Source organism: Amblyomma mixtum, chromosome 9, assembly GCF_055824585.1.
Source record: "Amblyomma mixtum isolate Tamu chromosome 9, ASM5582458v1, whole genome shotgun sequence".
Taxonomy (NCBI): domain Eukaryota; kingdom Metazoa; phylum Arthropoda; class Arachnida; order Ixodida; family Ixodidae; genus Amblyomma; species Amblyomma mixtum.
Genome location: NC_143020.1, coordinates 319,448 through 391,536, shown reverse-complemented (window position 1 = coordinate 391,536; position 72,089 = coordinate 319,448). Strand labels below are relative to the sequence as shown.

At 48.5% G+C, this 72,089-nt stretch overlaps 1 protein-coding gene and 1 pseudogene across 1 annotated transcript; one reads left to right on the top strand and one right to left on the bottom strand.

Annotated features, from left to right (window-relative positions):
* The first annotated feature begins 8,973 nt into the window (after positions 1 to 8,973).
* On the top strand, positions 8,974 to 10,715 carry LOC149328015 (uncharacterized; annotated as a pseudogene).
* A 2,517-nt stretch (positions 10,716 to 13,232) lies between these two features.
* LOC149328014 (uncharacterized) lies at positions 13,233 to 24,998 on the bottom strand. Its single transcript, XM_089559644.1, has 3 exons — positions 24,639 to 24,998; positions 18,325 to 19,604; positions 13,233 to 13,608 (listed from the first exon to the last, which is right to left on the bottom strand). The coding sequence occupies exons 1-3, from the start codon at positions 24,996 to 24,998 to the stop codon at positions 13,233 to 13,235; spliced, it is 2,016 nt and encodes a 671-aa protein (XP_089415770.1).
* Between the last annotated feature and the right edge of the window lie 47,091 nt (positions 24,999 to 72,089).

Below are 72,089 nucleotides of genomic sequence, written 5' to 3'. Positions count from 1 at the left end.
AGCGTTGTCGTCTTCCTCTTCGGGTGCTGCGTCGACAGGGGCTCGTGACAAGCAGTCTGCATCGGAAAGCTTGCGGCCAGATTTGTAGACTACAGTTATGTCGAATTCTTGAAGGCGCAGGCTCCAACGAGCAAGGCGGCCGGAGGGATCTTTCAAATTGGCTACCCAGCACCTCCACCAGATGTCACATTGTAGTGACGGCAGTCCAGCGGTCAAGAAGACACCAACCTGTCTTGGAAACGAAGCTGTTTATTTGGGCTGACTTGCGCCCGCAAAAGAACTGAACCACTCGGCGGCGGCGTGGAAAGAGAAGTTTATTTTGTTCTGTGTTAACATAAAAAATACAAAACAAAACAGCTGAACTCAATGCTCTGGTCAGTCAAGCACATGCGCAGTGACGCAGCACTGAGCACGTCAGTGAGGCAGTAAGAAAGCCGACACTCGACCGCCGCGCAGGACGATAAAGTATGTCGACCATTTGCGCAAAAACTCACCCTCGCGTAATGGGAAACGCACGCACCTCTTTGAACGCATGCTTGTTCAAAGAGGCGCGTGCGGAGGCGCTGCAACATTGGAAACATTGTTCTTTGCGGACGCTCATTTAAGGAGGCCACTCCACGCTGCCGCCACAAAACGAACATGCCGACACGCAAGAGCATATTTTGAAACACTTCGGGTGAACTAGTGCGCGCTTCCAGGCGAGTTTAAAACTTGCGTGACACTAATATCCAAAAGGTGCGCGCAACTACACACTCAAACATTGCGTGCTGCAAAGTTTCAAGGAGACCGCACTGCGGGCATCGGGCGGAGGGCGCCACGCCCCACGCCGCAAGACGGTCTCTTGTGGGCAGGACCCGCCAGCCTCGCAGCCAGCCGAAGTCCCTGACATCTGCAGGAAGCGCAGCTGAGGTCAGTCGGCGCCAGCGTGCCCGTCTCATTTTCTGGAGTTGTTCGCGGGTCAGCTCAGCGACCGTTAGTGCTTCACACATCCTGGAGGGCGGGTTTTCATCAACATCCAGATCGGGCACGCTGACAGTCAACGACGCCAGTGTGCGACGCACGTTAACGAAAAATGCCGGCGGCTGCTCGGCTCTTGGGCCAACCACGTGTTGTGTAAAAAACACGTTACGCGCTGTACCCAGAAAGTATGCGATGAGTGTTCTCCCGGGATAGTCTGGGTTGCGCACCAGATTGCGTACTCCTCGCAAGGCGAGCACATTACACATGGTGCGGATGCAAGGTATACTAAACACACCCTTGTAGGATGGAAGGCGCATGAACATTCGTGACACAAGTTCGGTTTTGCCCGCCCAAACGAAAGAGCCACTGGCCGAGGTTAGCCTGCGAGCAAACGTGCGCGGTGGGTTTGCGACGCGGGCGACAAAAAAACATGCGGCTAGGATTGTGGACTTAACTACATAGCTGCGCTCTGCCATTGAAAGGCGGAAAGTTGACGCAACCGAGAGGCGTTTCTCAGCATTCGTGCGGAGGTTAGTCCAGGTTTCGCGGGCTACTTCTCCGCTGGCGAGGAATACTACTCCCAGGCCTTTCACTCCCTGGACCCACTCCACCTCGCCCGCAAGGTTCAGTGTGAAGGTGCCAAGCCTTAGCGCCTTGCTTTTTCCCCTGTTCATTAGGGCCCCCGATATCTCGCTGTACTCGAGAAACAGCCGCGAAAAAGCGGCGTAGCTATCCTCGTCCTTGAGGAAAAGCGACACGTCGTCGGCGTAGGCCGAAACTTTGATTTGGCCCTGGCCAGGCAGAGGGTAGCCGCGTATGGATGGACTGTCGTTAATGCGCCGGATGAGTGGATCGAGGCATAACACAAAGAATGTTGGGGAGAGAGGTCATCCTTGCCTTATGCCCCGGGTGACTGAGGAGGGAGCGCTCTGGTGGCCTTTTACGGAGAGACGAGCATTCAGGTCTGCCTAAAGTAAGCGCAGCCTGCTGACAATTTGCGGCGGGAATCTGAAGGCTTCGAGGACTCCGAACAGATACGAGTGTTCCACCCGATCGAATGCTTTCGCCTGATCAAGAGAAACAAAACACCCGCTGAAGCCCGTCCTGCTGGCAAATGTGAACAGGTCTCTTGTGAGTGCCAATGCATCAAACACAGAGCGGTCAGGCACGCTGCTGGTTTGAGCCAGGTGGATTAGGTGAGGCAGGATCGTCCGCATTCTTGTGTTCAGTAAAGGTGCAACTATTTTGTAGTCTGCGTTTAAGAGGCTTATGGGCCGCCATGTTTACGGGTCGGAGGGGTCACCGCCCGCTTTTAGGAATGAGTATGATGCGGCATTCGCGGAAAGAGTTTGGACGTAACCCATCCGCGAGGAAGCCGTTGACCATCTCTAGCAGCGCTCCTTGGATCTGGTAAAAAACGTTCTAAAAAAAACTTGTTGGAATGCCGTCTGGACCGGGGGCAGAGGCTGCATTCATACTCTGCAGGATGGCGTGCAGCTCTTGGCTTGTGGCTGGTGCGCAAAGGTTTTCATGCAGCTTTTCAGCTACTCGTGGCAAGCTTCCAAAAAACCTTTGTAGAAGCCCGTCATAACGATCTTGAAGATGTAGCCAACCGTCCGTAGAGAACAGGTTCGAGAAGTGACTTGCGAAGATCGTGCAGATATCGGACGTGGTTCCGCTTTGGGTGCCGTCTGGGAGTGTCACGAAAGGCACAGTAGCGGGAGCGAATTCCTCTGCCGTGCCTGCGCGTACGTGTCGTAGCACAGCCGGGTCTGATATAGGCCGCCCGAGCTGGTGTGCGCGACTAGCTGCCCGTGATGACTGGCAGAGCAACACGTGGTAACGTGCTTTAAGTAGGCTCAGGTAATCGCTCATGGCAAAGGTTAAGGGTGCTCCCCTTTGCACTATACGGATGCGCTTGAGGGTGTCATTCAGTGCATGAGTTACCCGGCGCCTGCGGTCTTGACCGGCCGCCACCAGAGTTGCCTGCCAACGAGTCTTGAGTGTGTCCCATGAATCAGTCGCAACGAAGCTCTTGCACGATGCGGCCAACGCCGTAAGCAGCGACGCTACGCTTTTCGGGTCTGCCAGTAGGCTCGTGTCCATGCGCCACGTAACAGTACGTGGGGTGTCCTCACCAAAGTCGAGCCTGACTGACAAGGGGTGGTGATCGGAAATCACTGGCGTGCCTGCAGGGAACGCGAGAACCTCGCAGCTGACGACAAAAGAAGCGAGCTCAGGTGGAAAATAGAATTTGTCTATCCGACTGGCTGACTGCGCTCTCTCCCACGTCGATCCAAAGGCATCCCCGTGAAGCTGCACCCACGCGTCAGACAAACGGAACTGAGTCACGAGATCGCGGAGCGCGGGGGCACCGGAATAACGGTGACTGTGACCCTGTCCGCGGACGTCACGGTCGATGTTAAGAACACAATTGAACTCACCGACGATGAAAGTGGGGTAAGGATAAAGGAGGAATAAGTCGAGGCGCTCAAAAAAATCGGAACTAGTAGTCTGCCGCGCTGGCGCGTATACAACCAACGCACGTACCCGCCGCTGGTTTAGAGTGAAGTCGACCGCAAGAGTGCGGCCGTCCAGCCCGAAAGTGCAATGAGCACCCGCGCGCAGGCAGGGGTTTAGAAACACGACACCAACACCGCTCATATGAGAATCAGTCAACGAAAAATAAGCAAAAACAGAAAACCGGGTGGTGAAATTCAGCACATCAAGTGAAGTACGGAAGTTGCATTCCTGTAAAAACAGGATGATGACGCCCCTAGCCCTAGCAAAATGCATCACCTCTCTCTGTCTGTCTACGGATTGAAATCCCCGAACATTCAGGGAGAGGAGATCCACAACCGCCATGACTGCCAAGAGCACCGACGGCAAAGGATACAACCTAAAGAGCGCTGCCATGGGCGGCGCTTAACGCGCGCGGCACTTTTTAAGGCGGAAGCCTTTAATGTCTCATCGTTGTAAGCAGCAGTTGTCGACAGAAAATGTCACGCTTTTCAATTGGTGGAAACGGTCGTGACGTCACAGTGCGCGAATTTCAAACCGGGCCAATTGTACTTTGGCTAGTAACCATGCAACCAATTGAAGGGATCGTATAGTGATGCTCCAAGTAAGTGGGACTGAGCTTAGTTAATTGCTTAATTACTCAATTAGCCTAATTAGCTTTACTAGTCAGGCCATATAAATAAATAAAACCGATTAAGAAATTGGTCGAGCTCAGGAATCGAACCCCGGTCTTCGGCGTGAGAGACGAGCATGCTACCCACTCCGCCATGCCTGCTCGATGGTTTGGAATGAACAACGGCGCGTCTAGTGAATACGGTGTCTTCACTCACTCTCATCCTCCTCCATTCCCTTCCCGCGAGGTTTACGTGTCCACCGACAAATGAGAGACAGATAATTTCCTTTCCTCAAAAACCAATTTACTGACGAGCGAGGCGTAGAACCGAATGGGCGATGGCGTTCTATGGACTCCTTGGCAGCGTTGCAAGACGCTGTCGCGTTCCACTCTTAGGGGCATCAGTGACCACACTTTAGGTCAAAAAAGTGCCCCCCTGAATTTTGTGAGACAGTTACTGCGTAATTTCCTTTCCTCAAATACAATTTTCATTTTCTTCATTACGGCTCCTCTTTATATATATCTTCTTTCACTCCCACTTCCTCCCTTCCTCTACGGTGCGGTTCAGGTGTCCACCGAGATGACAGAGAATTACTGCGCCATTTCCTTTCCTCAAAAAGCGCTGCGTTCAAAGGGAGAGGCATCGCGCTGAACGGGTGGTGTTCCGTGGACTCCTGGCAGCGCGCTGTCGCGTTCCACTCCTAAAGGCGAAGCTTAAGCCTCATTAATTAGCAGTTAATTAGTATTTAGGCATTAATCAGTAACTAACCATTAATTAGTGATTTGTCATCACTTAGTAATTAGTACTGAATTATATGTGACGCCACCGGTGCCACAGAAACAGCGAAGGTGGTGCGGAAAACGCTTCCGCCTCTACCCACTTTAGACAGTCAAAGTGCCCCCTGAATTTTTGCTACAACGTTCGTTAACAGTCCCTTCGGATTCCGATGATTGAGGGTGGGCACGTTTGTAGTCGGGTCTTGAAAAGTCCATATTTTCGGGGTCGTCGGCGCTTGTGGCCTCGCTCACTGGTTGCTGCGTGGTCTTGGCGACGCTCGCAGCTGAAGCCGATGCCGACGCCAGGGTCGCCGATGGGAGGGTGTGGCTGGCTGGTGACGGGAAGCGCGCGGTGACCGCACCTGGAGGAGTCGTCTGCCCTGACACCTGGCCGCACGTCAAGTCGCCTGTCAGGCGAAGCGGCGTGCCTTTTCCGGTACCTCCAGGTCGCCCGACGCCACGCTCGACTCGTCGCTGCTGCTCACGGTGTCGTAGGTGTCTGTGCCGGGAAGCGGCGCCAAGGGCTCGGCGAAAATTGCACCGAACGGCTCCACCTCGTTTGAAGGTGACCCCTCGTGGTGCTGCTCCTTCCCGGGCACCTCCGTCGCGGGGGCGGATTCGGGCTCCCTCGAGCGGCTGGTCGTTGGGTGCTCGTCGGCAACCGACGTCCGGACGGCTGGTGTGCTCAGTGTTTCTGCGGCCACGTTGTCCTTGGTCGGTTCCTTCGAGGCGGCGGCCGCCGCATAGGACCGTGGTCGCAGGCAGTCCGCTGTGGCGCGGATTCCGCCGCAGCGCCTGCAAGCCGCTCCGCATCCAGCCGTGTCGTGGCCGAACACCTCGCAGCGAGCGCACCGCGGCGTTGACACGCCGCGCCGATGTGGCCGTCCTGGCCGCAGCGGGAACACACCTTCCGGACACCTCGATAGTCAAACATGACGCGGTGGCCCTGGACGGTCAAGAAGTTCGGCACCGCCTGCTTCATCTCGATCCGGACCCCGCGCGTCCCGTTGCCGACGAGACGACGGCCCTTGAGGACGGGGTAGGTGATGTCCAGCACCTTGCCGTAAAAGGTCAGTGCTGCCGCCAGCGCCGCATCTCCCACGTACAGCGGCACACGAAAAGCCGTCACGTGGACCACGGCGGGACCCACGCAGGCTACTGGAACGGAAGTGCCGTTCACGTTGAAGGCGCCTTCCACTGGCATCTTCTCCGCCGCAGCAGCCGAGGCCAAGGGGACGCAGAACTTCATGTCTCCATGGTGTTGGAGGCTCTCTAGCCCTTTCGGGCCGACAACCGACTCGATGCCGTCGACGATGTCGTCAGCCGTCGCGTCGGAAGTAACTTGAAATTGGAAACAGTGCGCCTTTGGGGGCGGCGCACGGAACACCGGAGGAGCAGCAGGTCCCGGGCCTTCCATGACGTCACGGGCGCCCGACTGGGCTGCTGCTTGAAGGTCACGATGTTGCCCGAGCACCGGCAAAGGCACGGCGCCTGGGCTGGGAGGCTGGTTGCGGAACCTCGGGGTCGCAGTGGATACGAGGCCCGCCTGCACTTGACGAAACTTCTCAACAAGCCAGCGCCGAAAAAAACTTCGCTGGGTCTGGACGAGCTCGGGCGTAGCGTGGAAAGAGAAGTTTATTTTGTTCTGTGTTAACATAAAAAATACAAAACAAAACAGCTGAATTCAATGCTCTGATCAGTCAAGCACATGCGCAGTGACGCAGCAATGAGCACGTAGCGACAAGCCTGCTCGGCGGTCGTCGAACTACGAATGCCCGCTGCTCGCGGCATCGTTCAATTTAAAGCCGGCAAGGAAACTTCGAGTTAACAGGTCGAGATCATCTAGACTAATCTGGAAACACGTAGATGCAGCTCTTCATGGTTGTGATCAATCGAGATAAGTCCGGTCGCTTCCTGCGTCACGAACAAAAATGATAACACCCCTTTCCTGCTGCCTTGCCCGAACGAACGGGCACTACAATAATACGCGGCAGTATATACATACCCAACAATTCTGGACAAAAGAATTTGTGAGCACGAAACCGTTTATGAACGCTATTTTTCATATAATGTAAAATTTCACTACAAAAATCAATATATCCGCAAGAAGAATCAACAGAAGAACATCAAAAGAACATCAGAAGAATGAACCATTACCTTCAATATAGTGTCTAACAATTTTCCAATTTTTAAAACCTTTTCAGAAAATGTTGGACGCGGTGTCATGTAATTTTCGCCTTAGAGTAAAAACATACTGCAGCAGTGTGCCAGCACTCAACTCTCGCCACATTGTTGAGGCACATCCCTTTGTTGGTAAGGGCATAATTTTGTGGCTAGAGAGGCATCGGAGTTTGTAAACAGCACACTGGAGTAATTTTCAGCCCGTTTCGCTTCTTATTTCGTCGCCCGAAATCCCTGTACGTGCTGGAATCGTTTGTAGTATCGTTTGTAGTCACACAGTTTCTCATAATCTTAAGAAGATAGCAAGAAGATACGACGTAAACGTGCTCTTCTCCGCCCCAAGCAAGCTATCAAAAGTTTGTCCTGTGATGGTTAATAAGAAAAAGCCGATTTGTACTATCAACCACAAACTAGGATTCACCCGTTGCATCACTAAGGTAGTGTACAGTGTTCCGCATACTTGAAACAGAGTGTACATAGGTGAGACTGGACGTTGTTTTAATGAGAGAGCTAGGTAGCATTACAATCTGGTGAAAGAAGGAAAGAGCGGTCATCTTGCTATCCACTGCCGGGACCGTAAGTGAAAACCCATTTTTCGGAAAACTAGTTTTCTTGGGCATGGAAAGGATCGGATGAAAAGAGATTATTGAGGCATATCACATTAGAAAAGCAGGTGGTCAGTGTATTAGCACCGCTTCCTTGTCTCGCCTTGATAATGAACTGGCGGTTTTGCACCATTGCGGTTGATTGCCACGAGACGATATACTTAACCTTTGGTTTCCGCAATAAAATTCAGTTGGAAGTGCAGCACATCTCCTGTCGTACCTGTGTCAATTTTGTCCCCGTTTTTTCGTGCTGCTACGTTTTCAAGATGGATCAATACCAACTGGCCCAAACTACGGTGCTTTTGCATAGTATACAAGAGCCTGCGACGGTGTACAAGTGACGTACGTATCGCACATTCGAGGAGACTGGCTGGCTATCAATTACTCCTTAATATGCTCAACATATTAAGGCGAAAGCCTTTAATGGCTCATACAGTCGCCCGTTAACAAAGCGGGTCACACGCGTTGAACTAGCGAACTAAAAACGATAGAAGAAATTCAATAGCTGCTTCAAATAGAGTATGAAAAAATGAACCTACAAGAATAGTTTGATGACTGTAGATTAATAAGTTAATTAATTATAGGCAAAACTGTTGTAATTGCGTCGAAATAGCGCCGACGTCGATACAGCCACGGGAACGGTGTGATGTCACATCCTCCGCAAGTCGTCACGGCATAGTGAAAATTGTCACAGAATGGTCAGAAAAACGGCGGATTTGTGTGAAATTAGATGGTGAAAATGTATAATTAAGCGTAATTAACACTTGAGATACCCGAAAGATGTATAATTTAGGTATCGATATAGCTGCGGGAACGGTGTGACGTCACATCCACCGGAAGTCGTCACAGCATAGTGTCCTCGGCTTTCGCCTGTCAGCACTTTAGTTGCAAAAGTGTCCTCGCAATTTTTTTTATAAATCAGCTTTAAAGCCCCACTTCGGTCAGCAGTTCCACACAGGGCTTAAAGGCGAGTTTATTCTATGCTGTGTGTTTCTGGCGATGTAAAGTAAGCCTTTCGCTCGCATAATTTGTCCTCATGAGGGCACATTCAAACCACAGGAGGAAGCTTCCTTAGAATAGCCGTCAGGGAATGTTTGGGTCTTTTGTGAGTACTTTGCAGCACTGGGTGTCAGAGATCTATGGACTATCGCTTTCAGTTAAATGCGGTTTAAGGTACTCACAAAAGGTGTAAATTGTTCTTTTCTGAAAACTCCCTCGCACGGTACGAAGCTGATGTAGGACCACAACAAGACGCTAAAGACGAATGTATAACGTGGTGCATTTGGATGAGCTAGAGTGTCCAAGGAGGAAAATACGATGGCTGTAGTGTCGGACACTGAGCAACAACAGGGAGATGTAGGCATCGCACGACTTCAGGAAAGCCATAGTTGCGGTTGGTCACGTCACTCCGATGAAGGAAGTGCTTATCGGCTTGTCTGTACTTATCGAAGGTGAGCACACACCTTGTCTTCTGGGAAGTGATAAGGACTCGCAGTAGAGGCTTGACTTGCACTACGCTTCCTGAGAAAGCGCTTACTCTGTGAGGAGAAAACAGCCACGAAGGAAAGTTTCCAGAGGAGCGGAACATGTGGCTAGCTGCCTCGAGCTTGTCTTGAAGGATTGCTTCCACTCGATATGGTACTTCACACGTGGAACGTCGATACAATAACCTCGACGCTTTCAATGCGCACGTTTTGTTACGTGCACATGTTGGTGGTATTGCGGTAGTTGAGAGAGCGAACGGTACTCATTCGTCACTACAATAGTCGCAATACCGTGGCTTTCCCGCTACTCAAATCACAACGCATACGCTGGCAAATGGGCTGCGGTGCGCATCGAGATCGGTGAAAGGTATTTAGACGTGTGTAGCAAAAAATCACCAATTTCTTTTCTTTGCAGGTGCGCTGCTGGAACCATCCAAATGGCTGTGACGTTGTCACGGATGCTTCGAGCACGACGAAGCACTTCCACACAAGCTGCGCTTACCAAGTAGCACGCTGTCGAAGCTGCGGAGTGAGAGTCCTTCATAGGGAGATCATTGCACATGGAGAGTCAAACTGTGGTGGATTTGCTCTACCGACACCATCAGGTGTGTCCCCTGAGGAATGCATGAAGTTGGATATCGAAGCTGTTAAGAGCGATCTTTTTATTGTCAAGGAAGCCTTGGCCAATATTACCGCTCAAACAGCAGCTTTCAGAGAAACAGTGACACACTTCTCTGCACTGCATGGGGACAGACAACTGCCTGTGTCCTCAGTATGCGCACAGTCCAAGATGGTAGAGAATATGAGTGAAAGAATACAGACGTTGACATCATTCATTCAGAAGAGACATGAGACGCAAAAAGTTGATTTGCAGATACTGAAAACGAACTGGGAAGATAGCTTGCGAAATGCCGCACTTGCCATTCGAGCACATTTGATCGAGATAAGAGCGGATGATGAGCGCAGAGCCCTTTTTATGGGTACCGTCGACAAAAGGTTTGCGAACTTACGTATTCCATTGCATAACATTAGAATAGAGATGCAGGCTACCAAGACAAGGTCTAGTCAACAAAAAAAGCAAGAAGACGTTGAGGAGACACAGGTGACAAAGGTATTTCTTTCTCCACGAGAAGACCCGAAGATGCGAAAACTTCTGAAATGAAGCACGAGATTGGTAAGCAGAAGTCTTCGAATAAGGGCAACCAGATTTCAGCACAGTGTGTTGCCGAGGTTAAGAGTGTGAGTAGCGGAACGCAAGAACACATTAAAAAAGAAGAAGCTCAACCTTAAAGCCTTCCAAAATGTGCGCCAATAGGTTATTTCGCGTACACGTGGTGTGTGAAAAAGTACTCGACACTGAAGTCCGCCGCAATCGCTCGTCGATGGGCTCTGTACAAGGCAGAGTATATAAGTATCGCAGGCCACTCCTTCGCTCCCGGAACATTCATAAAAAAGAGGCTACTTAGTGAGTCTACACTTGTTCATAGAGTTGCAAGGTAGCTGGACTTCAAACCATTCCTCATGGCCATTCCAACAAGGAATCAGGCTTCGCATAATTCACCCAAAAAGAGATGAAGATTGCATGATTGTGGCAAGAGGTGGACATGAGGGCGAAACTATGCTTCCATTGAAGTCAAAATTTGTAGCGACGCGTGCAGTTACGTCTCCTATGCATCTTTTACGCGGAGAGACGTTGAGGTCGCCGGGTTCGTTCAGCGCGACCAGCTGAAGCTGGTTCCAGAGGTCATTTAGCAACGTGTGAATCAAGTTTCCAAAAATGTTCTTTCCTCTAGGATGTTTTTCTGCTGCAGATTAAAGAAGTATTCAAACTTGTCGCACCTCTATCGCGCCGTACGTCCTCTTCTAAGCGGAGAAGACTACCTTCGAAAAGTCCTTCTTTTAGCACAAGTCTTCTTATCGTTGATTGTGTCCTCTCTGCTCACTGTCTTTTCAAGCATGCCAAAATAATGTTATAAAGACGACCAGAAAAAAGCATACAAGACACCAAGCCAAAAACTCATTGTCTTATTTCTCCAGCTGCGAAGACATACAGAAGAAGGAAAGAGAATGAAAACACGACAAGATAAAACAACATAGATGGCAAGAGAAGAAAATCATTGCTGGCCGTTTCGCGCAGCCAATAAAAAAAAAATAGGCTATTTCTTTTGCAAGATGGGTGAAAGATGGTGCGCTCTGTTACACTATTGCTAAATCCGAATTCTTAATCCCAAAGAACTGTCTCGAAGAAAAAGTGCGCGCCGTGGAATGCTACAGGCCCATCACGTTGGCAAATGTGGACTGCAAACTTTCCACTTAAGTTTCATTAAATCTTCCACAAAGCAGAATGTCAGTTCTCATTCGCCCCGCTAAAAGTGCGGTCTCATGGGCCGTTTCATTGAAAGTAATGCACACGTTACTGGAAAATTTTTTATCATTGCTTCTCGCCTCATGAACAGCTTGGTTTCCTCCAAATCATCCTTTCGAAGCCATTTATCGTGTCCGCCATTCATTCATTGTTGCTGATTTGAAGTGGTCTAATTTTGAAAATCAGGCTACTAAAAAAATGCAACTCAACTGCAAATGTTTCATTCACTCAGCTTATTAACGGCCATCCCTCCGAGCTCATTCCTAAGCGGTCGACCGTGAAGCAAGACTTTCCTTTTTCATCCTTACTATTTGCAATTATCTATAGCCGCTTCGTTTGAGTGTTCTCTAAAAGTAATATCCAGGTTATTACTGTCTTGGGCATTCAAGTCAACAGTGCTTGTCTATGCTGATGAACGTATTTTCTGCACTGATGAGTACAACTTTATCACCCCAACAGCCAAGATAGAGGAGTCTGGTTTGGATGGTTTAGGTTTATGGGGTTAACGTCCAAAAACAACTCAGGCTATGACGAACGCCGTAGCGTAGGGCTCTGGATACTTTTAACCACTTGGGGTTCTTTAAAGTGCACTGACATCGCGCAGTAAACAGAGGAGTTTGGCTACGCATCCAACGCTCAGATGAATTCCTGTGGAGATTGGGTAAAAAAGATAAAACATGAAAATAGTGAAAATATTTGTAACCGGAGGCGTCTTTCTAAGACAACTGCCAATTTTCAACGGCTAAAAAGCAAAGGAAAATATTCTCTTGATTACAATCAATTTGCCTTGGTCGTCTTGCTACCATAACCTACCTTCAAAACACCAGCTACACCAGAGACAGAGAAGCTGCTAGAAAGCTGAATAACGCGGTAGTCGTCAAGGGGCATCACCGTGCGTTCTGTTTGGAGGAATGGCAGACTTGCGACCACTACGCCCGCGCAGCCTCCTCTCTGTAGGAAAGAAGAAGCTATCATCGAGTAAAGTAGTGATCATTGTTGAGTCTTCTGACAACGATAACGAAAAGTCCTTGAGATACAGAACCGTTGAACAATGCCTCCCCTACTTCCGTTTTCTTTCGCGAGATATTCGTTTTGTACGAATACCACTGAATTATCGAATACCCCCGAAAAAATTTGATTTTAAAACTATTTCGATTTTATACAACGCGATTAGTTTCCATTTTTTTCTGAACTTTTTTATTCGATACGGCGGAAAAGCGACAATCTTAGATTTCTAAAAGTAATATTTGCATACGCTTAAATAAGATTTGTAAAGGATACTTCATAGAATTCGCAGCAGGAAAATTTATGACGCATCAATGTTTAGCTTTGTTCCGTTGTGTTTTTGTTTTACATCATTTCCCGAGCTTTCATATGCTGGGCCAATAGTGGCAGGGTTTTACCGCCCAGACACGTCAGTTCTCGCGAATATCTCAGAAGACACGCCGAAAAACTACCGCGCTGTTCTCACAGTTCTCTGTGAAGATAATAGACATGAGTTTACACACAAATGTTCATACCAGATAAGGGTCAGCAAGAGTCATACATAATATAAAAAGAATGCTTAGATGATCCGCTGGTGTGGAGTATTGAGAGCAACGTCTCATAGCTACGACGCCAAGTGGTCGACAGGTATCGCAAGAGGGAACACACAAATCAAAAAGCAAAAATCATACAAAAACATATCACCAGGCAGCCGTCTCCGCACACAAATACACATCGCTGCATCAGCCGTGAGGTAGCGTAACGTTCTCGCATTGATTCGGTTCACCGGCCTCCGTGCTAGGCGGGCAGTGGTACGCCCTGGCAAAGTCAGCGTTTCGCCACAGTGGCACGTTCACCAAAAGCGTGGCGTCAAATGTGCCACTGCAGCTGTAATAGGCGTAGCGGGCGTAGAAGAACTGCGCCTGGGACATCCAGATGACACTGAAGGCAGGTCGCATTGTGTACCAGCTGGGTCTTGGCGACGCAGGTGCGACGCCTCTTGCAGGCTCAGCTGGCGCTGACCCGACTACGGCGGCGATGCGGAGACCCATCTTCAACGCCTCTATTTCGACCGCGCCTTTGGGGTCCATTGCGGGTGATGAGCGCGCCTCGCACTGCCTGCATTTAAGTAGCCGCAGCCAAAGGTTTTGATATAAGGGCCTGTCTTATCTATTTGCGCGGAGAAGAATGGGTATATCCACGTGATAAAGTAGTGAATTCTTTTTTTCGGGGCATTTTTGTAATTTTTGTACATTCTTTCGGTTAACTGGTCCCGCATTTAGTATATAATAGTCGAGCTTCCTGCTTATAAAGCTACGTGTTTCACATTTATGTCTTAAGCAATAAATAATGATTCCAAACAGACTTTATTAAAGCCGAAACAATGTGTTTTAAGTATTTCTTTGCGGTGCGCATGTAACCTGGATATAGGTAGTCAGTTAGTCAGTCAGTTAGTTATTTAGTTAGCTAGTTAGTTTAACTAGCTAACTAAATAACTACTGACTAACTAAATAAAGAAATTATCCAGGTTACATGAGCACTGCAAAGAAATACTTAAAACACATTGTTTCGGATTTTATAAAGTCTGTTTGGAATCATTATCAGTCATTTAGTTAGTTTGTTAGTTTAACTAACTAAATAACTAACTGACTAACAAAAGATATTATCCCGGTTACTTGCGCACCGCAAAGAAATACTTAAAACACATTATTTCAGCTTCAATAGTCTGTTTGGAATCATTATTTATTGCTGAAAACATAAATGTGAAACATGTAACTAACTGTTAGTTATGAGAGAAGGCAACAGCCACAGAAACCAAGTTGCACAGCGGATTTCAATTAATTAATTTTCTGCTGTTGTTCAATTTAGAATAATACTGAATATGTTATGGCTTAAAGCTAATTGATTAGAAAAGCAGAAGAAAAAACAACCACATGCCGCTGGTGGGATCCGAGCCCACGACCTCCGAATTACGCGTCCGGTGCTCTACCGCTGAGCTACGGCGACGGCTGTCAAATCTTCTGCTTTCGGGGGTATTTATGTTTACAAATAACCTAACCTTTGAGAGCGTTCAGCAGCGCCACCCACTTTCTTAAGCGGCGGACGTAGCACGTCCTGAGTTACCGCTGATTTGACGCAGAACGTCATCGAACGGCGAGGTTGGAAGCTGTGTGAGAACCCTCTTATGCTTCCTATGGCTTCCTCTGCTTCCTCTGGCAGCCTTGACGCCATAGGAAGCATAAGAGGGTTCTCACACAGCTTCCACCCTCGCCGTTCGATGACGTTCTACGTCACATCAGCGGTAACTTGGGACGTGCTACGTCCGCCGCTTAAGAACGTGGGTGGCGCTGCTGAACGCTCTCAAAGGTTAGGTTATTTGTAAACATAAATACCCCCGAAAGCAGAAGATTTGACAGCCGTCGCCGTAGCTCAGCGGTAGAGCACCGGACGCGTAATTCGGAGGTCGTGGGCTCGGATCCCACCGGCGGCATGTGGTTGTTTTTTCTTCTGCTTTTCTAATCAATTAGCTTTAAGCCATAACATATTCAGTATTATTCTAAATTGAACAACAGCAGAAAATAAATTAATTAATTGAAATCCCCTGAGCAACTTGGTTTCTGTGGCTGTTGCCTTCTCTCATGACTAACTAACAGTTAGTTACGTGTTTAACGTGTTTCACATTTATGTGCTGAGCATGCATCATGCATGTGCTTAGCACGCATCTGGTTTTTCATTTCCTACCATCCCGACACGGCTGGGGCCTATTAGAATTCAATGTTATGTTTTAATGTTGTGACAAACTGTAGCATGTAAAATGTTTCCTATCATAGGTTTAGCAGCATTTCTAGAGTGAAGAGCTTTGAGCATACTCAGAGAATCAGTGTAGACAATCCTGGTCTCGATGTTCTTTTACTATTTATTCTACAGCTGTGAAGATAGCCTAACCCTCCGCAGTAAAAAGCGATGCACACTGTGGCCGCCGTATCATTTTTTTTAATTTTTGCCTTGAGCTACTTCGCCTCTAACATGTATTTCTGTTTTTGAGCCATCAGTATAAACTGCAGTGTAGGTGCCACATTTTCCTTGCAGTGCAAAGAATTCGTGCAGTACATGCTCCTCTGGCGTTTGCGTTTTGTGTAAATGGGTCAGTGTGTGTACCATAATGTTAAGTACAGCATCTAGTACTTCCAACTCTTCGCATTGATCTTCGAAACACAGTACTAATCGACTGATAAAATGTGGTTTGCTGTTGAATAGTGTTTTGCATGGGCACCTGGTGGCAACGGGATGGCAGAGATTTTTCGTGAAAGAACGCATTTTTAGGACGTAAATACATGCAAGTGCCACTCTTCGATCCTATAAAGCGGGCTCATTAGCGTCAACGTAAAGGCTGGCTACCGGCAATGTTCTAAATGCGCCAGATAATAAAGGTAACGAACAGGGTCTAATGGTTTCAAGTAGGATGCTCTTGCTGAACCACATTTTACGCACCCTTAGTCTAGCTTTGAGCGCACCAGAGAGCGAATGATTTGAAAAAGGCATACTCTTATCGGAACCCCAGCGTTTTCCTGAGACCACATTTAGGACAATGAGGGCTCTAGAATCTTTTTAAGTTGTTGATGTTCGGTAGAAATGCGATTTTCTTGTCAAAAATGGCGCCTAAAAATTTGTGTTCTTGGCTAATTGGCACCATGGTTTGGTTCAAGTATAGATTAGGATCAACCAGTAGGCCCCGTTTCAATGAGAACAGAGCACTTACTGTCTGTTGAGGAGAAAACTTTAATACATTTCTGTCTGCCCAAACAGCTAGTTTAATTAGTTACATTTGTATTTGTCTCTCTGCACATACAAATGCTGAACGAAGTGCATGCTATATGTAGGTCATCTACATAAACCGAAAACATTACGCTCTTGGGAAATTTTTTAGCTAAGGAATTGATTTTTAAAATGAAAAGTGGCGTGCTTAGAATACACCTCTGGGGTACGCCGTCCTCTTCTGTGAAAGTAATGGAAAGAAATGCTCTTAGGCGGACGCAAAATGTGCTTTTAGCCAGTAAGTCGTTCAAGCAGTATGGCATCCTTCAGTGTATACCTAGGTCTGCTAGTCACGAAGGATACCAAACTTCCACGTGGCATCACAGACCTTCTCGAGGTCGAAGAAGACCCGATACCATACTGCTTGTGGATGAACACCTCCCCGATGGTGTTTTCTGGGACAACAACGTGGTAGGTAGTTCATGTTTTTTTTCAAATCCACATAGATGCATTCTAAAAGTCGCCGATATTAAATTACGAATGTCAGTCATATGTCGACAGCACTTTCCTATGATTTTGCTGTACAGCTGGTGAAGGCTATCGGCCTGTAACTCCTAGAACTTGTTGGTGGTTTTCAAAGTTTCAGAAAAGGTACTACGAGTGCGCTCCTTCTCTATTTGCGCGGAGTATAATTGTTATATCGCCATGATACAGTACTGAATTCATTTTACTAGTGCATTTTTGTACATTCTTTCTGGTATCTTGTCCCTCGTACAGTTTATAATAGCCGAGCTTCCTGCCTATAGTGCTACGTACTTAACATTTAGGTTCTCAGCAATAAAGAATGTTTCCAAACAGACTTTATTAAAGCTGAAACAACATCTCTAAATATTTGTTTTAAAGACTCATTAGAACCTGAATACTTTATTTATTGAACCCTCAGGGCCGAACGCATTCGAGAGGAGTGGTTACCAATAACAAGATACATAAAGTAATGAAGTAACTATTACAAAACAGTTTCATCCTCCTGTTAATTATGCTAGTGCGGTCCGAAAATGCTCGTTATCTCTTATGTCGAGAATTTCTCCGGGAAGGTTCCATTCACGTGATCCACGTGTTAGGAAAGACTAAAATGTAGATATGGTGTGATTTTTTTTCCATTCCAACTTTGTGACGCAGATGAATGTGATGTGACATGTACACGGAACAAGTTACTGATTATGTTTAGTCTAATAGCGCAGAAGCACCTAAGGCGGATGTAACAGTGAATGAAACAACTAACCTTTCGGCTTTATTGCAGCAGAAAAATGACAGATATTTTTGGGGTGCATGCTGTCTTTCTTTTAATTTTTTAACGGTGGCACATCAGAGCCCCCGAAAAATTTCTCCGGTTAAGCCACTGCCATGATCGGCCGTGTATCCTAATGTCTACTGCAACATTGGTTAAGCCACTGCCATGATCGGCCGTGTATCCTAATGTCTACTGCAACATTTTAAAGAAAACGGCCAACTAAAGTTAGGTGAATGAGAAGTGAACTTTGATTGCGGAATATGGTGACGGCAGTACTGAGACAACTCAGAGCATTCTCTAAGCCTAGCGTAAAACTATTAATCACAGCGTTAATTTGCGGGCGAAACAACTACACGCTACCAACAATTACTTTAAGAATGACTGGTTGCGTAAAGCACCAGGTTATTTTTAAAGCGTGATGTGAACGGGAAGCATTTAACCAGACTTCATATTACGCAGACCCATAATTATGGATTTCATGTCATGAGAGCAGCGGAGGCCGTTGTGCATAATAATTTCCGAACCTTAGGCCCAAAAATGAAATTAAATTCAGTCACTTTAGGCTCACACTTTGCTAAAGGGTACAGCAAGTGCCTTAAGATGACCTCGCCGGAATACTTCGCATTTGCAGCTGTGAAATATACCCGCGGGCGGTAGCTATAGAGGAACCTTCAGCTCACAGCAAACTATGATCTTAACCGAAAATGCTCGCAACAGATTAGGCCACGTTATTTCGTGAGGGCTTGGTTTTTTTTTTGGCTCATTCACAACAGAGTAATATACATTACCTGAACTCTTTGAACGCCGCCATTGTTTCTCGAGACCAGCCCGCCGGTCTCCGCATGTTGCTCCACATCAAAGCTGCCATACGACTCGCAATCACCGCGGCGTCGGCAAGCAGTGGATCGAGGGTGCCCGAACTCAGCCAGCCGTAGCCCGAAGACGACACGTACAGGGTGGCCTTGTTCAAAAAGTACAGACGGTTGTTGGCTCTGTGCTCATTGTCGTCTCGAATCCAGGGGAACCCTCGCTTCGCATTTGCCTTTTTAGCGTCGAACTCGAAGTTGTGCGCCAAGAACAGGTTTCGAGCGAATCCTTGCTTTGACATTCGGGGAACGGCCGGCTCCTGGAACACCAGGTCGCCAGGTAGCTTCAGAGTAAAGTTGCCGACCATCGTCCGCAAGTGCTCCGTGTCATTTGGCGCCGCCATGAGCCGCAGGATAGGGGCGTATTCCACGAATCTTTTTCGAGTCTCCTCGAAGATCTTATGCAGCTGCTGGTCTTTCGCGGGACTCGCGAGGGCCGCCACATACGTGACCCTCCATAGCTGGCCACTCTGGAACACGTGGTCGTTACAGACTTCCTTGCTACGCACTGTTGGCGATTTCAATGTGTTGCCCCTTTGAATGTAGCTCATGGCATCCAGGGCGACAACAAGTAGCATGTAGCATAAGGACAACGGCTGGTCGCTCCTCAAGAGGCGTACGTCCGTAGAGAAAGCAGCCTTGGAGATCGTCTGAAATTCCCTAACTTGGTCAATATCGATAAGAAACTCGAGAAATATGTCCCGTAGCTGCGACACTTTCAGACCGCCGAAGATGCCGCTCATCTCTTCTAAAGATAACGAACCAGTTCTTTTTTTGTCAAGTGGAAATTTTTTTTCCCACGCGGACACGTCCTTCCGGGTGTAGTTAGTGCCGAAATGCGCGCTCAGGATGGAGAGAGCAGTGATGTAGCAGGAATCGTCGCAAAATGCTTTGTATTCGGCGGTCCGGAGTAGCCTCCTTTTTAACACGAACACTTGTGTTTTAGTGGTACGGCTGATTAAAGTGAAAATAAACTTGAGGTGGTATCGCCTATCCACCGCGAGGGCGAAACGTAGCAAATCTGCGCCACTCATTCGGCTGGAGGTGTTTGCGATTTCCAGCACGATCGTCGCGACATCTCTGGCTCGCTGATCTTGACGCCAGACCTCATTGAGGCACGATGTGTAGAGAGCGTGAAGTGCTGCCGCAGCCGGGCTGCCGTAGTTTTGTGTTCCTTTGATGATGTTGGAGATGATGTCCTCCTGCGAAATTGCACAACAGGACAAGCACCAAGTATCTAATTAAAGACACATAATGAACTTTGTTCACAACGGTCATTTTGGTCGTACTACGGAGCATTGACACTCGTGTCGTTGAACCAAAGTGTAGAATGAAATTAGAGTCACATTGTCCGCATAGTACCACGGAGTGCAGATCCCCATCTTTAGGGACTGTTTTGTGTGGGTTCGATATCCAAGCGGCGATAAGGTAAGGGAAACCCGACGCGGAGAGTGTTTTACATATTAACATGTATCCCGTGTAGCACAGTGTGCAACGTCGACAATCTTTCGGGGTACTAAACGTACGAACGATGTTCTATTCGCGGACTGCCAATGCATTACATAATTTATCTTGATCGTTCACGGCTTTGTTAGGAAGCGCCAGGGCTGATGTTCTCGCAGAATCCGGGAAGTCCCACGTTGCAGGACAGAGGAGAGAGGACTAGTGCTTCTTCGCCTCAAGGCTTCTCAAAACTGCCGATGCGCAATTCACGCCACATGGCCCAACAGGAAACCCAGTGGTCTTTCAGTTTTGACAAGGGTTGCGCTTACTCCTTCTATAATTATAACGTTAGCGCCAATCAGACTTTCACTACGCCTAAACTGGATACAAAACGTAGCAGTTGTCGCTGGTGCAACTGAAACCGGGCGCGTTCACCTTCTATCAAATGCAGTTTGTATCCAGATAGCGTATGCAATGACCGTTATATGTTGGAGTGTGGCACTCAGCTCTGCTATGTTCCCTGCGGAGAGCGAACAGGGTGAAATGATGCGCAGTGCACAGGTTCAGACACCTTAGCATACATAGAGTAGATATGGACGTCGGCAAACGTGGGGCCACTGAATCTCCAACCTTCTTGGCACACCCTGGGCAAACGTTGGCGGCCGATGCAGGCCGTCGTCAGCCTAAACTTGCTGCTTGGATCGAGTAAGCATTGAAAAGCGTGCCGCTGAGATAGTTGCCGAAACGAGCAGACAACTTCGTTTCCTGTTCACTGCGTAACAAATCTCCTAGTCATCCTTTCCATACTTCGGCACAAAATTTGAAAAGAATGTCGTGAGAATACTCCACAAACAATAACCTTAGGTGTCCGGTTTATTGCACCCAAACAAGCTTGTACTGCAAGATCTGCAGCCAATATAATGTAACATGTGCCTTAGCAGATCTCTTATCACGGCACAAAGAAAGTTTTTCTTTGATCCACAGGTTTCACTTGAACATAATGTAATTCATGTAATTCAGCTTGAGTTTAAGAAGCATTATTCAATCTTCAACTGAAAAGATTGAATAATCTCTTGAACTGAATTTTGTCGCGGTTTACGTTTCCTTACTATTACTACTGCTCGATTTCGTCTCTCCTTCTCACTTGAATTCTTGTGGTGCTTTTTTTTGTTATGTGCATTTCATTGACGTATTATTGTATGCCCACTCCTGCCCAGGGCCTCAAACTGAGGCCGGCAGTATCTTGTAAAAAAATAAATAAAAACGAAGTAAATTTTCGGTTTCTAGCTCAGCCCAGAGTGAAAGCGTATGCTTTAGTGTTTTGTTTCTAATGAACAGGCGCACTCTGGTAGGTTGGAGACACTATTTTCCGAATGTTGGTCAAAAAATAATAGCTTTTGTTTTTCTTTCATTAGTATGACTCCTTTATGGTTCCTTCAAGCGTGACAATAGAGTAAGTCTCTTCGTGTATAAATTTAAGTGTGCGGCGCTAAATTCATTAAAATTTTTAACATGTCATAAGTAAGGATCCCGAAGAACCCTCTGGAGGTGGACTGTACTCGTTCCAAATTTCGCTAAATCCCGCCAGAAGAGAGTGAGACCTGGATATCTCCTGTCAAGCATTGCAATGTGAATAAAAGAAAGACATGTTACCTCCCAGTGAGCATGCCAAGATAATTTTAGTTGTATAGTGTTAAACAGTTTACTTCCCTTTATTTTCAACGACCTCTAATACATGGACTTCCACTTTGCGGTTATACCTCAAACGATTCCAAAGGCCACAACACACAGTCAAAGCCTGCGCAATGATATATTTAAATTTCCCACTACCACAGGCGCGCTCTTTAGAATGCGAGTGTACCGACGTATCACCTTACGTGCACGCTTTAAAAAAGGTACGCCAGCGAAGAAAACAGTACAGAGCATTGATGGAGCCTGTCTTTCTCCGTCCGATCGGTTTTCCTCTCCAATTTTTCAGTGCTTGTGTAAATTTTAGGGAAGCTATAGGAGTATACCAGACATTCACCGGCGCGCGATTATCTATTCAGCGCATGCGCGAAAATATGAGAATAGTAGTGAGAACGAGTTAAAGCGCAATGAATAAACAAAATCCCATCGTTCCTGTGGCGCAGTGTATGAGCATCCAGTTATTCAAAGATTAAGACAGAGCATTCAATCCACTTTTCACTTATATGGTTTCCTGTCCTTTTTTATCTTACGAAGCACAAACAACACGCAAATTATATGTGATTCACTTCGGGGAGTAGGTTTCCCTGCTTGGTAGCGTTCTGTGATACTTTTGATCCGAATTTGCCTTTCGGACCTTTTCACTCTCGTTTTTATTCTCATCCCGTGACCCTTTCAGGCCCATCAAATCATCAAAGTTGGATGCCGCAAGTCTTCAAGCGAGCGAGAAAGTCGTAATTTTTTTGCAGCAGTTCGGACATTTAGCAGTTAAACATATTTCAGTGGCCTTTCACCTCACCGACATATGCTAGTAGGTAGTAAAGGGCTGCGGGAACTGCGTGCGCTTTGCTGTTGTCATCAGCTAGCGCCACCTTTTCCCCTTGCACCATGCAGAAGAAAACAATTTTTATTCCTACGTAACAATAAGGAAGGGTACAAGTAAAGAACAGTTTGCTCCTTGGATATAAACTTTGTCTGCAAAACACACTTAAAAGCGCTAAAATATTTTGGAAATAATAATGATTACAAATGTAATCACTGAGGCCTGGCGCCCTATTGAAGAATAAGCAGCGCGGTCTCATTTGAGTTCCCCAGCCTGTGACTGCTTCTGTGGCGCGAAATTAGCTTCTTGCGCAGTCTAATATGTGCCAGTAAACGTCCTGTCCTCCAGAGAAAATGTCTACATCTAGTGAAAGGAAAACATTTCAAGATTGGCCTGCGACAGGTGTATGGCTGTCATTTAATAGGTGAATAAATATTATTTATCGCACGAACCCAACAGTAAGCATAACACAAGAGCATTGAACCTCTATGGATTATTGCTCATTTCAGCAAATTTCGCACTCTAGGACGTTACAGAAGCGAGCAGTAGTGTAACTCTTGCTCTTCAGCATTCTCAACATTGTGTTTCCTAAAACGAAAACTCAGTTCCGCTCCCTCTAATATTAGGCTTTTGGCATATAACACTTTTCTTCGGACGAAGCTCGAATACGCATCTATTATTTGGGATCCGCATACAAAAAAGAACATTAACTCCCTTGAAATCATTCAAAGGAAAGCAGTCAGGTTTATTTTCCACAAATACAGCAGATTTGATTCTCCCACAAAGCTAATGGCAGAAAATAATATACCACTTCTTTCAGACCACCGAAAAATAAACCGAATTTTGTTCCTCCGTAAGATTCTTTCACGCGAGGTAAACATTCCAACACCTAACTATGTTCAACCTTCTACCACCAGACGCACACGACACACTAAGGAACACACACTGCAGCCTAACTTCGCACGAACAAATTCATTTAAGTATAGCTTCTTCCCCCGAACCATCTCCGATCGGAACATGCTCCCAGAATCCCTTTTTCAAAATAGCAATTTTCGCAACGCATTGGAAGAACATTTCCTTGGTTAAGTTGTCTCATTTTGTATTTTTTAATGCTGTTGTTTTTATCTTCCCTTTGTTATCGCCGAATGATGCTGTGTTGTTTTTTTCATTTCTTTTGTTAATTGTTAGGTTGTTTGCCCCTCCTGCCTGGGCCACATAGGCCTGCAGTATTTTGAAATAAAATAAATAAATAAACTACGCCTAAGGCTGAAAGCTGTCCTCCTTTCAATTTCCGAGAAGTCGACACACTCGCAAAATAGTTCTTGTTGAGCTACCAAAAGAGTAATCACACAAAAATCAGTTTCGTGGACGTAGCATTATATTGCAGAGCAAGACAAAATTAAAAAAGGTGACCCCCCCCCCCCCCCCCGCCTTGCAAGAAGCACCTTCAGCTCATGAATATTTCTCTCTTTTGAGCATTTCGCCTTCTACATTTTTAGAAAATGCAAAAGGATGCGTCGCGCTCGAGGCTTTAAATGTTCAAAATGAGATCGTAGTCGCCCTGCTTCTTGCACACCGTCTCTCAAAAGAAGCAATGCTTTTGTTCAATCGACTCAAGAATTCCGCTTGCGTTGGAGAGTACACCGACCTTCACGCAACTGAAACATAACATCGCAGGCTGAAGCTGTGCGTCATGTCATTATCGCATATGGTTGATAAAAACTGACACACAAGCTGTACTTCAGCAATGACAAGCGCTGTTTCAAAGCAGATGATATTAAATCTTCATAGGAATCACTCGACTAACCCATTTGAACGCATTAAGTTCCTCTGGTTCCATTTAAAATGATGCAAACAAAACTGATAAAGAACCAACGGAATTTTATTTTCTGGTGAATTATCCTTCTCCGACACATAGTGGCCTCAGGATATCAATTGTTTATATTGAACAGCTTAAGTTTGAGCCGGAAAGGGTCAATACACAATCAAGTCTGCGGAGATGGGGTGCCCGCAACTGACAAAGGACAGAGTAAATTGGACAGACATGGGAGAGGCATTTGCCCTGAAGTGGACATATTCAGGCTAATGATGATGATGATGATGATTAAATAGTTTACAATTCTCTCGACTCGAGTGACCATTTAAGTTGCATTAAAAAGTTATTAGCGAAATTCGCTGTTTGCAACAGTTTCAGACTCGCCGGCAGGCGAAACCAGCAAAATGCAAATGCAGGTCAGCAGATTTTCGTGATTAAAACTACCAGGATGTCCGCACGAAAGCTCACCAGCATGTCGTTGGCCACGTCTTGCTGCACAAAGCCGTGTCTGATGGCGTTTTTGCAGATGTACGCGTAGAAGTCTCTGCAGGGCGACTCGCGCTTGTCGATGACGGCGAACAGCCTGCCTGCCTCGCTGGAGCAGCAGAATCGAGGCCCAGTGCCGTTCCTCTCGTCTCGCGTGGCAGCTCCGTGAATGGTGAACAAGAGCAGCGCGGCGGTGGCCGCTGCCAAAGAGGCTCCGCAGAAGCAGCCAAGGCCGGTGCCGGCTGAGAGTAGCTCTTTGCCCCGCCAAGGTGAAGTCCGAGACGCTGGGGGACCGCCGCCAAGGGGTGAAAGTAGGCCTTCTTCCGTAGCCTGAGGCTCCATCGTGTCCGTCTTTCTCTTCTTCTGGAAAATGCCCTCGAGGAGCGCGTGGAACTGCGTGTGGTCAGCGCCTCCTTGTGCTAGAAATGCCCGGTAAAGTGCTCGTGCTCCTGTTGAAGAGATAGAGAAAACTTTTAATTCCAAAGAAAAAATCAGCGGAAGGACGCACACACAGAGAGGGACACAGGTCCAGTGGCGTCCTGTGTTGCTTTCTGTGCCTGCGTCCTTCCGCTGGTCCTTTTCTTTAGAACTACGTGCCAATTGGCCCAAGCAAGCTCTGTACCCTACTGAAAACTTTTAATTAGCATACCATAATACACGGAGCCGGGTGGCCGGGGCCTCTAGTCCAGTGCTCCGCTGGCGGCAGCTTACTTGCGGACTAGTTAGATGATCCAGGCTTGCTGGACCAGGTTGTCGCTGGTCAGGGCCTCCTCCCACTGATGGTGTGTCGGGCGTGGCACTATTAACTTTTGTCCGACTTGTCGTGGCATTCCCAAGAGGTATGGCAGAGCATGGGGCATGCTGTCCACCAAGTATAGTAACGGTATTATGTGGGTCTGATCTTATGCAAAATGTGGACTTGGATATGTGTTTGTTTGCATTCTCCTCCAGTCAACAGCACCCGATGAGGACAGTTTGTGTGGTGGTGAGAATTGTCTTCTGTCTAGCCGAAGGTGGTCTAGTCTGTCAACATACAGTCCTTGGAGGGGGGCGGGGGGGGTATGGATGGGGATCCGCCCGGTTTGTTAGAGCTGGAGCTAGATCATTCGCTACCCCGTTTGCAGCTAGGCCTTGGTGACCAGGTTTCCCTGCTATTCTGTGTGAGTGTGAGAGTGTACTTAGTAGTGTGCTCGCCCTTCCGTGAGGTTATCCAGCAAGGTAGTCCCTGCAAGTTTGTTGGGAGTCCGTCACTATGTGCGATGACTTCCCCTCTTGATCTTGAGATTTGATGGTGATGGCTATGGCCAGTGATTCCGCTTCCACAGGATCTTTACACTGATTCAAGCCCTCATGATTGGCCTCTTCTGGTTGTCGACCGCAGCAATCGCGAACCAGCCTGGCACGGCGTAGGCCCTGATGTCATGTATACCGTCTCCGGGTCTTCTGATAGTTTTTTTTGCCAGGGCATTGACCGTGGCTCTCCTTCTTCTGCCGTTCGTGGTGCATGTGCCTCGGTATCTGGTTTACATAGACCTCTCTTGAAAGTGTCAGAATTTGGGAATTCATCTCACTAGTTCGTAGTGCCTGCCATAGCCCCAGTCTCGCCAGGATATACCTACCCGCTTATGTTGAGGCATCAGGTGGTGACATCAGCTTTAATATTCCAGGATTTCAAGGTAGGACACCACGGGGATATAAGCCTCGAAATTGAGGCCGCTTTCAAGTTACGACAGATATCAGAGCGACCACTACCCGGATCCTCCGAAGCGCAGCCTCCCCTGCACGGATAACACAGCGTGGGAGGGCTCTGCATAAGGAGAGATGAGAGCACGTGAGCACGTGTGCGGTGCCGGGGGTGCCCCTTTCTTGTTAAAAGGAGAGCGACATAATCCCCACCGGGCAAAACCAGAAGTGGAGGCCGGACAGCTCCTGCACAGCTAGAGTCCCTCAGGGATACTACAACAGTTATTTCAAAAAAATTTTGTTCCTCCTCTACCTCCAAAGTAAGGAGCCGAAAGAGCCACTAGGTAGGAATCACGCATCGGGTCGGAGTATCAGCATGACATTGGGAGGTCATGAGGCTACTTGATATCCACTCGACACGAGCTGGCTGCGGAATGCGTCCTGACGGACTACGGATGTTTTGGAAAACTCGGATGTAACTCCCGTGATTCTGATGTTATTCCTTATTTGAACAATATGATCTGCCGTTAGAAGTCTACCTCTTCTTTGGCACCATTTAAGTTTAGAGACGGGAATTGTGGCCGATAGGCTCGTTCCACAATACACGTCTAGATGCCTCTTTATCCTGACAGTTCGGCCTCGACAATCGGCGTGCAGAACCCATAGCCCGAGGTTTTACTAACCGGGTACCACTAGAAGGCTCAGCGGCCCCAAAGCCGGTACCACAGCAGTACTGTGTGGTCATTTACCATCACTAGCTAAATCGGCTAATCTACCCCCCACCACCACCACATGAGAAGCTGACGCAGGAAGAAGTCGTAGCATGGAGGCAGCTACAGACGAGCACACATCCACACCTGCGCCTCTTACACCGCATACACACCTCATTATACCCAAACACACGCCTGCTATACGGGGAACACCATTCGCTGTATCACACTACGCGGGCCCGAAAATTCGAAACCCATAACCTCAGCAGTGGGAGGCCGTGCAGTCCCGCTCAAGCCTAGAGGACCAAAGACAGCCGGTACACCGGAGGAGGAGGAGGAGGAGGAGGTGGTATAAGAGGAAAGGCGGGGAGATTAACCGCAAGAATAATCGGTTTGCTACCCTGCACGGGGGGAAGGGGGTGTGGGGATAAAAAAAAATGAAAGAGAAATGGGAGTAACAGAAAATTGAAGTCCCTATAAAAAGTCAGTGCAGCAAAAAGCTAAGGATAGAGGAGGACTGGACTGAAGACGCCTCCCAGTTCGGAGGCGCAAAGCTCTTTATAGAAAAGTGTTCATCATAACCATCACCGCTGGGCACCTCTGTAGAAAGCTCCATGATCAAAGAAAGACGCGCCTCCAAATTCATACCCCAAAACATGAAGACAAAGAAGACGCTGCAGTATCGACATACTGGGGTGAAGAAGATATACACAGGTCGCCGAGGACGTATAGGACCACCCGCAGACCTACTAATTACGGGTTAAATATAAAGAAAACTACTTAAAATACGTAGTGCATGAGGCTACCAAAAATAACGCGCAGCGCGAGTGCCTTTGGCAGTGCCCGGGTTGTCTATATGGGGAAAGCAGAATGGTCTTTGCAGCGGTCTGGTGTCAATCCCTTTTAGGGCTGCGGTACGGTAAACTTGATTTTTATTGTATATTCCTTCTGTAAAGACTTCTCAGTGTTTCAGCCTTATGTGCGTCTCCATTTCCTGACGAAATTCTCGTAAGTCTCCTGAGAAAAGGCGCTATAAGCATTTCATTTTGAACACTCTCCGCAAGATAACGTACAATGAACGTCGCGGAGGAGGAACACTGGTTCCAGGTATGAAGCAAGGGTGCTCCGTTGTAAGGCTTGGGCCATGGGTTCTAGTTGTAAATGCAAATAACTGTTTTTTTTTTCTTTCTTCTTCTAGGTCTCTGCCCCCTTTGCGATTGATAACTTGAGTAGTTTTGGTGCATTTCTTCTCGCCAAGTTTTCAGTATTGAAGGTAAGTCTTTTGACGCAAAAACAAAAAAAAGTGTGGCTTGACCGAAGCAGAATAAGCTAGCTAAGTCTTTCAATATTTACTTTTCTTAGTTCACTTCATTTTGTTTCATTTAATTCATAATTTTTTTCAAACTTTCCTTTTCAGTCCATGCCATTCTTTGAAACCATCGGTGTGGCACTCCCGCTTGCGTTTTACCTGCCTTTATTTAGCCGCATCATTCCAAGGAGAAGCCGCGATGTCTCACTTTATCATTGCCATCATCACATCACACCACAACGGAAAGCAACCTTGCTTCATGGTGGACAGTCTGCTCGGCGTGAGTGTCTTGTGTTTGGCGACGAAGGACGGACGTTGCGTTGTGCTGATGCCGCAGCGCTCGGCAGCCCTCAAAGCATGCAGACCACTACGGCGTTGGCCTGACTTTCAGTGCTGATATCTCGGCTTGGTGTGCTTGCTCCAGACTTCGTTAATCTTTTCTTTCTTTTCCTTATACGCCCACCTTCTCTTTCCCCCTTGCAGGGTAGCCAACCGGAACATCCTTGTGGTGAACGTCTCTGCATTACCGCTACCTGTATTTTCTCTCTCATTTGTTTAATAGCATTTTTCTAATCATGTGTTTGGTGCATCAGAGCCTTTGTTGCTTACGCGCCATAAAACCCAATATTACTAACTGTATCAATATTTTTAGGCCACGTAAAAATGCTGGTGAATAACAATCCATGCCTACCGATTCTTGCCGTTCCGGTAGTGTGGGCATGTGCCATCTACTGTAAGCCCAACAGCAATAGCAATAGCAGACCGTCCGGGCAAATGTAAACACCCTAAAAATGCAACACAGTATCTCACGGCGACCAAGGAAGAGATTCGACGCCTGAAAAGCCGAGGCCTTGCATCCACCACCGGAGCCAGACTATCACGCTGCTGTGCCTGGACTGTTGTGCACTCCACTCTTCTTACAGCAGAGCACGTCGACAATTGGCACAAGGGACCACTCTTCGTGGATATCCCGGAGTTCGAACGAAGGCATACGTAGCCCTTCCGGAAGCAAATGAACCGCTCTTCCGATGTCGGAAGTACGACTGTCCACTTAAACGATACAAGGGTGGTACCGTGCCCATCAGGCGAACACAATGAGGAAGCAGTCACCGCAACGATCGGAACAAGTCATGGCTACGAGTAATGACTACCAGCAGCATCTAATGTACAGCCGACAATACTTGCACGTGGCGCCTGCTGCAAAACACATCAAAGGATTGACCCCTCTTGATTGACCAGTGACATAACAGGCCCAGTAGCCCTAACATCAACAAAATATTCCTTAGCAATCAGTGACAACTAGCACCGCATTCTTCATCGTCATGTCGAGTACCTGCTCGAAGCCAACAGCACACTCATAATAGAACGCTTTCCTCCGACATGTGGCTTTGCATGTCCCGAGCACAATCCAAGTAGACAGGCCTTCTGTGCGAGCTACAGAATCCAACCGCGAATCTTTGACTTTCGCTCCTGCAATGGCGAAATTTGTTCTAGGGAGTCGCATCGCTTGTATGAACAGCTTACTACATTTCTCGCATCTCGCTTTCCCAAAGTGAAGCCTATTGAAAAAAGCCTCCAGTTGAATTACCAGTTTGCTTTCTAATCGCGGACATTGTGGCCTACCTTGCGCTCTGCTTTGCATCCAGTTCCTTGCGTTATAGCTGAGTTTCGTTTTTAGAGGTCCTGCATCGATATTTTTTACCAGTAGCCAGATTGATTAAACGAAACGAAGGTTAAATCTTGCGAGCTTTTTTAAATCTCTTGATGCCACCTACCCCAATATTATAAGCTGAATTCATGCATTTAAGGCCACAATGTCGCCCGTGACGTCGCGTACAATCTATCCCGAAATCTATAAAACCGGTCGCTTCCCACACGTAACTGCCTTGGTATGCATCTAGATTTTACCCGATCATTCTTGTAGGCCAAAGCCTTTCGCTGAAAAATGAACCAATAGTTTGATTTATGCCGCCCGTGAAGACACCTCAGTGACGACGCACCACCGTTGGAAACACTCACACTCTAGCACATCTTCGAATATTACGGATTCAAACAAAGTAAACTACCACCACCGCACTCATCACTCCCGAGAGCTGACGAGAGCTCCATACAAACTGCTTCCGGGATATCTACCACGAGAACATTTTCCCGTCGCGCAGCCTGCACCCAGCAGGGTGCGGCCAACTCTCTATCATTGCAGGTCGTGGTGCCCAAATTCCCACGGCATCCACTATTACGGCACCCCACTCCCTACTCATAGCAACCTACTCTACCTATCTCTAGCCTGCAACATCAGCAATGGCTCACCATGCGGGCCTGCGGTATACCAGAAGCAGCTGCACTACTGGACTGCGGACCTGTCGACGATGACCGATGCCCTGTTGCCCTTCCTTTCAAAGTTTTTCACCACGACCGTCGAGAGGAGACTCCGTGTTCGGGACGCTGCATGTAAGAGGATGGCCAGAACCCGAAAACGAGTTGTGTGTTGAATAGGAAGTCAATGCGTTTTGAGCTCGGTCCACAAGCGCTCCGGTTTTAGAGATCCCGCAGATCTAACCCTACAAATGTGCGTTCGCTGACGTCGAGGTACAAAAGAACGTACGTGCGAATAGTCAGCACTGGGTGTTGCAGCACTTGTCGCAGAAAAATGCCTTAGAGCTGGTAACCGCCCGCTCAGTTTTTTTGTTGGACTGTGTGTATAGTCATTACTGTTTTGTTGCGCGTCCATGGTGCGCTTCTGGAACGTAAACATTTTTATTATGGAATTCACACCAGATCTCCTAATAAATCAAGTTAAAAATGCTTGTACAAGTAACACACGATTGTCTAAACACATGAAAACAAAACTGAATACACATGCTTTGGCGCAAGTCTCGCACCATGAAAACAAGCAACTAAAGGACTCCCGCAGATTCAAAAAGGACAAGCGTAACGTAATAAGTCAAAAAAAGCATTGGCGTAACCTCCTACAAAAGTTTGTAAAAAGAAAAAGGCGTCGGTGAGCGCAGTAATGCAGGTGCACATTGACAAACATTTTTACTAAAATACTAATGGACAGGTGGACAAAAGCTAATGGACAAAAACGAGTCCAGCTGTGCCATGTCCTTTGCTGGGACATAGCGACTAGAATTACTTTAAGACGAAGGCCATGCGGCATAATGGGTCCAGGGCGTTGATTACCAGCCAGCAGCGCTGAGCAACTCCTGAAGTGCACGGGTTGCGAAAGGACTGCTTGACAAGGCAGCGAAAGAGCAATCTGTTGAGAAGTCGTCGCAGAGAGAGTTGTGGTGCCAGAGCTCGGGGGCAGCGCGTCGCTACTGTCCCTCCTGCCAGCTTGGTACCTCGACGGTTTTAAAACGGTCCCCGCTTATTCGGGTCACGTGACGGCACTGCAGCTGAAAAAGAAAAGAAAAGGTGCTTATGGTAATGTTCACTCAGAAAAGGATTGAGACCACTGAAAGAAAGCCAATCAACCAGAATTAAAAACTGGCAGCACGAGAAATACAGCCTCAAAGAACGCATTGAGCACAATGCCAGCCTGGTTACTTACCCTTTTTTAAAAATGTTGCCAGCGGGGCACTTTATAAAACAAACGAACATTTATCTGAACGAGTCATATTCAACTTCGAGGACGTTTCAACAAGCTGGCAAATGAAAATCGCTAGTCTTTTACCGTTGTGCTAATGTTAATTAGAGCCACATGTGGGATGAGGCATGCTGGTCCTTGTTGGAGTGGTGTGGTGTGGCTGTAGGCTAGGCGTGCACAATGCATGTCCGTGGACCACGTTGCACGAGCGATAGGCGCGCACAGTGCGCATCCATATAAAACAAGTAGGCGGCGCTTCAGTAGCTGGGTTCAGTGAACCCTCACGGTCGTACAACGACCGTACAACGACGAACTCATGGGTCGTGCAAGCCCCGCAGGTGGCAGCACCTGCTATCGGAGGGCAGTGGCGCATCCCTTAACCCCTGCACCACTGGGCCTTATTGACATCATTTCCCATTAACTGGTTGGTTGGTTTATGGCGGTTTAACGTCCCAAAGCGACTCAGGCTATGAGAGACACCGTACTGAAGGGCTCCGGAAATTTCGACCACCTGGGGTTCTTTAACGTGCACTCACATCGCACAGTACACGGGCCTCTAGAATTTCGCCTCCATCGAAATTCGACCGCCGCGGCCGGGATCGAACACGCGTATTTCGGGTCAGCAGCCGAGCACCACAACTACTGTGCCACCGCGGAGGAGCTTTCCCATTAACTGCACAAGTATTAACTCCCTAACAATATCGCGTCGTATACAGCGGCATTCTTTGCATTCGGGTCCAGGGTTATTCCCTTTACACGACCAGCAACCTCTCCCCTTCCTCCGCACACACACACGTCCTGTGCCAAAATGAAGAGCAAAATGGAAAAAAGCTAAATACGTGTACTACAAGGTGCTCGCTCTGGGGCGCGCCAACTGCACCAGGGTCTCCATCCTACGAGGTAGGCCAACTTTGGCTACCGATTTCAAACCTGTGGTCCTGATCTAGACCATGATGCATATTTCACTACACCTCAGCAGCACATACGTCGAATCATTCATAGGATAAGGCCGCCGCAGTGGCTCAGTGGTTATGGCGATCGGCTGCTGACCCGAAGGACGCGGTTTCGATCTCGGCCGCGGCTGTCGAATTTCGATGGAGGTGAAATGCTGAAGACCTGAGCACAGCGCGATGTCAGCACAAGTTAAAGAATCGCAATTGATCAAAATTCTCTGAGCCCTTCACTACAGCGTCCATCATAGCCTAAGTCGCTTTGGGACGTTAAATCACCATAAAGTATGAAGCATAAACCATCCATAGTATATTGCGGATATTTGAATCCGCACTTTATACTCAGTGGCAGTGCAGTAGCAGTCAAGATTTGCTTGAACACTGAGTTAATAATTTTGACAACCAGACACCGTTTGTCATTCGTTCTGCCCTTAGAGTAAGCGGGTGTAATTTTTATGTTTCAAGGAACAGAGCACTCAGAACATTAGTGGCAAGTTCTAGATAAGCAGTGACGCCTGGTGCGCTTTAGTGAGCAGGACTTAATCACGAAAAAAATTTTTCAGGACAGCTTTTTAATGAAACATTCGGGCGTTGGGTTAGCTTTTGGGAACAGTGCGCTTGTTGGTGCTATCTGCAGGAAAACGGCGCCACTGTTGTAGTGCATCGTAAATAAAAGCTCCAATTTTGATGCGCCTCTAAAAGTGCATGTTACATCATCTGAGGGCACGGAGAAAAATGTCCACTTGAACAAGTCAGATGGCGTCCTTGAGTGTGTACTGGTCGCCCGCGCACCGGTTGGGTTCGTTGCCGTGGTGGCTGAGGGGTTATGGAGCTGGGCTGCTGACTCGAAAGACGCGGGTTTGATCCCGGCCACGGCTGTCAAATTTCGATAAAGGCGAAATTCTAGAAGCCTGCGTACTGTGTGATGTCAGTGCACGTTAAAGAACCCCAGGTGGTCGAAATTTCCGGAGCCCTCCACTACAGCGTACATGTGAGTAGCTTTTGGACGTTAAACCCCATAAACCAAACCTATTGCTAAACACATAGAAGCTGGGGTTTAGGCATGGCAATCGCTTCTGATCATTCAGAAGTAGCGAAAAGCGTGGCCACATTTGGCCTTTTACATCCAGAGCCGTTTAAGGCCACGTGTCCTGCTACGCTTTGTATTCGCTGCAAAAAGCAGTGCGAGGAGAAAATAGAAAGGGAGAGAAAAAGTAGCTGCGGTGGACTGACTGGTAACGGCATCGCCGACATCAAAAGTGACGTCAAGATAATGTGCAGCTGAACCAGAAAAAACGGAGGGGACACTACACGCGTACACGAGTACACGACACGCAGTCTTGCTTTGCTAGCACTGCTGGCTCTTGTTCCCCGCAGGGGGGCGACAAGTTTATTACACACTGTTAGCCTTTTTGTCATCGAGATCGCTTTCTCGGTCCACACTTCAATACGATATAATGGACGCGCTAAACTTTGTTTACTTAAGACGAAATCGAAATGAGGGTCCCAATTTAGGAAGTAGGGACAGGGATCTTACGGTCCTTGCTTCCTTAGTACCCCTTAAATGGGGAGAAACTATGGGTAGTAAAGGAAGCTGAATCCTTTTCTTTTAAACGGACAGTTAAGAATTACGCGTACTCGTGCAACAAGACATACCACCGCGTAACATGAGCGAGAGGGAAATGAAAGTACCGCGCCAGCCAGGTTCGGGCTCTCGCTACCGCAATTTAGCCATCTGCCGCAAAGCGCTCGCCGCCTGAAATGCCCAAAACACTCGAACGCGAACCACGCGACACGCTTCTGCGCCAAGCGCCGACTTCCTTGTCAGCGCCGAGCATACCGTTATCTGGGCTTCACCGCCGCGTCATCTACCGCTGTTTTGCAAGGCCATCCATCATCCAGATAAGCAATAACTCCGGCGCTCGAAAATGATCATCTTTACGCATGCCACAGGTAATCTCGCGGTAAGAGTGGTCATATCTGTTGCACTGCGGGGGCCAAAGGCCATATGGTCTAAAACGGTTTTTCACGCGGTGTAAGTCCCCCTGAAATAAACGTTACTTGTTCCGGATGGCAGATGCTAAGTGCGCATTTGGATAGCAGATGCAAAGTGCATATTCGCTCTTTGATGTGGTGTTCGTAATTATGCTAAGATTCGAAGTTTTTTGCAGTCAGTGCAGGTTATTGCTAATTAATCACTGGCTGCAGTAATCCTTCGGTGGCGCTGGGGAATCACATGTTTTTACAACGCTACAGTGGATAGATACCCTACTTCAAGCAGAAAGAAATTATTCGATGCGCGCCATATATGTCATAGTTCGGTCATTAAAGACCGTAGGTTGCGCCAAAAGGTTGGCACGAAGAATAGATGTTGAGCTGCCATACCAACTAGGGAAGGAGCTTTTAGAATCTAAAAGATGGCATATATTTTGTACGTCGCCGCTGCGTTAAGTTAATTCTTGTGTTACAACTGCAGCTCCGGGAAGCATGAAATCCCATGAAATTGCGAGATTCGCTCATAATTCTAGAGGACAAGATAACGTCAACGGCCTTTCCGCAGCACACCAAGTGTGTTCGAGCATGAGCAGAAAATTTCCGTTGCATCTCCTCGAACTACCGCTGTACTGATGGCGCAGTTAGTATACAATAGCATAGAAGCTAAAAAAGCATAGAAGCATTGCAGAGCATAGCATTGCATAGCATAGAACAATGGGCCTCGAACGGGATTCGAACCCGTGGCGGGGCAAACAGTTCAGCTTAGCTGACCGCTGCATTACATCAATACGCCTTAGCCGTGGCCTACCATCAGGTGTGTAACTGCCAATTTCCTGCACTATGCTTTGAATGTCGTCGTCTTAATCAACTTTCATCCTCTTCCAAATGCAAAGGAGCCGCCACGGTGGCTCAGTGGTTACGGTACTCGGCTGCTGGACACGGGTTCGATCCCGGCTGCTACGGTCGCATTTGGATAGAGGCGAAATTGGTTTGGTTTCGTTCATGGGGTTTAACGTCCCAAAGCGACTAAGGCCATGAGAGACGCCGCAGTGAGGGGCTCCGGACATTTCAGCCACCTGGGGTTCCTTAACGTGCACTGACATCGCACTGTAGTACACGGGCCTCTAGAATTTCGCCTCCATCGAAATTCGACCTCCGCGGTCGGGGTCGAACTCGCGTCTTTCGGGTCAGCAGCCGAGCACCATAACCACATAGCCACCGCGGCGGCCCGAGGCGGAATGCTAGAGGCCCGTATGCTATGCGATGTCAGCACACGTTAAAGGGCAACTGCAGCACTTTTTTAACAATTCCGTACTACTCAATGATTCAAATCTATATAGGCTGCAGGTAAAGCTTGCAAGTGTTTTCGCGCTGGCATTTAAAATAGTTACGTGGGCTTCTCCTCACAGCTCTGGAGGAGTGCGAAGAAGCTCGGTGTGATGTCACGGAAGGTAAGGTTTCAAACTTCCGCTCCCGCCAACCACTCCCTGCTGTGCCTAGTTGGATGCTAACAAACAACGCTTGGAGGACTTCGCCATCGGCGGCAGTTGTGTTCCCTATCATAATTTCCCTCAGACTGCCGGCACTTAGAACGAACTGCCCAGACAAGGTAACAGGTAAAATACAAATGTTTAATACATGATTAAAGGTGAGACAAGAAGGAAAGTAGGTAGACAAGGTTACAAGGTTGAAGAAAAAAAAGCCCTTTTTCCATGCCGAACAGCGGCTTAAATAGCGTGTCCTGTCCCCAGGTCCCTAGTTGGGGAATTTGGTTTATCAAAAATGCGTCCAATCACTGCGAATTGGGTCGCGTGTCCATTTGTAGTGTTCCGCCCACAAGGACGTTCCAAGTTCGAGCCATTCGTCAGCCGAAACACGAGTCTGACACCTGCACTTCACAGCGAGCCGCGGGGACGGAGGGCCGGCGTCGCACTTGCGCCGAAAGGTTCCAGGAAGACCGGAAGCCGTTACCGAAGCGCGAGCACGCCAGCACCCGCGCTGGCCACAAACAACACAGAACAGCCGCCGACACGCCAGTCCGTTGCGTTTCGTTTGGGTTTGGCACCCCTAATGGGAGTTGAGCCGAAGACCGTTCCCGCGCAGCGGATGTCCCCCCATAAACCGCCAGGGGGTCCCCTTGTTGACGCCGCCCCCTGCTTTCGGGGTGCCGGGGCCGCCACGCCGACGCCTCCGAAGTCCTGTCTATTGACAGTTTCCAGATGTCTGTAGATTCCTTGTAGGCTGGCGCTTCCCGTCTTTAACACATAGTAGCAACAGCCCGAAGGAGCCGTCCCGATGCTTCGGCGTTTTAGCGGAAGGAGTCGAGCGCAACAGCGGCGTTGTTTTTTTTTCCTTGAAAGCAACAGTTTAAGCGTTGGAAATGTACTGGTACCTTCGCTGACGTCATGACGCGCATCCATCTTGGAGCTGTGCACTGCAAAGAAGCTTGATGGTCTTCGCGATTTTAATCGGTGATTACGTCACCATTTCAAATGCTAGCCCGAAAGAAGTTCACATGCATTACCTGCCAGTTTCACACATTGGACCCCTTTCAACTCGTGAATTTCTAAAACCTATGCAGTTGCCCTTTAAAGACCCCCCGTGTGGTCGAAATTATCCGGAGCCCTCCACTACGGTGTCCCTCTTAGCCTGACTCGCTTCAGGACATTGAAACCCATAAACCAAACCAAACGCAAAATGCAAAAAAAAGGCGTAATGAAGCTTAATCTCACGTGAAAATGACGAAACAGCGGGAGATTTGGAATACCACAGCAGGGTCGCATCCAACAAGGAACGCTCGGGCAACTAAGCACATGTTTTCACATTATGATGCATCAGTTACGTTTATCGTTCCTGAATTTTTTTTCCGGGGGGGGGGGGGGGGGCGCACATTGCTTCATGGCTTGGTAGCAAAACATTCGGCACTTGCGCAAATTTTATGTCCTCAAGCAAGCAATGACTGGGGCGAAACAAATGCGCCAGCAAGGTTGCCCATAATCAGAGACATCGCGGGGCACCAGTGATATCACTGCGTGAAGACACTTTAATAGTCATGGCAGGCTTTCCATAGGGCCACGTTTCAGAACGCTGCATATCTAAGTAAGCGTGCCTTAACAGCGGCCCACCTTGCATCGCTCAATTTCAAAACATGGCTTATTAAAAAGATTCCCTTGTCAGGCCTCCTTTAGAGCGCCTATCTGTGAAGGCAGGAGCAGCGATTCCTTCACGCTTCCGCAGATCGCTCCTTAGCCTGAACGCGTGCATGAGCGCACAACCACTCGCTCATCACATGCGCACAAAGAGGGGTGTTTTGTGTTGTGTTGGGTTTAATGGCACATAGGCAGCTAAGGCCATCATGCGCCAAACACAACTTATAATAATTTCTGTGCGATTTAATAAAAATGTGAAAAGGTGATCAGTGGTGTAAAGGGCCTAAAAATTTACCTATCTACTAATAATAGAGAAAAAGAGATTTAAGAATGGCTAAAGGTAAAAGCTTTAAAAAGGTCAGGTAGCCTCAGCGGCCATCCTTGGCTGGGTAAGGATGTCGAGGACCCCGACCAATCAAATGACAGCCTCAGCCCTTTCTTTACGAGTGAGGAAGTGGCTGAGGGACATCATGCGAAGCTATGGGTCATGATTTATATTTTGTTGAGCAAACCTGCTTCACAAAGGGGAGTCGGATCATTGCGCATTCGGGAAGGGCTGCAGTTCATTCACTATTAAGTGCAATTGGCACAAAATGTGATTACGCAGAGCATTCTCCCGTTTCCGCTGCACCTTAGATACAGACACTTCGACAGAGCAGTTGTATTTTCCCCAAACCATCAAAAACGTTGAAACAAGTGGCTAAAATACAAATGAGGGCAGGTAGCCATAGCGCGTACCTAAAAACAAATACAAAGTCTAGGTGTGGCTTAATTAAATCCATTAAAAAATGGGAGGCAGCGCTTAAGTTCCGCCTTAAGGTTATGACGAGTGGCGGATCGGGTAGTTGGTGCACGTTTGACATTATTCGAACGCGCTAAAATAACACCAGCAAAGCGCTCGTCTTGGTCTCGTCCCTGTCTGTTACTTCTTTGTGTTTTAGCACTTTCGAAAAAAATTGGCTGTGATTAGCTTTGGTTAAAACTGGTAGAGTAGCGAGAGTCTAGCTTCTTTCACAGACGCAGAACTCGACTCATCGTCGTGGATGCACATTCGTCGGCTAAGCGGGCCCGTCTAGCCGCGTCGTCCTTACGTCGCTTGTGGAGACGCTTAGCGCGCTCTTCCCCGGTCTCCTCCTCTTGCCTTCGTTCCTACGACGAGCCCCAGCTTCCTCCGAGCTGTCCCTTTCTACCACAGGCTTCATATCATTGTGATTTATATACCCGGCGCATCTCTGACGACACCAAGCGCATGCGCACAACTTACGAGGCAGGCGACAAGAATTTCGATAGAGGTCAAGTTCTAGAGGCCCGTGTACTGTGCGGTGTTAGTGCACATTAAAGAAACCCAAGTGGTCGAAACTTCCGGAGCCCTTCACTACGGCTTCCCTGATAGCCTGAGTCGCTTTGGGACGTTAAACCCTCATAAACCATAAACCATTTCTTTGATCCTACTGTTTATCCCTTCCTCCATGGAGCGGTTAGGGCGTTCATAGAGATATGTGAGGTAGTAAATGCGTATTCCCTTTCCCCGAAAACCAATTTTCAATTTTACGAAGGAACGCCATCGCCCGTTCGGCGCGACGCCTTGCCCGTCGCCGTGCCGCGGAGTAGCTCTCGCCACAAAATCCCAAAGGGTATTATGACGACGCAATAGCGTAACTAGTTAATTCCGATATACGCCGAACTTCATTCTGTACTATACATTGATAGATCCATGGGGAGTCCTCACACCCCTCCTGGCGCATTGGTGCAGCGGTTAAGTGATGCGCCACTGCCCTGTGATGGCAGGTGCACCCGGCAGTGGCCCTTGTGCCGGCCCAGGTTCCTCTTCCGGAGTGACCAATCATTAATCTAATTGACACCTGCCAGGGTGTACAGTTTTCTCACTATCCGGTGGGCAGGTTGCAATGATTACCCACGGTAACGTGACCTGGGTGTGCCACCTGTCTCCAAGGTTGCTCCCTGGACACCACCTGTCAAAGCCATGCTCTCATTATTTTTCGCTCACAACGCCGACGCCACATTTTCTGGCCAACGGGGCCTTTAAGGCTGGTATATTGTTGGTGTTTTTTCCGGGTTATAAAATATGTTTTTACTATGCACAATATCCATACCAGGTTCCTTCAAGGAGCATATCGTCACTATGAACGCTTTATTACCCGAAGCAATGTCAAGGACGATTCTCAAATGATTAACACCCTTTTGACAGTTCCTAGAGTCATTGTAGGGTCGAGGGCTAGTACTTTTAGGTGGGCAGTGTTTGAATATAGGGTCTTTATACTCTGTAGAAAATTTCAGCTAAATAAACGCATTAATAAAAGCTCCTCGCTTCGTCACAGTTCATGTGGTGAGAAGCGAAATATGCTCAAGATATTGGCCTGCATCCTGTCAATGCACCCGCACACTAACTATCCCATTACTAAATTTAAGAATCCTTAGCCCGCAGCTAAATGAAATTACAGCCGCGTGAACTCTGCTTTACTTTATTAATTGGCGAATTTATATGTGAACACGTAATCGGCGCTCTACCTCCATTTTAATGTAACACCCTCGTCTTTCCAAGCGTTAAATGTGGTCTTGAATTCTTAGTCCTCACGCATCCTGAGAGCCTCAGACTAATTGCATTATCTCATTGACATCGAATGAAAAGTACGCAACATTCCCTCGAACTGAAACTAAACGAAAGGTACCCACGAAACGAAGTGTATTAAAGAAGCGATGTATTTGCACTTAGGATATAGTGACCACCCAAAGAAGCAATATTTATCACAAGGAAAAAAAATAAGTGCTTACCGCAGTTTAGGCCAACTTCATCGGCAGGAAACTGACCTTGACGAGCCGGCGCTTTCCGTAAAGCTGCACCTTACGGCTGGTGTCCGCTTTGAAAGCTAGGAAGCTGGTCTAAAATATTGCGTCCCGCGGAGAACGCGCTGTTCAGGTTTTCCTGGTTCACGCACAATGGAGAGAAGGTGTCGCCGTACAGCGCCGCTGTCAGAGCTCCGTAAAGCGGTGTCCAATGCTGGCTCCTTCAACTCGGACCGCCAGCAACGGCAGTCCGGACCAAAGGGCAACGCACACCGCCTTGTGTTCGGATTGCCCAGTCTCTTCGTCGGCGGTGAGCAGGCACGCATAGAACACACCGTGCAGACAGTTGCCCGACATTGTCACGTCATAGTGAGGAAGGCGCAGCGCGGCTGCGACGTGATCGAGCAGTGTTGGGCAGTCGAAGAACAGGGACGCGTTGTGGTTCAGGCGATACACCTTCCACGGGCCTAGTTGGTTGCATGGCATCAGCCAAACGTAAAGTCGGGCCATGCGAAGTAAACGCTCTTCCATCGCAACGCCTCCGAGAAAGGAATTGTATGCCTCGCTCCAAGCCACACCTGAGGGCACTCTGCCGCTTGAGCTCGCCTGTCGCGGTAGATAGAGCGCTTGGTAAAGTTGCTGCTCGCTCGGGTCCAAACGGCAGAGGTGGCCGCGTAGTGTCTCGAGGTCCTTGGATGTCATGACGATAGAACGGTTAATAACGTTCGACGGTAGAGGCTCTGACAGCTCTGTTCGCTCACCACTGATGCATACGAAGCCGCCAAAACGTAGGCCTAAAAGCCGACTACACTGGTAGTAGAAAGCAAAGCGCACAAGCTCACTGTGAACGTCAAGAAGCACAGGCGAAAGGCGTCTAAGTTTTTTTTTTCAAAGCTTGACCTTGTTTCTGACGCTTCTTCACGTTTTTGGGGCATCGGCCACGTCACAGAATCGGAGCCAGTGGCAGGCATTGAATACCAAATATCATGCTGACTATGACACCCCAAGGAGCATGATGAAGCTCCGCATATAAATCTAGAAATCTTCTGCATTTGAAACACTAAACAAAGATATGAATGCACAATTATCTATCAACGTTAATCTTCAACACGAGGCATTAAACTCTGCGTAAGAAGCACGCGATGTACGAAGTGTGCGGATCTGGCTTATCAAACAGGCAGCCTTCTTCTATGCTATCGAGCAGATACCATGAGTTTTGAGCCTAACTTCAATACAAAACGCTGCACTTATAGCTTTATCTCTCGTTCCCTTTCTTTTCGTATTTTACAGTACGCTGACTGTGCGCTTGACATCAAAATATAATAGCCAAGTAGTCAGCATTTACTAATATCGTCGCTATCTAATAGCCTGCGGTTGGAAAGCCAAGCGAAACGACGTCACGCGCACAGGGAAGATAAAAGCAAATTTGTAGGTTTGGTTCGGTTTATTGGGGTTTAACGTCCCAAAGCGACTCAGGGTGAGGGACACCGAGTGAACGGAGCGGAAACTGTTCGACTGTGCAGTGGCGCGCACCTTTTGGATACTAGTGTCATGGATGTTTGTAAACCGCCTGGAAGCGCGCACTAGTTCACGCGAACTGTTTGCAAATAGGCTCTTGTGTGTCGGCATGTTCGTTTTGTGGCGGCACCGCGGAGTGGCTTGCTTAAATGGCCGTCCGCAAAGAGCGATGTTTCCGATGTTGCAGCGCCTCCGCACGCGCCTCTTTGAGCAAGCATGCGTGGACGCACTGTGAATGGGCGAGGCTGAGTTTTTGCGCAAGTGGTCGACGTACTTAATCGCCCTGCGCGGCGGCCGAGTGTCGGCCTCATTACTGCCCTACTGACGTGCTCAGTGCTGCGGCACGGCGCACGCGCTCCAATGTTAAAACTATTGAGTTCAGAAGTTTTTATTGTTTTCATAGATCAAAATAAACTTCTCTTTCTACACCGTAGTGAAGGGCTCCGGAAATTTCGACCACCTGAAGTTCCTTGACGTGCACTGACATCGCACAGTGCACGGGCCCCTAGAAGTTCGCCTCCATCTAAATACAGCCGCCGCGGCCGGGATCGAACCCGCGTCGTTTGGGCCAGCAATCGAGCGCCGTAGATACTGAGCCACCGCGGCGGGGTGGCATATGTAGTTATCCTTGTCTTGGACGCTGGAGAATGTTTGCAGAAAGGCGTAGAATCAGACGGATGCATCCCCAAACGCCCTCCTGTGTCTCCAGCATTTACGATTTAAAAAAAAATTGTGTACTTAATTAACATATTGACCACACATCAGTGACAAAGGCTTTTGCCTCACAGCACTTTAGGTCAACAAAGTGCCCTTTGAATTTTTTTTGGCTTCTTTGCACTGCGCTCTCACCTGACTGGTAACAAAAAGACGATAGCGGGGTCTATGATAGAATCATGGACGACCCTGTGAAGTTTTTTGTTTACTATTCAAGCGGAAGCGCGTTGAATAGAAATTCTATAAGCGAAGCAAGTTGGGCTGCGCGGCATTTCTTTTTATCGGGATTGTGCAGCAGTGTCTGTGAGATAAACGCAGTTTCAGCGCAGTATACGTTGTGATTTTGTCTATTACTCATGCTGCTGCTGCGGTTAGCATTCTGCAAAATGTGATAAAGACTGATGTGTTTTTCTGAGGTTTGACGCCTCAAGCTGACTGAGGCTATGAGGGACGCCGTAATGCAGGGCTCCGGGCTCCGATGATTTCGCCCACATGTGGTTGTCTTAAGTGCACTGACATCACACAGTACACGCGCCTCTAACATTTCGCCTCTATCGAAACGCGACCTACGCTACTGAGATCGAGCCCGCTTGTTTTTGGCCAACAGCCTAGCGCCGTGATGAAAACTAATAATCGTGCAGACTTTCCTCTCGGTCATATTCTGGTTTATAGTTCGTCTTGTGAGCCCGTCCGTCAAAAGGTGTCAAATCGTAATTAAAAAATTGCTGAGGCTCAGCTTGGCTAAGCCTGGGGAATGCGAAGCATATTAGTGGCTAGGCTTGGTAATACATGGCTTTCCTTGGTTGAATAGTTGGTCATTTTAATACAACCACTAGAAGCCTTCGTCGTGGGGGAAGACAACGGCATGGCTACAGCGGAACGCCGACTAACCCCGAGACGCGCGTTGGGTGAGCGCCTGGATTGCCACGGAAGCCGCGTCTGCCTGCCCGGTGGAGCGAGCGTTTCACCTACACCGAGTGTGAACGCGCGTTCGAAATGCGCGGGAATGCGCGGGTGTGACGGCTAGGGGTCCCACGGCGACGGCGCGAGGTGGAGGCCGGCTCTCTCATCCGATGTCACGTGGTGTGACGTCACGGTGTCACGTGGCGTGACGGCTAGGGGTCCCACGGCGACGGCGCGAGGTGGAGGCCGGCTCTCTCATCCGATGTCACGTGGTGTGACGTCACGGTGTCACGTGGGGGTCTCACGGCGACGGCGTGAGTGGTAGCTCTAGCAATATGCTTCGCATAAAAGAATTAATGAGAAATAGAAAGCAGTAACAAGCGCGTAACCGCAAGAACTGGGAGAGAAAAAGCACCGCAAACTGCATTACTTTTTTTTTCATTTTAATCCTAAACATCAACTGACTGTATACTCGGAAGAACAGGCGTCGTTTGCAATGTGCCGCCAAGTGCCCTGATCCAGACAGGTCTTCAATAGCCAATCTGTGCGCCATTATCCGAAAATAGACTCAGCGGCCGGTTCGGCCGATGTAGAATTTTTCGCACTGAAATGGAAGTCTGCAGACCACATATTAGTCCTGCAAGGTACACACGACCAATTTGTTAACAGTATCGCGCGACCAACGACCGTCTGGCTTGACAGCGCCTTGTCAGGGAGAATCGACGTGTCTGAAACTTATGCGTTAATTCCTGCTTGTTTCACCGCTCTGTGCCTTGATAAGGCGCTGACAAGCCAGTGGGTTGCTGTTCGTGCGATACTGCTAACAAATTTACCGGGTGTACGAGGCGTTTCAAATCTTATTGGGGCTACGCCATGTTTCGCCAAGGTCATCGGGTGTTGCAGTTTGACCTTCAGGAGGAGGAGCGCCGGAGGTGTGGCTATGACATCAGACCACATGATTCCCCGCTGCTCTGACCGCTGCGCGCCGACCACCGCTTCGCCACATGTGGTCATGTGATTATGCTCCTGGTGGTGGTGGTTGAAACATTTATTGTCAAGCAATGCAGAGGGGGCGAACCCTGCCTCCCCTTACGTGGCATGAGACAGCCCGTAGGGAGTCGCACCTTACTCGACGTTCGCTTAAGGAGACGACGTCGCTCTCGCATGCAGTTTTGACATGAATGAGAGCGCGGTTAAAAGTGTGCCTGAAACGCCTGCGAGGCATTTCAAGCGTCTAACTAAGCTAGCCAAGTGTAATGGAGCTTTCTTTCTGTCTGACTGGGCACACATGACGCATGGCACACATGACGGAGGCCAACAGGGAATGTCTTTTTTTTTTAATTCGTGGTTTTTCATCAAATGGGAGATTAATAAAAACAGAAGAAAAAAACAACCACATGCCGCCGGTGAGATCTGAACCCATGACCTCCGAGTTTTGCGTTCGACCGCGTTCCTACGTGGCGCTCGTGGTATTAAAGGACGTACCACGTCCGCCGCTGGGGATGAGGGCGACGCTGGTGAACACTCTCAAGGCACGCACAAACACATAAATACCCCCGAAACCAGCAGAGTGGACAGCCGTCACTGTGGCAGTTGATAAAGCACCGTACGCTAAATTCGGAGGTCGTGAGTTCGGATCTCACCGGCGGTATGTCGTTGTTGTTTTTTATTTTATTAATCTCCCATTTGATTAAAACTACAAAATAAAAAATACCTCCCTTTTCCCCTTTTTTTAACTGGCTGTTAGTTTCCGTCATATAGTTTAGAAGAATTAAACCACTAAGAATATTCTTTTTGGAGACGTCATTAACAACTTTGCACAGTTTGCCAAGTTTATATGGCGCAACGAACACAATTCGGGCGTTGCCTTTCTCTGCCACATTTCTTTAAGTCGACCCGCCGCGGTGGCTCAGTGGTTACGACGCTCGGCTGCTTGCCCGAAAGACGCGGGTTCGATCCCGGCCGCGGCGGCTGAATTTCTTTGGAGGAAAAATTCTAGAGGCCCGTGTACTGCGCGATGTCTGTGCACTTTAAAGAACCCCAGGTGGTCAAAATTCCCGGAGCCCTTCACTACGGCGTCCCTCATAGCCTGAGTCGCTTTGGGACGTTAGACAACAATCAATCAATCAATCAATCAATCAATCAATCAATCAATCAATCAATCAATCAATGATTCTTTTAAGTTGATGCGTCAGCTGGTCAGCTACCGTTTCTGGTGAGCTACAGTTTCGTATGCCCAACCAACCCCCCTATCCTGAAGCGTCCTTCACAGCCTCGGACCCGGCGGCCGCAGAAGCCATCGCTATAGCCATCACGATCAAAATTAGCAATATCCAACACCACAGCTGTAACATTTTTAGACCGCCAAGCCGCCTGCGGAACCTACTGTAGTGGTGGTGTCCCGCGCGCAACTCTCCGCAATCTGAGCAGCCATATTCAACATGATCACGTAATCACCTGGGCCCCAGGACATGCACTTGTCTGAGGCAGTATTAGGGCCGACGCTCTTGCTCAAGAATATAACTACCGAACGGCGCACAACAACGACATCTTCTACCACATTTCAACTCATTTTGTTACCCGCCTAGAGTCCGTTCGCCTAAATAAGCGACTCTACACCCCGCCACATAAGCAACTTTCCCCCGCGGACTCCTAACACCCAAGACGTATCTAAAGACTGACTTTCCTCAATCTCCACCGCCTAAATCGCATTCGCCCAACATTAGAGGGGGCCGGGCTTTGCCAAGCCGCAGTTATGCGGCTTTTACCCGACACCCCCTTTTCTCCTTGAGAGAGAAAATAAAGACGATTCGATTTGATATGATTGAATACGCAGATACATGTCCCTGGTGTGGTGGTATTAATGCGTTCACACATATTACAAGGACATGCACAGCTAAACCCAACCACTTCAGCAGCCCAACGTGGCTCTGGAGCAGTTGGAGGTGACGCTGGCCAGCGCCACCCCTCCATCTCCACGGCCTCGGCCAGAGTCACTAGGGTCTTGTACTGAAGACTACGTTTACTTTGCTCCACCAACATCTTCTAGCCTCTCAATATATGTTCATTCATTTCTTCCTATAGCAAGTTCAGAAACTGGTTAAATCAAAGAGCCGAGATGTCTTCAGGCACGGAAGAGAGAAATGTTTTCTTTCTCCTTGTTCACAGTGGACGAACTGGAGACATCGTTAGCTGCATTGTGACCAAAACCCCCAACACACGTTATGAAAGCACCCACTCGAAAGACAAAATCCGCCGAGGCATAGCAAATCTCATATGCTTGAAGTCAGGACAACAATGAAAAGCACTTGTGAGACTCCTCAAGTAAACGTAATCGATGTCGGCCGTTACTACAGAAGTCAAATTTTTCACTGCTAGCACAGTCTGGTCTACACAGATCCCTTGGAGATCTGGAGAATCTGGAAGGAAATTTCGGGTTTCAAAACACTGTACTAATATGGACGACGCCCGAAGGTTCCATTCAAAGAGCGCAAGTTTAGCGGAAGTTATCTAAAAGTGCTGTAAAAACTGTGAACTAAATCGGTCGTTCTTTCTTTCGTGCGACAAATAAGAGGGCTAAGAGAAGCTGTTTTTTTTTCTTAGCCGACCTTCAAAATTACAGAAGCGCAGCTGCCGCGGGAGCACGAGCCGTATAACAGACAACACTTCCACAGGAGGGCGCTGGACACTTACAGCGGCACGCGCTCCTCGAGGACTCCTTCCAGACGAAGAAGAAGGCGGCTACGATGGAAGCTCGGTCAACGAGAGAAGACCTACTTTCCCAACTGGCACCGGTCGCCCCGCGACTCGGACTTCCATCTTGCGAAGTAAGGAGTTACGATCGGCAAGCGTCTGCCTGAGCGGCGCATTTGGGGCCGCTGTGGCCCCCGCCACCACCGCGCTGGCCTGGCTCGCTGTTCACTGGGCTGCCAATAGGGTTAACACGAGTGCCACTGGGACGAAGTTCTGCTGCCCCAGCGAGGCAGCCACGCTGTTCGCCGCCATCGACGCCAACCAGCAGCCTTGCACAGATTTCTTCGCGTACATCTGCAAGAACGCCATCGAGGCAGTATTCGTCCAGCGTGACGTGGCACGCGACTTGCTGGTGAGCCGCTTGCGCATGGTGACTACACTTCTAGTTTCCGCGAGGGTGCACTAGCAAAAGGAAAAAGGCGCAACACGAAAAGAAAAAATGGCTCAGTGCTTATGGTGTTCAGCTGCTGACCCTAAAAACGCGGGTTCGATCCCCAGCCGCGGCAGTCCAGTTTCGATGAAGGCGAAATTCTAGAGGCCCGTGTACTGTGCGATGTCATAGCGCGTTAAAGAACCCCAGGTGGTCCAAATTTCCGCAGCCCTTCACTACGGCATCCTTAATAGCCTTGTAGCGCCACCGCTTCGGCAAGGGGAAGACGACGAAGCGGTGGGCACGTGCAGGAGAACGCGGCTCGCGCAGAAGAGAACGCTCTGGACTTCGGCCTCGCCGGACGCTGCCGCTGCTGCTCTGTCGCTACCTCTTCTAAGGCAGCCTCAAATAAACGTGGCTGTGGTCGCCTCCTGGGCGACCTCAACACTGGCCTCCACATCGTGGTGACCCGGAGAGCCGCGCCTTCTATCCCAGCGGCGCCCCAGCATGGCAGGCTGGCAAGACCTGGATTTCAACCCTCCGCTCCCAGCGTTCCGGCCTGCAGGCGTCGGCGGGTGGTTCGCCCAACTGGAGGCTGCGATGTACTTGAACGGCATTACCATCCAGCCGTTTAAACACGCAGTCCTCGGTGACATTCTCCCGCCTGACCTCCTCTGCCGACTCGCCTGCCCTGCCTCGGGATGCCGGCCCTAGACCCCCATCTCTGGGCCCCCCGCTAGACCCCCGCTCTGGGCCGTTAGACCCCCATAAACCATAAACCAAACCAGAAAATTGGGATGCCGGAAGCACTAGGCACGGCAGGTTTTCTGCTTTGCAGTCGTATCCTTGCTGGCTTACCCCGTTGCTTCCAGTAGTAATGCCTGCCTAAGAAATATGCTGCAATTTTCTGCCCTTCCACAGGCATTTGGAAGTGGCCGCTTTGGTGTTCTAATTGCAAAAGTCTTTCTTTTGGCAAGTATCGGAAGCGAAGACAGCACAAACTATTTCAAATTTATGGTGAAAAGTTTGTTTTTCAGGAAAGGAAATGGCGCAGTAACTGTCTGACATATCTCGGTGGACATTCGAACCGCGCCGTAATGAAGGGACAAAGTCGAGAGTGAAAGAAGAAAAGATGATAGAGGTAGCATAGTGGAGGGCTCCGGAATAATTTCGACCACCTGGAGGCCTTTACCATTCACTGACATCACACAGCACACGGACGTCTTTTGCGTTTCGCCTCCATCAAAACGCGGCCTCCACGGTCGGGTTCGAACCCGGGTACTCCGGCTGAGTAGCCAAGCACTCTAACCACTGAGCCACCGCAGCGGCAGCTATGGTGCGCCAATTTTCGAATAAGGCTTAGGTTTGGTTTGGTTTATGAGGTTTAACGTCCCAAAGCGACTAAGGCTATGAGAGACGCCGTAGTGGAGGGCTCCGGAAATTTCGACCGCCTGGGGCTTTTTAACGTGCACTGACATCGCACACAAATAGGGCTTTGGATCCAGTGTGCAGCCAATAATTCTAACTGCTATTGATTTGCAAACAATTTGCATACCTCATCGATGCGCTCCTTTTTGGAGAATTTTGACGGCATAAAAATATTCCACTGCTCACGTGGTCACACAAGACAGCCTTGTGGAGAGCCGCCCGGTGTGAGCGATATCAAATTCAGCAACTGGTCGGCACTCTAGAACTTTAGCTTCTCGGATTTTGAGAGCCGTAACCATGTCCCTGGTGTAAACCCACAAGACGAAAACAAAAAATCCGTGTTGCTCAAAAATTTGCCGAGAAATTGTTGACCATTCAAAAAGCCTACCGTTTTGCATAATTCCGACGTGTATGCTTAATAATGAAAGTTTGCTTGCGTAGTACGGGTAGGAAAATTTCCAACAATTTTACACCTCGAGATTTTCTACGAAGAGCACGATGGCGAAAAAGAGCTGTAACTTTTGATGGTCGCAGTAGCAAAGTATACAATCTTGTTTACCTGCTGAATGCAATCTATATCAATTTTCTTAATTTCTAAAAACCGGAAGGCGCCGGAACTGCCTTTATTACAGAATCGATTATTTCGGACTCTTCGTTGCCTACAAGGTAATTACTGACGTAATCGCGAACGGAACAACCAAAGAACCAGGCTTCCAGTCTCGAAGGCTACCCCACAGGACCCCATATTCACATTATCAAATAGATCAGAGAGATGCGCAGAATGTAACCAATCGCTATATTTAGCTTTCATTGATTACTAGAAAGCAGTTGACCCAATCTAAATTACAGCTATCATGCAGTAATTGCGGAGCCGGAGCATAGAAGAGGCATGCGTAAAAGTACTGAAAAATATCTCCAGCGGCTGCACAGACACCATAGCTCTTCTTTGAAAAAGAAATCAGATCTTAATCAAGAAGGATGTCATGCAGGGAGACACGATCTCTCCGGTACTCTTCACCATGAGTTCACACGAAGTATTCATGATCGGGATTGGAAAGAGTCGGCAATAAAATTAAATGGAGATTAACTTGTAAATCGATGATTCGCTGATATTTCCTTTTTAGGTACCGCAAGGGACAAAGTGCAAAGTATGATCAAAGGCCCAAACACGCAAAGCAGAACATTAGGTCCAAAATTTAATATAAAGAAAAGTGGCTTTGTTTGGTTTGGTTTATGCGGGTTTAACGTCCCAAAGCCACTCAGGCTATGAGGGACGCCGTAGTGAAGGGCTCCGGATATTTCGACCGCACGGGGTTCTTTAACGTGAACTGACATCGCACAGTACACGGGCCTCCAGAATTTTGCCTCCATTGAAATTCGACCACCGCGGCCGGGATCTAACAAGCGTCTTTCGGGAATATCAGGAAAACTGATGTTCAACAGTGTCGGAAGAGAACCCAACTTATATAACACAGGCAGAGAATCGTTGGCAGTGATGAGGGAATATATGTACTACATAGGGCAAGTAGTTACCGCACGTCCGGAATCCGGAGATGAAATAACCAGGAGAGTAAGAATGGGTTTCGGATCGAGTGGATTGCGGAGGTATTTTCAGATAATGAACGGCAGGCTACGATTATCTCTCAAGAGGAAAGTATATAACAGTTGTATGTTTCTGGTCACAACGCACTACGGTCACATGACCTCATTTGACCAATCGTAACTAGCGCCCATTTTTCTAACCGAGTAGGTGCAATGACAGAGCACGTTAAAGAACCCCAGGTGGTCTAAATTTCCGCAGACCTTCACTGTGGCGTCTCTGATATCCTGAGTCACTTTGGGACGTTTAAACCCCATAAACCAACCAACCAATATTTTCATTTCCTAACAATTGAACGCGGAGGTTTATATATTTGACATGCAGTACCCCGGATAATTTCCCGGAAATACTGGGCAGCGTAGTTCGTGTTGAATATCAATCAACCACAACCTGCACAACCGCAACGCATCATCAACGGACTAACCAGTGGCTATGAACAGGGGCATCTCTGCTTGACAGCTGTGGCATGAAACGGTCTAGTGTCGAGACGCGGCGTCTTGTTCTACTTAAGACATGTGGTTAACAATAACATTATCTTCGGTTTAACATTTCTCGTGCTTGTGATATCGTTAGTACTGGCTACCTACAAAAGACCCACAAAAATTACTGTCAACCATTCTGTTCTTCATTTCCACTAGACGCCTTTTGCTGCAGTGAATGACGGAATGATGTTACACATATGTCATTGAGTGGCCGCGTTTCGGGAGATTTGGGTTCCTGCAAGGCAACTTTGTAAGTTGCTTAACAGATAATTTATGAGGCGCTTAGCTCTATGCAACTATTCTATTTTAAAGCCAGAGTCCTACTCCTCGTGGCACATCTTACGATTTCGATGCGGATCAGACAGTGACCTTCAATGCCTCACAAGGTCAAACCGAATTGCGTGGTGGTATGGCCCAATATATGGTATTATATGACCCCGTGATCATATGACCGTGACCACAGGGTACCGGACCTTAACCTTTACCCTTGACCTTGGGCTTGACCTTTGATATGAGACAGTGGGCACCACATTGACATTGACCTTCAATGCATCACAAGGTCAAAAGAAACTTAACTGCGTCGTGGTATGCCCCGAGCTATATTAGTACGACCACGAGATCATATTGCTCTGACCATTGGGTACCTGACCTTGACCTTTAGCCTTGACCCTTGATCTTGATATTTTATTTCAGACAGTGTAGACCATCCCTAACAGAGCTTTCGCTCGTGTAACTAGCTTCAAGCCACGTTGAACCCAAGCCATTTTTTTGCAGTTGGATGTCACCTCTGACATCATCAAGGGCACCCAGGACCACGGCAGTCAGGCTGCAGTCGCACTTCACACCCTTTACACATCGTGCATCAAAGACATATGGCAGGAGCATCAGCGAGTCCGGGATGTTGCGGCGGCCGTGCTAGAAATCACCAACACCACCACGCGAACAAGTGGCGCAAGCTTACTTCGTTTGGGCCTTGTGCTGAATAAGCGGTACGGCCTGCCATTCATCTTCGATGTATTGAGTTCAGCAGGCAAAACACCGTGGCTCATGTTCATTAGATATACACCTCGTGTCGGTGACCACCAACATCACTGCGATGCTTCCTGCTCTGATGTCACTCTCTCCATCCTTAATTCGCACTTTGGCAGTAATTATACCAATGAGGACGTCTCGAAGTGGGAACAGAAATTTCCGGCTGCCTCTCCAAAACGATCATCCGTGTCTTTGAACGAGATTAGAGATGCTTTTGGACATCTTGAAGCGTCCCAATTCAAGAATGTATTGCTCGAGTTCCTTATAGATGTCGACAGTGCGAAAATAATATCTGCCATAGCTAAAGCGGGCCTCTTTGCGGACGTTCGGCTTCTGATAGACGCAGACCATCAGCCTTTGGCGTCGTTGTACCTGATGCTTCTTGTCACTCTGCAAGCCATGCGTTACATTACACAGGGCAACACGCTAAGTTCACCTGATATGCGTAGCGAGGACGTTTGTCAAAAACACGTACGCCGGAGCTACCACCTATGGCGCGAAACGTACGTGGCGGCACTCGCGACTCCGGCTAAAGACCGCCAGCTGCACAAGATATTCGAAGCCACACGGCGACGGTTCATTGACTATGACCCACTTCGGCGGCTGGTGGCAGCCGGAAACGACACAGACCACTTCCGGGCCGTAGTCACCAACATATCGCTCATGCTACCTGGAGACCTGGTCTTCAGAAAGCCAGCCGTGAACCACCTGACCTCCCAGGGCTTCCCCCGGAACTTGTTCTTGGCTTTGAACTTCGAGTTCGAGGCTGAAAAGGAGACAGTTCGGCGAGGCGTGCCCTGGTTTCGAGACAACCCCGACAGCAGAACGGCGGACCGTATGTTCTTTGCGAATGAGACCAGCCTGTACGTGTCGTCGCTGAGCTACGGGTGGCTGAGTTCCGGTACCAGTGACCCACTGTTCGCCGACGCTGCGGTGATTGCGAGTCGCATGGCCGCCTTGATGTGGCTCAAACTGGTCAGCTGGAAGGACTGGTCACGAGAAACGAAGACAGCTCTACAATCACACAGGTGACGCTAATACGGAAAGGAAGCGATCGCTCCTGCAGTAACGCGTTCTTGCATGCAGCAGACTGTTTTTGTTTCGGCTCCCATCACGTTCGAGGTGAAGTTTTGCTCCATTTCTTGCATGTTAGCGTCGTGAAAATGGTCACAGAGTAAGTGGCGTCGGAGGCAGGCGTCTTCGCTGCGAACTAATATTTAGACGCCTCTTGTGCATCGCTTCTGGTAGATTGTACATGCTTTAGTCGAGAGTTTGACAGTAGACCGTCTAGTCAGGTATCATGGTGATGGAGTGCTAGTCATTGGACGAGGTAAATAAAGATGACAATTTTTTGACGTTCCGGGAGCACTACGGCTCCCTTGTTCACTATCGTAACAATTAAAGTGAACAATTCAAGTGAACAAGGGAGCCATAGTGTTCCCAAAACTTCAAAATTTTCATCCTCATTGATCTTGGCTAGTGACCAGTACTCCACAACATTGTACATGCTTGACATGAAACTCGTGATTATGATTTCTTTGGTGACAGGTAAGCCTTAATCGCTTAAGATTGCCTCCGTTGCTTATGAGCCGTGAAACTAAAAAACTGTTCGTCTTATAAATTGTGGCAGTAAAACGAGCCCGTTCTTCATTACTGTGTTTTCTTTTCTCACGACTGCAGTTCGGCACTGTCGACCTTAGTACAAAGTTTCCTTTAGTGCGGTTGGTTTAAGGTTTACGGGGTTTAACGTCCCAAAGCGACTCAGGCTATGAGAGACGCCGTACTGAAGGGCTCCGGAAAATTCGACCACCTGGGATTCTTTAACGTCCACTGACATCGCACAGTACACGGGCCTCTAGAAATTCGCCTCCATAGAAATTCAAGCGTCGCGAGAGTCTTTCGTGTCTGCAGCTGGCAGCCGCGCTTCGTTTAGCTGGCCACTGCGATGGGCGTTGTACTTGAATAACGTTGGCACAGAATCTGCCTTCAAGCGCCGGTTGAACGAAGCCTTAGCGAGTCCAACGCTCTCTCTGAGGTACACGCTGTCTTCATAGCAATCTGGCGCGAAATGCTCCGAGCACAAGCGGGAATGATTCCTCGGAGACCAGTCGACACGGCGGACAGCTCTCATCCAATTGTCGCGAAGGCTCTTATCGCTAGGAAACCTATGGTAGATCACGCCCGTTGTCACAGACGAAGAATTTGTGCAGCCCACAGCACATCAGAAGTTGCCGTCACCCATCACTCTGGCGTCCACATCACATCAGGCACCTCAACCCGCACCCCCTGTCATTAACCCGACTTCATCATCCACAGACACTTCGAGCACCCCTCCTGCAAAGAAGCAGCGCACCACAGACGCCACACCCCCTCCCGTACCCTCAGAAATAGACGCTAAATTAGCAGCCCTAGAAGACAAATTTGACCACAAACTCAAAGAGCTAGACGCCCGCCTCGAGGCCAAATTTAATCACCTTGCCGCCACCCTCTCGGAAAAACTTGAGCAGCGCATGGACGCCATGCTTAGCAAGATGATGGAACTCTTGGAAAATAATCTTACCCATCGCTTCACCCACCTACATCCTCCACTACCCCCATCCTACCTCCGCAAGCACAAGCCACCTTTCCTGAACAACACATACCAATTGACACACGTCTTACTTCCTTCCTCAATCCCCCTACTATCCAATATAGCGGGGGGGAGCACTAATTATCTCCCCATTTTAACTTAGAACTGCCGCGGCTTCCGGGCCAAGCGCGCCCCTCTGCAACAACTTCTTCCTACCATCACACCCATGCCCCACATACTACTTCTACAGGAGACTGCACACCGGGCAACCTCCCCAGCTACACATCTACACATTCAGATACCACTAACACACCCAGGGCGTCCACACTCGTCCACCGCAGCCTCACCTGCAAAGCTCATCACATCACGTCTGAGACGCCCTGCGTGATCACTGAACTTATACATCACACACATTCACTTCCTTCTATATTTATAGCAAACATATATCACCCCCCATCTCAGCTGATGGCCTCGCTAGAACCACTTCTGCGAGACCCACATCATCAAGCAGGGAAACACCCCCTGCTCATCGGTGGGGAATTCAACAGTCAGCATACTGACTGGGGATACACAACCACGATACATCGAGGTCGCAGGCTCTGGCTGCTCCTGCAGAACCTCCAACTCACTGTTCACAACACGTTTCAGACGCCTACGCGGATCGGCAACAGTGTCAGCATGGACACTAGTCCGGACCTGACGCTGAGCCGCGGCATCCACGGCGTTACCTGGAACAGAACACAACATACGCTGGGCAGTGATCATTACGTTATACAAATCACTGTCCCATACAAACCACCCCGTCACGCAAATACAACACACAAACTTATTAACTGGGATGCCTTTCGCGCTGTACGCACCGCCCTCCCAGACACTCACATCGCCGACTTCGACGTATGGGGGCTGCACAATCACTCACGCATGAAGTTCACCACAACACTGGACACATTGAAACTACAACCGAAACCCCTACACTCGACGCACGCCTAGCCCACCTCTGGGAGGCTTATCACAGCCTGCTGGAACGCTGGAAAGGCAGCAAACTTAAAAAGGCACTTAAAAAGCGGCTGGCCGCGCTTCAGACACAAATTCAACAACACTCTGAGGAGCTCTGCATTTCCAACTGGGGACAGATATGTGACAGCATCGCAGGAAACCTGCCCAGCAAACGCGCATGGCAACTCCTCCGATACCTCATTGACTCCACACACACCAAATCAGCAACAAAACACCACGTGACACGCCTCACACACGAACACATTGACGATCCCGACACCCTCCTAGACACACTTCAAACAATGTACACCTCTCCAGGTGCCCCCACACCTCTACCCCACTAAACAGGACAAGCAAATCCCACACTCGACACCCACATCACGTAGACGGAAGTCATAGCGGCCCTCCTGATTCTCCGCGCCAACTCCGCACCTGGTGCAGACCAAATCACAAACTCCATGCTCCGTAATCTGGACGACCGATCGATCACCCAGATTACGAAATACTTCAACCAGTGCTGGAGGGAGGGTAGCCTCCCGCAGTCGTGGCGCCACGCGAAGGTAATATTCATACCCAAACTCAACAAACCACTTCGCCCGATTTCGCTAACCTCATGCCCCGGGAAGGTCCTCGAGCATGTTGTGTTAGCGAGACTCACAAGTCACATGCCGGACAACAATCTTTACCCGCATAGCATGGTGGGATTCCTTCCCCATCTATCCGCACAGGACGCCATGCTGCAACTCACACACGATATTTATGACCCGCTTCTTCCAGGTCACACCAAGGCAGTCTTAGCTTTGGATCTTTCCAAAGCTTTTGATCGCATTGAACATCAGGCGATCATGACTGCCCTATCCCCATTGAATGTGGGTGTGCGCACGTATGCCTACATTCAAGCATTCCTGACTGACCGCACAGCAGAGATAAACCTCGGCCCTTTGTCTTCCCCCTGCTACACGCTTCAGAGTATCGGCACCCCTCAAAGGTCCGTCTTTTCCCCCTTTCTCTTTAACATTACCCTCATCCCCCTCGCCCGAAAATTGGAAACTATTCCCCAACTGAAGCACACTTTTTATGCCGACGATATCACCCTGTGGATCACCACGGCAGAGACGGCGGCGTAGAGAACACCTTAGAGTAAGCAGCCACACTCACCCAAAATTATGCACGGACCATCGGACTGTCTTGCTCCCCAGAGAAGTCCGAACTGCTCCTCATCCGTCCTAAGAACCACCGCTGTCCCTGCTCCCCCATTGTCATTGATCTAAATGGTGACCCGGTACCTGAGGTTGGCACCTTCCGTGTATTGGGCCTGCACATCCAGAACGATGGCAAAAACACCACCACCCTCAAGAAACTCAAGCAGGTTGTAGGCGCGATATCGCATCTGATCCGAAGAGTTTCGGGACATCACAGAGGCATGAAGGAGCGCGACCTATGTCGCCTTATTCACGCCTTTGTCCTCAGCCGTGTGCTGTACACTACCCAATACTTACAACTATCCAAACATGACATAAATGCTTTGGATGCTTTGATTCGCAAGGCATTCAAGGTAGCACTTCATCTTCCCCTCAACACACCCACAGACAGATTACTAGGCCTGGGCCTCCACAACACGATAGGGGAACTGGTGGAGGCCCACCGACAGGCGCAATACATCAGGCTCACACAAACCTCCACAGGTCGGTATATGCTGGACTCCCTCGGAATCAAAATACCGGCCAACGACCCAAAATCCTCCTTGCCATCCCACGACCCCTTCGCCAGAAGCTCCTCATCAGGCTGCTCCCAAGGAATATGCACCCGTCCCACCATAAGCAGCGCCGCAGAGGCCGTGCGAATGCACTCCATCGAGCGTACGGCCCCCGAGCCGGAAGCCGTATGGGTGGACGCTTCCTGCACAGGTGATGAAGCGACAGCAGCTGTGGTGGACTCCTCTTTATCCGCCCTCCTCACACTACCTCTCCCTCCAGACACCTCCCCAGAAGCTGCAGAGGAAGCCGCCATTGCACTTGCTATCACCCGCACGGATGCCCGGTACATTTTAAGTGATTCTAAAACTGCGATTCTAAATTTTGCTCGAGGCCGAGCTCATGTCCCTGCTTTTGGCATACTGGACTCGCCCGATGCACCCCCGCCTCGCCAAGTGAAGCTGATATGGGTGCCCGCGCACTCCGGGAATCCCGGAAACGACGCCGCCAACCATTTAGCCCGAGGTTCTTTAAACCGGGCTCAGGGGCCCTTGGATCGGGGATTCACGAAGGAGCGCATGCACTCATTCAGCGCGCTGACGCAGGCCTATAGAGCCTCACGCCAGCTCTACCCCCCGCCCCACCCTTCCCTAGATAACAACAAGCAACGCTCTGGCGCAGACTACAGACACACTCTCTTCCCTCACCCCTTACCCTAGCCCACTATCATCTCTCCTTCCCCACTCCGGCATGCGCCCTATGCCCAGAACCCTTCGTCTCTTCCCTCCACATCCTTTCCGTCTGTCCGGCGGACCCTCCCCCGCGGGACCTAGAGAACCTCAAGACCTGGGAGGGCTGGGAGACCCTGCTGATCTCGGGGGACCCGGCCGTGCAGACCATCGCAACCAGCCGGGCTACCAGTGTTATGGACCTTAGGAACATAAAACACTTGAGTGCAGGGGGGTCGTGCGGGGACCCTGGGGCGTGCCCCGAATTCCTTGTGCTCTCTCTCTTTCTAAATAATTCTGGAGACCTGCACTACAGCACCTCTTACTTCCTTTCTTCTTTCACTCCTCCCTTACGTCGCGGTTCGGGTGTCCGTTACTGCGTCATTTACTTTCCTGAAAATCAATTTTCAGTTTTTCCCTGCACTGCCAACGCCAGCGCGCGCCCGTCCAGCTTGATACGCCGACACGCTAGTGACGTCACAGTACAGGGTGGCCTTAGAAGTTGCTCGATCAATGGATGCCGCTCGCGTGGAGGAGCGCTTGCCTTCAAAATTCGCTTGCGAAAAAACTACTTTGTTTTCAGGTGCGAAATTTTGCATAAGCTACCAGACTACCATAAAGAATAGAAATTAAAATTTAATCTCTACCGATGAACATCGAAAAATCGCCGGAGCTCCCCTTCAACCACTAAGCCACCCTTGCGGATCATCGCCGGGATGCCATCTAGAGCTTTATGAGTTAGGGGGTGGCGAGGGGGTTGAGTGGGAACCTGGTATGAACTCACATTGCATAGTTGTCACGTGGCTAGGTATGTCGTTACATTACACCATTGTCACATGATCTGGTGTGTCGTCACATTACGTCGTTGTCACATGACCTGTCAGGACGACACACCTATGATGTCATCACTAACCATACTAATTAGTCTTGCCGTTACCTAACTAGTATTATGTAGGTGTAACGTCATTTTCATGACGAGACGCCTCAGCTCGTGACGTCACATTTTGCCGTATCTTGCGGACAAGACCTTGAAAGTGAGCCATCTAATGGTTTCGCATTAAAAAAGTCCCCCCATTCCTATTTTGAGGTTATTTTTGACAATACTTTTCATGCAGGGAATGCGTGCTGAGAGCCTCAGGCGCCGAGTACCTCGACAACATGCACCGTGTGGTAGAGCTGAAAATGGGGCTGCAAATCGCCGCCATTCTTGGGGCTGCTGGCACAGCCCGTGGTGAGGCCGTAACACCAGCGGACGCAAGATCTAGCTGGTACACAGTGCAGGACGCCTGGAGCCTCTACCGGATGTCCGAAGCCCAGTTCTACGCCCGCTTCGCCTACTACCGTTGCAGCATCGCTTCGCAGGCCAGAGCCGTAGTGAACGAACTTGTCGGGGGCAACGCTGACTTTGCCACAGCGTTTCAGTGCCCCGTGGATGATTACAGTGACTGCTGAACATTACTAGGCCGAATGATTGACATAGAATTATCTGAATATGTGGTTGTGAAGGACATACCCGCCTGGTTATATTGCTGGATCTGTTTCAGTACCCGCCTTTTCTACCGTTTATTTTTGGTCTTGTTTGCATAGGCTCTTAACCAGGTTACTTTGCAGATGTGCGGCCACCGTACTGTAGATTTCTAAGATCGGATGATTATCTTAATTGCTCTTTCCTGTTGATGTATGCTGCTTAGATTGGTTTAGCTTTTTACACTTTCGAGACATCTCTAATTTGTTATATCCATGATGGTTTGTTCAAAGATATATTTCACGTCACGAGCTCTTCCGCCGCCTGAGGGGGTTTCAAAAACTTACCTGCTTTCGACACCAACCGTGAAGTGATCAAATATCCCTGCATGCAATTTTGACCATTTATGAGCGTGAAAATAACGCATCGTTTAACGACACTTAAAACGTGTCATTTTCCTCCACTATAAATGTTCTCAGGCGTAAGCTTTAGAGGCCTTATTTCTTAGAGTCCTTTGAATACGCCGAATTAAATTTCCCGTGTCTGGAATTTTCATGTGCTGTTATTCTGCTCTGTGATCTTCCGCGTGCTGAGTCGAGCGCACATCGGAAAATCTCAACGATGCTCACCCATAATCCAGCAATAGCTATTATTCGGGCTTGGTTTCAAGGCTCTTTTTGGTCACAGGTACTGCTGGACATACCGTAGCTTCACAAATGCAAGTTGCACTTTAGATTCACTGCTATGTTTGAAATAAATGAGAGAAACTGTTCTGCTAATGACAACACGGGATCGCATGTCCTAGGTTATTATAATAGTTCAACTTTTGGCACCCAACCTTTGTATCCGTACCCTAAATACGTTATCGTGAGCACTGAAAATGAACTAGGAAAGTGTCGCACAAAGTTGAACAGCATACATATGTGCATTGTGTCCTATCTTATTAGGTTATCTCCATCGCAGTGCAAGAAGGCGGTTGACGCGAATTGTAGTGACGATGAAGGGTTTGCTATGCGAGCTGTAACAGATTTTGTACGCTTGTGCCATCACGCAGGAAAACGAGAGAATGTCATGCGATTGCTTGGCTTGCATTGCGAAAACTGCGTTGAAGTGGGAGAAGTGGTGTTAACAGCGCACGCGCAAATGCTCTTTGTACCACTGAGGGCCCCTCTTGGTCTACACGTCACACTGACGCAATTTATTTCCACCTCAACTTAATCTTCGGAGAGAACGCAATTTCAGAGTTATCGCAAGTTGCAGGGTTCCTTAAAGAAGGTTGGTTTGGTTTATGGGGTTTAACGTCCCAAAGCGACTAAGGCTATGAGAGACGCCGTAGTGGAGGGCTCCGGAAATTTCGACCACCTGGGGTTCTTTAACGTGCACTGACATCGCACAGTACACGGGCCTCTAGAATTTCTCCTCCAAAGAAATTCCAGCCGCCGCGGCCGGGATCGAACCCGCGCCTTTTGGGTCAGCAGCCGAGCACCATAACCGCTGAGCCACCGCGGCGGCTTAAAGAAGGAAATATACCATACAAACTCTAACACTTAAAAAAAAAATAGTCCATCAGGAGAAAGGTTTTTTAGTCCTGAGCATGGTGCTCTATTGCCTTAGCTCGTAAGCAAGCCAAAATACACTCAGGACGCGATACCTTTAAGTGGAACGCGGGAATGCATTTCCACAGTCGCGGGTACAGGCGGTAGGGCTCGCTGCATGTACAGTCAGCGCCAAAGATAACCGGGCAACGATGGTTTATTTCTAAGCCGCGTAGCGAAGCGCTTACGGCAGCCCCTAAGCTCTGAATCTGTGTCCTCACGTTTTGGAACCTTTCGGTCTTCAGCGGTGTCGTAACGGCTCCGTTATATGGTTGAGAGGGACAAACCTATTTCTCGGTTACTTTTTCCAAATGTGGTACTTAACGGTGTGGATATGACTGAGTGGGGACGTCGCAGCCTCTTTATATATGGAGCGAGTGAGGCATCGTAGACGCTAGGTGCTCTCTCTTGGGTAAGCAGAACCATTAATGGTGGAATGAATAACTGCCTCAACTGCCCTCCTGACTGCAACGTCGATTTACGGCACCACATCCGGACTTGCCCCGGCAAAGCGAGCATCCCCGTCCTCTGCAGCCCTGCCCTCCACTTTCAGACATACGGATACTGGGCGGCATCCAGTGGCGACGCCACACGCAAGATCAGTGACCTGCTTGACTTCGTTTCCGAGTCCGACGTCCTAGCCTTCATCTAAACCTTACCTCACTTCCAACTTAAGGTTTAGGTCACCTTTGCCCAAAACATGGAGGAAGAAAAACTCAGGAGAGGCCCTCGCTATCCGAGCTGCACGCCAGAAATGTAGGCCGGAAGTCACGTGCTTTCGCAAGGACTGCTGGGAGTGTTTGGCCGACGGCGCAGCTAGGCTATACGCACCATAGCTAAGTGGAGCAGCGTCGTCTGCTGCATTGTCTGCTGCGCATTCGCTAGCGCGCGGAGACGTCTGCCAAGCAGGGGGGCATGGGGGAGCCGGCTTCAAAAATTGTGACGGAACCGCCTCTCCTCAGTTCTCCCCTTCCTCCATGGTACAAAAGCATTGATGGATGAATGAATGAAGAATTGCTCTGTAGCGAGCGCCTTGGTGTTTCATTTGGGTGCCACAGAATTTTGGTTTATTTGCAGCGCATGGCCAGCTTAATTAGAAACATAACTAAAAATAAAAACAGCCGACAACGTAAGTTTTCTATGATTTACTACTTTTTGTACTCTTTGCACTTAGTACTCTACTCGCTAGTTTTGTACTTTTTCCACTCCAAGCTCTTGAAAGCCATTAGCCGCAGAAGTTTCCCAGGTACCAAAGAAACGGCGTGAGTTTAGAGTAAATGCACTGAAAAAAAAATGATTATCAGTGGAAGGCTCAATTATCCGTATTCGTGAACCGGTGCATCCAGTGTATTTTGGTTTAAAACAGTGCTTTCGGATGACTTACATGTGATCCAACAATTGTGCTATGTTTTCGTGTAAGTTCAGTGCGGGCAGAAAGACACCTTTATGTAATTTAACGAAGAGTATGTGGAGCTAGCAAAGCAGGAACGAGCACATTCCCTTTCTAGATGTTGCTCACACTGTAGGATGTCAGGGATGCTGGATATAATAACGCTGGCAAAAATATTATTGTTTTTAAAATCCGATATTCAATCACTAAAAGAACTTCATTTATCGCCAAAGTCATGATTAAAACCAAAGCGCAGTGTTTAGGTTCAGTGTTTAGGTGCCGTGGTAAATGTAGCCCGGTGGTGCATGCAGGTTCCACATAGGGCCATCTGCATATGCCAAGCTTTTTCAGGCCCGGCTGGCTTTACGTCAGAGCTGAAAGCGGGCCCGACCTCTCATGCCAGTCTTAAGCCGAGCAGCCTGGCATGTGTTCACGGCCCAGTCAGCTGCCGAGCGTGTTTCGTCAATTTAGTCGGCTGCCTACCAGAAGCCACTGAACAGCCGATGGTTGGCAGTCGGCCTGTGCCGCTTGGGTTATCGCATATAACGTCTGTTAACCTTGTGTTTTATTTAAAAGCAGCGCAAGGTTCAGTTGGCAGCATTTCTCAGCGGATACTGAACCAGACAACTTACTCAGCGAAAAAAAAAACTATTTCTCCAATCCATTATTTGTCATGCAGTGAAGCCTCCAGTGGAACGATAGAAGAAAAGTAGAGCTACACATTCGAAGGGAATGACAACAGCGTTTGCTACTTTTTTTTTGTCGAAAGCAACTTTATTCTATCCTGCACAGAAAAAGGCGGTCAAAAATTTTCATTCCAGAAGTTGTCTAGGATTTACCTCAGATTGCGTGAAATACCTAATTAGTTTATTAGTTATCGCTATCATAAGAAAGTGCCTCCATCTTGCCCGCACAGAGAGGCTAAATTAGCGGTAATAAATGTATTTCATGCCAGTGGAATAACCTGAAATTATCGTCATGGAACACCGTATCAGGACCTTTTTCATAAAAGAAGCGATCGAAACTTGAAGGTCCCCCTTTACCCGTATCCAACATTCTTGGATAAGATTTCTGAGTATTGAAATATTCTAAGGTACTGTGTGCTAAATATTGAAGGCAATAGTCCATTCTTCCGATGTGTAGCAAAATCTTTCAAACTTTTCCCATCGCTTGCGTCGAGCAGTTAAGATCACCATAGAAAAACAATGGGAAAGGCTTCTGACGGTAGTAAAAACATTAATAGCAAAAAAAATGCCAACCTGCTGACTGCAGAGTTGAAGATATATTTATTGCTATAGTAAAATTTTGATATATATTAAAAAATTGCGCGCATAAAATATCTCCCGTTGAAAAATGCTTTTCTCCAGAATTTGAGTATGGTAGCAACAAATGCGATTCCTTTTTAGCATAACATGAATAGCAAGACTACAACTTACCTTTTCTATATTAGCCAAGTTAGATAAGTCTTTCCCCTGGAAATAATGCGTGGCATTTATGATTAGTGGTCACGATGAGCATAGCTTCAACGAAGCTTTATGTGCAGTTCGTTTTTTAAGTGCGAGAATTGATGAATCTGAAACTGACTTTTCATTTTGAGCCAAACTTTTTATTTAACTTGCTGACTAAAGCAGGCTAACGCTATTAATAAGTTAGCATTTGTAGGGTCAGTGCAAATGGGAATGACGAGCGCCGTCTGTCCGTATGAGCAGTAAGAGGGGGCCCACCTGACATAGCGGCAGGTGGCAATGAACTTTCATATGTTAACCTCGGATATAACAAATTTTCGTTCTTACCTCGGGTACAACGAACTATTGTGTGTGGACCTAGGATGTAACGTACTTAGTGCGTTTATCTCGCATATAACAAACCTACCTGTACCACCTCGCATATAACGAACGCTTGGCTTCTAACGCATTCAAATTATTCGCGAAGAATTGCCTATGAATTTATTTTTTGCAATATTCACTTCAAGATCATCTGAAGATGTGCTTTGCAACCTTGTCGCCACAGGTCACGGATACCCGTACTTTGTGACTCGATATATCTCCTTCGTGGAGCCTATCGAAAAGGGTTTAACTTAAGGACAACGCAGTGAGCTGTGGAAAAAAAAATGATTGGTGTAACGTTAAGATATCGGAAGCGGGCTGAGTGGGTGAGGGAACAAACGCGGTTAATAGCATCCTAGTCGAAATCAAAAGGAAGAAATGGGCTTGCGCAGGGCATGTAAAGGAAGAGGAGGAGGATATAGAAGAGGAAAGGCAGGGAGGTTAAGGCAAGATAACCGCTTGTCCTTAAGGGTAACGCAGAGGATTCCAAGAGAAGGCAAGCGTAGCAGGGGGCGGCAGGAAGTTAGGTGGGCGGATGAAATTAAGAAGTTTGCGGGGATACGTTGGCCGCAACTGGCAAAGGACAGGGTTACATGGAGAGACATAGGAGAGGCCTTTGACCTGCAGTGGGCGTAGTCCGGCTGACGAATATGATAAAGATGATGATATCTGGAGACAACTTATTAACCTGTTCTGGCACCGAGGGAGAGAACGCTCCTTTTTATAACGGCACGCGTCGGCGTACTAGTATCCATGGTCTATGGTGGGTGCGTTACCTTATGGACCATTCGCACGTCGGCTTCTCGTGGACAGAGGATGGTCTGATGTGAGCGTAACTAGTGAGTGGTTGCCACCAGAACCAAACGGAGGGCGGTTACCATAGAAAGAGGAGGGTATATAGTCAGAGCGGAGGATTGTCGCACGGTCAGTTTGCGGCAGCTGCTACGACGCGCGCACCCGAGGAGGGGATCATCGGAAACACTGCGCGCCTATTGTAGAGCGTCGGACTGGAAAGGCGAGGTAGCCAGAAAGCAAGTATGCGTGTAAAACCAGAAACAGCTCTCTAGGACTATGAAGATAGGAAATCTCTTTCATAATTGCTATCTTAATATACCATGAAATATAAATACATTGTAACGCGAGATTCAGTGACAGCTGACAAAGTGATACCATCCTGTGACTTTTTTCTGATTTTAAGCTTATTTTTGAGCCCAAACAGTGCCAAGGAAATCCATTTCTATTTTGATGGCTGTTATTTAAGGCTCACGAATCAACCACACTCAAGGCCTTTTATTCACAAAATTCAATAACTCCTAGGCTGCGGTACTTTATACCGCAGCGTCGCAATCGATTCTGTTCGTTTTATATCAAATGTATTTAATTCTACTTGCATGAATCTTGCTCTAACTATTTAAGCAAGACTAATGGCGGCTTCCATGCATTGCGGTAAAGGTAAATAATTTTTTTTTTCACAATCAAAAACTTTTGAGAACAGCAATGCTGAACGTTCATTGAAGCCCTATATAAACAATAGAATTCTACATTTACATACTGTGCATGGTTCAAAGAAGGGACCGTCTTCAGGTGACAGTTACTTCCGCTTTTGCAGAGCGAACAATTACGCATTTCGTTGCAGCGATGCTTATGTTATAAGTAGGTGCCTTTTTGAGATAAGATAAAACTACTTTTTAGCAGCCGACTACGACATGTATAAAAATGAAAACCTGTTACAAGAGATAAAAAAGTCTGTTGAATATCATGGTTCTGGCAGTTTTGCCTAGTTTAGTGTTCAGACGAGAACAACTGCCCGTACTTACTGTCAAACGTTGTCCTTCTGTACACAGCTGCTCGATTTCAAGGTTCTGGATGCACTTAAAAATAAGAAAAACAGACACGCATTCAGGTCATACTCAGGTCAACGCAGGATACCCCCAAAAAATGTTGTAACGGAAGTTGCAAAGGGAAGTGTAACATTCATCATCGGTAGTCGGCGAAAATACGGGGGACACGATAGTTTTAATGGCTCCGTTCAGCGGCCTCGCATTCTCTTCATATCACTTCGGAGACACCGAACGCTTAACGACGCAGGCCCTAGCTTTAAAAGCTCAGGCCTGGGACTTTACGCAGGCCCAGGGTGCCTCAATGCTGTTTTCCAATGAACCTACTTACGCAGTTATATGCAAGTCAATAACTAGAATGCGAAAGCCAACTGGAAAAAGTTTCGGATGTGATAATAACCACAGTAGTGATTTGCTGGTTTATATATGTCAGGATGAAATAATGATGTAATCTATTTTCACAGTGTGACCTGCAAAAAAAGTTCCGAGGATACCTAATTACCAAACTGTTTGCAACACAATAGCAAGAAACTGTTGACGGCTTTTGCCGTTAGTGAATAGTGACGTCATTTCCGCTCTCGTGACGCCACTTCTCTCAAGTCGACAGGAATTCTGGGGACGGCACTTCACTCCATTTAATGGGCGAATGTTATTACCGACGGCATTTTTTTTATCCCGATGAGGTTTTTTTTTGTGCTGCCGCATTAAAAACAGGACTGCCTTTTCTACACTTACTTGGCCCAGGTAGCTGACGTCGGGAACGATAAGGGTATCAGGTTTCTCGCACGTAACCTGGACCATGGCCAGATAGTCCTCGCACGTCAGGCTGCTAAGGTATTCTGGCAGACGGTTTCCCGTGACGCACCTTCGCACGATGGATTCAGTCTTAGCTGCATGAAATCAGAGCATTCCAAGTTAACAAATTCGGCTGTACTGTCTGCTTCGCCGGAAGGAAACTGCGGCAAGCATGCCCTTACTGGCCTAATGAGTGCGTTTCGTTTGACGCACTCACCCCAGGCACCGTGAATGCGCACGCTCCTGTCCCCTAGTGACCCAAACGACAGCAAATTAGATCCCCTGCAAAGCTTTCCATCTCCATACACGCTCGCAATACCGCCTTTGAATTACGGCCTCTTAGGGCTACATGACTAATGATGGCAGACTGTACTGTGCTGCTACCCCTTGGACGTATACAATCCCCCCGCCCCCTTCAGGGCAAACACTGGAGCACAACGGCATCCACTCAGCTGTGAAGGCATACATCGGTGAACACTAAGATTCCGTCAGGGAAGCCGTAAAAGACTTGCAACACCTCTTTTCTTCTCAAAGTCCCCACGAGGACAAAACGCAGAGATGAGAACCAATTTCTTTAAGTAAAGACCTTGAGTTGGAAAGAGAAAGTTTTATATAAGCAGCAGTGGGGCCTGCGTACTTGCAGCTCCTCTACGATGCTCGGTTTATCGCTTGGTCGTCTATCCCATCCCGCGGGCAGCAAGTCTAACAAGCGCGACAGTGACCACCGCCGACAGGATCCCGCTGCTAGTCGACTGGCAGCAACTGGGCCGCTACCACTGCCACGTGCTCATAGGTGGGGCACGTCAGCGGAGGAGAAAAAAATGGCTGTGGTTTAACTCTGCTTAAACCTGGAGTGACACGATAGCTACAGCTGGCCGAGTGGAACCCGCTGAGTCGAATTGCAAAGTAAGTCTTTCGCCGCTGCGTTTCGCTGGGCGTTCGTTCTTCCTCTCCGTCCCTGGATACGGCTGTCGACACGGCTGGGGGCGACGGACGCCGCCGTCGAGGAGAGTGGACGCATCCCATGTGCGCTCCGCAAATGTTCGATGTTTTCGTCAGTTTTGTCGTTTGTGCTCGCAAACTACTGTGCTATTTCAGCGCCGGAAGTCTTCGCGACCGCCGCGATACCACGTTTTTGCCAATTGAAGCCCTCTTTTGCAATTTCTAGAGACTTTTGGACTCACGCCATCCGGCAAGGCTGCTCAGCCTAACCTGGTGAGTGGCTCCCCGAGCCGCCCGCAGAGTGTACGCACTGGCTGGCTTGTCGCGGTCATGACTCGCATGGAAGTAACTGTGGAAGGAGAGAGTACCCAGCCTGAAGAGCTCTGCTCTCCAGTAGGTTGGTTTAAGGTTAATAATTGCAAAGTCAAGGCCCTCTCGCAGACAGGGGAGGGAGAGCAAGCTGGCGACACGAGCCGAGATGGGAGTTAAGACAAAGCTTCAGCGCAAAGAATGGCGATAAAGAGAGAGGGAAGGAAGCTGGCGAGGCAATCTGTTGACACGCAGCAGACGCGCCTCTCCCCCGAGCTCCATAAAATAGTGCTCAGACAGAAAGGTGATCTCAAATTTATCATGGAACGCACTGACGCAACAGCGGCGGACGCGGTGAAGATGGCGGCAGGTTTTAAACCGGCGGAAGTTAAGGAAGATATCGTACTCCTCAACCACAAGCAAAACTCGATTCTCATCGGCACTGACAGCCCGGAGAGTATGCAAAAGTACCTAAAAATCGGCTCCATTCCAACGCCAAAGGGACGCGTTGAAGCGTTCGTCTACCTGGCTACTCCGGACGGCTGTGGGAAAGGAGTTATACATAGAATTCCGGTCTCGCGCATCGTTGAAGTCATTCAACATATGCGGAAGTGCTCGCGTAACACGGAGGTGATGGGAGTCAGGCGACTTGGCCGTGAGTCTCGCACCAAGTTGTTACTCTTTGAAGATGAGACAGTGCCACACTGGAATTATTATGAAGGCATGCAGCTACGCTGCCATCTCTGCAAGAAGAAAATGAGGTCTGTGTGACATGTGGCCAATTCGGACATCGAGCCGACGTATGCCCGAACCCAAAGAACATTAAGTGTCGAAGAAGTGGAATAAGCAACCCCCCTCAGGAACATACTTGTGACACAAAGTGTGCCCTCTTTAGGAAAGGGCCCGTACTCGGAGACAAGAAGTGCCGTGAACTGTACAGGACCCCGCACATAATTAAGAAGAGACACTGGGAAGAACAAACGCAAGACACTGAGAACAAGGCAACAACAGACAGCGAGAGCAACGCGTCTTGACGACAGAGCAGACCAAGAATCAGGGCAGAGGGAGGATTTCACATGCGACAGGACTCCCTCCCGCGCCTTCAGTCGGGGACAGGCTCTGGTGGTCACGCTCAGCTCACGGCACGCTCCAACTCCCGAGGTCGCTCGAGTTCCCGGGACCGCCTCAGCTGCAAAGGCCCTTCAGGCTCCCGGGGACATTCCAACTCCCTGGGTCGTTCCGGCTCCCGGGATCGTTCCAGCTCCAGGGGCCACTCCAGCTCTCGCAAGCGCTCCGCTTCCAGGGGGCAGGACAACACTGGCAACAAATGGAACACCGGAGCCCGGCCCAAAATGGAGGGACGCTCTGACTCTCATCGGCAAGGGTCAACGCCGCCCACGGACAAGACCAACGTGCCGGATGACCACAAGAGGGTGAGCTTTGTAGATAAGGTCTTCCATACTCATCCACGCTGAGGGTCTGAGGACATCTTACAACTTAAACGCATGGTGCAAAAATCAACCGGTGCGGTTACGGCCCTTCAAAATGAAAACGCGGAACTTAAGAAGCAGCTGCAGATTAAAATCCAGATAGATAAGAAACGACAGAACCCGAAAAACCCAGAAATAATACCCATGAGAGTACGATGGTGGCGGAGAAATCCCTACCACCACCCAGCAAGAGAAAATCGTTAGAGGGCGCATAACCCGAACTTACGCTAGAGGAAGTCTGCCATAAACTGGGGACCAACATTCAGGCCCAGATTCAGGCCCTGGATAACAAAATGCAAGCGCAATTTCAGGCATTGGAAACCAACATGCAAAGCCAAATTCAGTCGATTCTCTCCGCAATACAGGGACTCAAAGACGTAACACAAGGACACAGGAATGAGCTCTTAGCCATCAGCATATGGCAGCAAACTAGAAAAGACCATTCAGCAAATTCAATATGGCCGTTTACACAAAGAATAACAACTACTCGCTGTGGCAATGGAACTGCCGGAGGTTTCGACGGAAAAGTCCGATCCTCCAGCAGCTCCTTGCGTCTCTGAAGGTCCACCCAGAGGTTATCGCCCTCCAGGAAACTGAAGGCGCGTCAAAATTAATTGGTTATCAAGCTTTTAACTCCGCAGGCGACAAACCTAATGTTACCACATTCGCTAGAAGGAACATTACCGCCATTGAGCATGACACGGGCATCCGCTACATACAGCACGTCCTCGTCGAACATAGTCCGGCCAAAAAGACCCAACGCAGTTTTTTCATTCTTAATATTTATAGCACTCCAAGTCAAAAGAAAGTTAAATTCGACTCGCTCTTCAGAAAAGCGATGCGTATCGGCAACAAGCACGCGCTGGTTATTCTAAGTGACTTCAATTCCCACCACCCTGCGTGGGGCTACCCGCGGCCCTGTACGAAGGGGAGAGAGCTATGGCTCGACATAGAGCAAATGGGCTTCACCCTGCTCACGACCCCTCTCACCCCCACAAGAATGGGTAACAGCGTGTGCGCTGACACGTCCCCAGACCTCACCCCGGTGAAGAATGCGGGTACAGCTGATTGGTAAAAATCCTTGCTAAACCTAGGCAGTGACCCTTATATACTTGTCACGGAAACTGACATTGGCCCTGCCAAGCGCCAAATGCGCTCCCCGCGTATTATCGAATGGGACGCTTTCCGCGACGCTCGTAACTAGGACGGGAGAAAGGCAGAAATCACCAACATAGAACAATGGGCGGAGGAACCCCGCAGTGATGCTAAGAATGCGACTAAAACACTCGACGACAATGCGAAACTTGAAGTACTAGACAGCCGCCTTCTTCATTTGTGGGAGGCCAAAGCTAGTATGGAAAAGCGATTAAAGCGACAAAAGTGGAATCGCAGTCTAGAAGACGCCTAGCGCGCCACAACAAAGAGATTGAAGAATATGCACTTAGACTGTGCGATCAGAACTGGGAAGCAATGTGTGACCAGCTTGAGGGCAATATCGGCCTATCCAAAACATGGAACCTCCTTCGCCACCTCCTCGATCCAGAAGGTAGTAAATTCACACAGCGACAAAATTTACAGAAATTATGTTATAAATTTGAAGGTTCGGAACAGGAACTCCTCGATGCAATTCGTTGTCGATATATAGGGTCCGCCACCAAAATTCCTTACCACGTTATGAGGGTAAATCCAACAGCAAACTTTACGCCCCTATTCACGAATTCGAGGTCCGAGCAGAAATACTAAAGCTGAAAACCAAATCAGCCCCGGACCCGAAGGTGTAACCAACAAAATTCTAAGAAACCTAGATGA

Coding starts and splice junctions, on each gene's coding strand:
- LOC149328014 (XM_089559644.1), bottom strand. CDS start 24,998: ATGGAGCCTCAGGCTACGGAAGAAGGCCTACTTTCACCCCTTGGCGGC. Junction 19,605..24,638: donor ACGTGGCCAACGACATGCTG/GTGAGCTTTCGT, acceptor GCAATTTCGCAG/GAGGACATCATCTCCAACAT. Junction 13,609..18,324: donor GCGGCGTTCAAAGAGTTCAG/GTAATGTATATT, acceptor ACTTAAATGCAG/GCAGTGCGAGGCGCGCTCAT.